At 41.1% G+C, this 72089-nt stretch overlaps 1 pseudogene; it reads right to left on the bottom strand.

The window, feature by feature from the left end:
• Window positions 1-39376: 39376 nt before the first annotated feature.
• LOC149469135 (uncharacterized) lies at window positions 39377-69462 on the bottom strand (annotated as a pseudogene).
• Window positions 69463-72089: the final 2627 nt, after the last annotated feature.

The raw sequence follows: 72089 nt of genomic DNA, 5'->3' as shown, positions 1-72089 counted from the left end.
AGTGCTGGCACATACTGATCCTATGTTACCCCTCATTCTTGAGGTTGATGCATCTAAGACTGGAGTAGGTGCTCTCCTGTCTCAATATCTTACACCTGTGGGCCTTATGCATCCTTGTGGCTACTTTTCTAAAAATTGTTTTGCGCAGAATGCAATTATGAAATTGGGGACAGAGAATTACTAGCCACCATTTTAGCTCTTAAAGAATGGAAGCATCTCCTCGAGGGTACTACTGTTCTGGTCCTCATTTTGACTGACCATAAGAATCTCACATTCTTGTCTGAGGCTAAATGTTTATCTCCTAGAAGGGCTCAGTGGGCCCTTTTTCTGGCAAGCTTCAGTTACATTCTTACTTGGTACAAAGAATATAAGGGCAGATGCATTATCGCGGCAGTTTTCCTCCTTTTCCAAAATGGAGTCTGTTCCTACTCCTGTGATACTTCCGAACTGCATTTTGGCCACTATTTGCACTAGTCTCACTTCTCCTTTGGGTGAGAGAATTCTGGCTTCTCAGATCCATTCTCCACCTGGAAAAATCTCATGGCCGCTGCTTTGTCCCCGAGAATCACCACACTGCTTTGCTCAAGACCCACCATTGTTCCAGAGTCTCCACGCTAATATAACTTCCTTTGTAGCTGCTTGTCCCATGTGTGCTCAGAATAAAACCCCCCCACACCTTCCAGTAAGTGTTCTACAACCAATACCCAGTGGAAAGAGGCCTTGGACCCACTTGTCTATTTATTTTATTGTGGATTTACCTAACTGCCAGGGCAATACAGTTATTCTTATGGTGGTTGACTGGTTTTTGAAAATGTCACATTGCATTCTACTAAAGAAGTTGCCTATGTCCAAAGAACTGGCATTAATATTCGCTCAGGAGGTCTTTCGGTTACATGGGTTACCTAAAGTTATCAGTTTGTCCAGGTTTTGGCGAGGCTTTTGTGCACAGTTGGGAATTCAGCTTTTCTTCTCCTCGGCATATCACCTGGAGTCCAATGGTTCCACAAAACGGGCCAACCAAGCCTTGGAACAGTTTCTACGTTGCTATATTTCAGACCACCATAAAAACTGGTCAGACCTGTTACCTTCGACGGAGTTTGTTCACAATAGCATCATCAATGCCACCTCCTGATTATCTCCGTTTATGGTGAACTATGGGTTCCAGCCATTCACTTTGCCAGATACTTTCATTCTGCAGGGAATTCCCATGTTAGAGGAAGATCTTCGTGGAGTTTTTTCCCCTGCAGGAGCAAAGTGGATCATGCTTTGCTGGGTTTTTGCCTTCCTCTGGATCAACTGTGGGTGTAGAATTATACATTTTTTGTTATGGTTGCACTGGATAGACTTTTGTCTTTTTTTCAGCCAGACTAACTATGTAACTCCATTCCACTTGGGTGCAGATCCAAGAATCCTTGCAACGCTCCAGAGAGAGGTAAAAACTCCATGCTGACTGCCGACACCTACCTGCACTCTCTTACAAAGTTGGGGAGAGGGTCCGGCTGTCTTCCCGTAACCTCCAACTGCTTGTTGCCTCACTAAAACTGGCACCTTGGTATATTGGGCCATTCTGCATACTCCATAGGGTTAATCCAGTGGCAAGATAGGTACAATATCTAGTTCACTGGAGGGGTTACTGTCCACAGGAATGCTCTTGGGTCTCATCCTTGGACATATATGCTCCTGCCCTCCCCCATGCATTCCATTTATGCCTGATGCCCCTCCAAGGGGGAGGGTCATTAGGCAGGGGGTACTGTGAGCAACTCTTTTCTTTCAGTGCTCAGAAGCTGGTCAGCTGTCAATTAATTTCCAGGCACTCATTGTCTCTACAGTGACTTACCTGGATACCATTACATGCCTCATTAGTTCAGCCTACAGCCAGCCCTTTTTGCTATTTTAGCAGCTTAGCTAATTTCCTCCTTGCCTTTGAGTGATCTATGATCTTCAGTGTGTTCCTGCCTGTATTCCTGTGTACAACTCAGTCTGGCTGACTTCTCTTCTGATCCTGTTCCTGATTTTTGGCTCCTGACTACTCTGATATCTGGTTTTCTGACTCTGGCTCGTCTGATTATCTGCTCTGGCATCCAAACCCTGGCTTCTGTTTTGACTACATTCCTGATCTATGTTATATTTGCTATTTCATTAAAGATCTGATTTTAACTGCACTTTCTGTCTCCACCTGGTTTATGGTTCTTGACATTCAGTTCATAGAAAGCATATCGGGGAACAGGAGAAAGTACAGAGAAGGACAACCAGACTGATAAGAGGCATGGAGGAGATCAGCTATGAGGAAAGATTAGCTGAACTGAATTTATTCTCTCTTGAGAAGAGGAGATTAAGGGGAATAGGATGAACATGTATAAATACAAAAGTGGTCCACATAGTGAACTTGTTGTAGAGTTATTCACCTTAAGGTCATCACAGAGGACAAGGGGGCATTCTTTACATCTGGAGGGAAAGAGATTTAATCTCCAAATATGGAAAGGCTTCTTCACAGTCAGAGCTGTGGAAATATGGACTAGACTCTGGCCAGCTCAGTAGATTGTTTTAAAAATACCTGAATTCTCTCCTAAATGCACATAATATTACTGGATATCAATATTTATAGGTAAATTGATCCAGGCAATATCCAACAGCCTCTTGGGGGATCAGGAAGGAGCAAACTGGATCATGCTCTATTCAGGTATTTTTGCCTTCCTCTGGATCAACTGTGGGTATAGGATAATGTATATGGAGGTTTTCTGTGTGTGTTACTATGTCTTTTTTTTTCTCTGTTGGTTGAGCTGGATGGACTTGTGTCTTTTTTCAACTGGATTTACTATGTAATTATGTTCTCTAAATTCTACCAGATGGATGTTGCAGCCTCATCTCATGCCAGCCTTAAGCCCAAATGTCCTTCAAATGTCTCCCTATTTTTTTGTTGTTTTCTTGGGTCTGTTTGCTATTGTTTGCTGTGTTGTTCACCCCTCATTTGGGCTGTTGTTTTACATCCCAAAGCTTCATCACTTCCCCTGACTCTCAGTAAACCAGAGAGAAAACAGGATTTTTGTATTCACAGTAAAATACGTTTCTTGGAGTCCATTGAGGGACACAGGCCACACCCCTCTGTGTTCATCATCATACCCTTAGTATTACATTTATACAAATCTGAGGCATGCTGGTAACAGGAATTATCCCAGATTGCCCTAAGTTATTTTTTTCGCCAGTGTTAAATCCGCCTATAGTTAGTCAATATACACGATGAAAAGAACGTTACAGCAAGACCTATTATGGTTACTATTGTGTTCACATCAGTTTTGAAGAGTTGTTCCATGTGACATTTATTGCACTTTGATCGTATATTAGGGTGATGGTTTAGTTGTCCTAGAATGTGTTTATTCCATTTCCAACTGGTGAAAGTGAATGTTACTAAATGATTGGTGTGCTTGTTTTCCTTAAAGTGTGTTTAACCGCCTCCCAACAGCCATATAAGTAAATGACGGGCACAAGGCAGCTCTCTCATTCTGGGAGGACGTCATATGATGTCCCCCCACTCTAACCGTGCATGTCCTGGGGGCGCGCAGTGCTGCGATCGGTAGTGCGCTATGTCCCTGGGATCACCGATCAATGGAAAGAGCCGAAGATGTTGGCGCTGTCATGTGATTAGCTGTGTCCAATCACAGCTGATTGCATGTAAATAAGGAAATGCCGGTTATTGGCATTTCTCTCCTTACGAGCTGTCACGCTGACAGCTCGTGAGGAGAGGAGAGCTGGTAATTGCCATTCCTCAGAGGGGACATCTACACTGATCATCAGGGCCCTGATGATCAGTGTGCCCTGATGATCAGTGTAGCCCCAGCAGTGCCACCTGTCAGTGCCCATCAATGCCACCTGTCAGTGCCCATCAATGCCACCTGCCAGTGCCCAGCAGTGCCACATCAATGCCACATATCAGTGCCTACCAGTGCACATCAATGCCACAAATCAGTACCCATCTGAGCTGCCTTTCAGTGCCACCTATCGGTGACAGTCAGTGCCACCTATCAATGGCTGTCAGTGCCGCCTATCAGTGCTGCCAATCAGTGCCACCTATCTGTGCCAGTCAGTGCCGCCTATCAGTGTCAGCTAGTGCCGCCTATCAGTGCCGCCTAACAGTGCCAGTCAGTGCCACCTAACAATGCCAGTCAGTGCTGCCTACCAGTGCCAGTCAGTGCCGCCTATCAGTGCCACCTATCAGTGCCATATATGAGTGCTTCCTTTCAGTGCCCATCAGTGATGCCTGTCAATGCCCATCAGTGCCACCTACCAATGCCTCCTCATCAGTGCCCATCAGTGCCCATCAGTGCAGCCTATCAGTGCCCATCACTGCAGCCTCATAAGCGCACATCAATGAAGGAGAAAAATCACTTATTTACAAAATTTTTATAACAGAAACTGAGAAAAACTTTCTTTTTTCAAAATTTTCAGTTGTTTTTGGTTTGTTTAGCACAAAATAAAAACCCAGAGGTAATTGAATACCACCAAAAGAAAACTCTGTCTCAAATGATAAAAATTTCATATGAGTACAGTGTTGCATGACCACGCAATTGTCATTCAAAGTGCAACAGCACTGAAAGCTGAAAATTGGCCTGGACAGGAAGGGGGGTATAAGTGCCCTGTAGGCAAGTGGTTAAAGCAAAACAAAAAATGGTAAGTTGCAGTTTACCAGTTCTTAGATGAGGTGGCTGTATTATTTTTCTTTTTTTCCAGGGCAAGTACAATTTCTGCAAGTACAGAAAAATACTTGTTGCTCCTGTCAGAAATCCAGTGTGTTTGTAATTACCAAGGCACACTTCAGGCATAAATGATAAACGAGTAAACCAAATAGTAACTTGGAATGAGCTTGGGGTTTGGGTTAAACTCACATTCAACTCAAACCTAGCCAGTTTGCAGTTTGACAAAAAGCAGAACAAACTAGCTATGTTAGGATATCAGCATGAGACAGGGTACCTTGAAAGGATGAGAGGCTTTGGCTACTGTCCCTATAAGGAAACATAAAACAAACGAAAAAATATTTTGACCCCTTACATTTTAAACCAGACCCTTATCCAGGCATCCAGCTTAGGTAGCCAGGAATACGGTCATATAACATCACCCACGTTCCCTGGCACTGTTGTTCACTTTTCAACAGCACCAGTCCTGTCATTTGAGACTGGAGTAGCAGCAAGGCAGTATCACCATAGCAGCAGATCATTGATGCAGTGGGTGTGCATTGTCGGCTGTTGCTCATCATGATTGATATGGATCTACATCTCTGGATAATGTTTTTGATGTTGGATTTGCAAGGTGGGACATTGTGCTTTTATCAATTAATTTTTATTTTATAATATAGGACTTTTTTTAATTGTGTGGTTGTTTTTATTTCAGTTTTACATTATTTTTGTGAATGAGTAACAATTTGTACTGTGCACACCCAACTCAATCTCATGCATGAGCTTCTCTGTCTTTCTTGGCCAGCCCAATCTGCATACTTCGATAATGGTCTTTTAAACATTTTTGGAGGTAGAGGGGGACGCCAAACCGTTAAATGACAAATACTCAGTTGGTTTGTTTACTGCTCGCCCGGGATCTGGAATTTTGTGGCAATAGCTCTTAAACCTCAATATGACAGATTTCTAGCCAGCTTCTGTTTATAAAGAAAGTGCCTATATTTGGTAAATGATGTCAACCAGGATCTCTGCTGGCTTCTATGGCTTATATATATAGACATATACAGTTGCAAGAAAAAGTATGTGAACCCCTTGGGATTACGTGGAGTTTTGCATGAATTGGGCATAAAATGTGCTCTGAACGTCATCTAAGTCACAACAATAGAAGAACACAGTCTGCTGAACATAATACTACACAAACATTAAATGTTGCCATGGTTTCATTGCACATAACATGTAAACATTCACAGTGCAGGGAGGAAAAAGTATGTGAACCTTTGATTTAATAACTGATTGACCCTCCTTTGGCAGGAATAACCTCAACCAAACATTTCCTGTAGTTGCAGATCAGACCTGCACAACGATCTGGAGTAATTTTGGACCACTCCTCTTCACAAAACTGTTTCAGTGTAGCAATATTCTTGGGATGTCTGGTGTGAATCGCTCTCTTAAGGTCATGCCACAGCATTTCAATCGGGTTGAGGTCAGGACTCTGACTGGGCCACTCCAGAAGGCGTATTCTGTGCTGTTGCAGCCATTGTTTTGAAGAATTACTTGTATGCTTTGGGTCATTGTCCTGTTGCATCACCCATCCTCTGCGGAGCTTCAGTTGGTGGACAGATGGTCGTACGTTTTCCTGCAAAATGTCTTGATAAACTCTGGAATTCATTTTCCCATCAATGACAACAATCCGTCCAGCCCTGAGGCAGCAAAGCAGCCCCAAACCATGATGCTCCCTCCGCCATGTTTCACAGTGGGGATGAGGTTTTGATGTTGGTGTGCTGGGCCTTTTTTTCTCCTCACATAGTGTTGTGTGTTCTTCCCAAACAACTCAATCTTGGTTTCATCTGTCCACAGTATATTCTGCCAGTAGTGCTGTGGAACATCCAGGTGCTCTTTTGCAAACTTCAAACGTGCTACAATATTCTTTTTGGACAGCAATGGCTTCCTCCGTGGTGTCCTCCCATGTACTCCATTCTTGTTTAATGTTTTCCTTATTGTAGATGTGTCAACAAAAATGTTAGCATGTGCCAGAGATTTCTGTAGGTCTTTAGCTGACACTCTGGGATTCTTCTTTACCTCATGCAGCATTCTGCGCTGTGCTCTTGCAGTCATTTTTACAGGACGACCACGCCTAGGGAGAGTAGCAACAGTGCTAAACTTTCTCCATTTGTAGACAGTCTGTCTTACCGTGGACACATGAACATCAAGGCTTTTGGAGATACTTTTGTAACCCTTTCCAGCTTCATGCAAGTCAACAATTCTTGATCATAGGTCTTCTGAGAGCTCTTTTCTGCGAGGCATGGTTCACATCAGAGAGTGCTTCTTGAAACCAGTAAACCCAAAACAGGTGTGTGTTTTTTAAGGGCAGGACAGCTGTCAGCAACACATCCAATATCATCACACTGATTGGAGTCAAGGTTGGCTCACTCCTGGCTCCAATTAGCTCTGGGAGAAGTCATTAAGCTAGGGACTCACATACTTTTTCCTCCCTGCACTGTGAATATTTACATGTTATGTGCAATTAAACCATGGGAACATCTAATGTTTGTGTAGTATTATGTTCAGCAGACTGTGTTCTTCTATTGTTGTGACTTAGATGACGTTCAGAGCACATTTTATGCCCAATTCATGCAAAACTCCACGTAATCCCAAGGGGTTCACATACTTTTTCTTGCAACTGTATATATATATATATATATATATATATATATATAAAAGAAGCAAGCCAGAAATCTGTCTATTTTCAGCCGGAACAGGTCAGTATCATGAGGTGGTGGATCAACGATATCAAACAGCGCTCATCGTGGATCTACATCACTGGGAAATCTGAATGACAGTGGATTTATATTGTGGAACATATTTATTTATTTATATTAATTAAATAACTCTGATTATTTTATTTACTTTACTATTTACTTTTCATTTGGTTATGAATGAGTAACAAGGGGTACTCTGTACTCCATTGTCACGGATCCCACGCACACATCCACAGCGACTAGCTAACCGAGGCGTGCACGTGTGGCTGTGACTTGATGTAAGAGAGAATGAGGGGGACTTAATCTAATCTGAATATATATAAATAAGACCGGCCGTGATACACTTTCACAGCCCGCACTGCCTCTGGCCACCACTAGAGAGAGACTCCACTCCAATCCAGCTAGCTGACCACACACACGGGCAGACACGAATCTTATATACAATCTAGTGCACTCTAAGGGTTGAGGATCAGCCTAGCAATTGGCACATCCTTCTAGGATTCCTCCAGCTATCCTACAAGCTAAAACCCGATGTTAATCGCTCTTCCACTGTCCACACACCCCCCGCACCAGACACATAACAAACGGTAGCTTGCCACCACCCAACAGTTTATCCGCAGACTGGTCTGCTGGGCCACCACACACACACAGATATCCTACTTTACAATCTGCATGCAATCTGCCAACAGGCAGTGCAATTGCATACAGATAGGCAATGAACTTGACCAAGCATATAAAGACACTGCAATACAATACAATCTCTCCGGAGATATGAGCTCGAGCTTAAGTACCCAGAAGTCACTTATTAATTTTATGATTTAATATCCCGAAAGTGGACAGTGCATAAAATATATACAAAGTATAAAGAGTTACAAATAATACAGAAAATACAAGAAGACACACAATTGGCTATTGACTATAAAATAAAAGAGAATAAAAACAGAAATAAAACTTTTACCAAGAGTTATCCTGTGACTGGAGCAAGTCAGAGAAAGTCCACGATCCGCCAGTCAATAGAACTGGCTCCGTACGAATCACACTGTCCATATCCCAGGTCCTCAATTTATGGGAATATGGACGTAGGCTGGACATTAGCCCTTTGCCAATCAACTCTGGGGAGTGTTCCTGTACCAGCCCACAGGACATTTTGGGTACTGAAATGCCCAAGTCGATTGGACCAGGAACGGTTTTAATCACCAAGCAGGGATTGAATTTCCGACACCAGCGCATCAGTCCGATCGCAACAGTACCAATCACTGTTCAGCTGTCACAATCAGGCACCATACAACCGTTTTCTGCATTTCTCTGGGATTCTACAGAGGCTACAAATACAGTTTTACATGCAGATGTGGCCTACAGTGTGTCCAATCAGAAGGAAGTATTTTCATCTCTCTGCAACTAACATTTTAGCTTTTATGAGAGATGAAATACATTCCTTTGATCTGCTGATATACCTCAGAGCTTGACAGACAGGTCGGAGCCCTCTCTTGGTCTCCCGCTGCCTCTGCAGCCGAAATGTCTAGAGTTCTCCTTCTTGGATTTCTAGAAGGCGACAAAGTCTGAAGACTTATGTGACAAGTCTTATTGGCATCTAGGTGTCACCTCCAGCCTAGAGGATGCTCTGTCCTTTCAGATGCTAATTGGTGACCATATATCTCTGACTGAATCCTGAACCCATCTTATTATTAACATGGAATGAAGCTAAATCTACAATGTCATATTTCTACAGATCACATCTACTCAGATCTTACATTTATGTCACATCCATATTCTTTCATGTAGTGAGGTATGGATATTTGTGGGCTCCCTTGTTCTAAAGAGGGCTTCCAGATTTCAAGAGTTACAGGGGACAGGACATCCTCTCAAAATGAATCGAAGGTTCCTTGCAAGGGTGCATTTAGCCACTCCCCTTGCAAGGTATCCTCCTGATGGTAAAGACATGTAACCTGGTATGGTTAGGCGTATGCTTGCTCACTTTCCACCTTTCTGGCCAGCCTGAATAGTATATTTTATACAACTTTAGGGGTTTTGTTTTTCTTTTTTTTCTTTAAAATGGTGGGCTGGCCCTTTAATAATGAAAAAAATGTGTGGGGTCCCCCAGAAATAAATTTGCAAAATACCTCTACCAAATGTGCAGCCTGACTGGCCAGGAGAGGGAGGGCCACTGAGCACACATGCTTTCCTCCCCACTTTAATATTGAGAGGTGAACTTGCAGGGAAGGAGGTGTAAATCTTCTATACCAACTGCACTACCTAAACAATAGGCTATACCTAAATGCACAAAATGTCTAGGTTCTGCCAACATTGGAGACTATGGGTCACTTAGAATTAAGTGGTATCAACAGGGAAAAGTTGAAAAGTTTACCTAAAGAAGTTAGCACGGAAGATGCTACAGAGTGAATGAAAACAATTATCCAAATAAGTAGTGTGCTTCTAAATATGAGATGACATTTAATATGGTGGAGAAATATTATGACTTTTGCAAACAAAGTATGCCTAGGTATTTCAGTTCATACAGTGATCCTGCATAGTAGCAGGCAACAGCGTTTTGTTTTCTAATGAATATAACATAATACATGCCTGAGAGATAATAAAGGTAATAGTATGTAATAGCACATTAAAAATTTTGGCTGGTTTAAAATCTCTTCCTATGTATTTGGTGAGGAAATACTTCTGATTTTTGACTGTATGGGCTGGATTGATATAATCCTTGGTGCATAGCCGGGGGAGAGCCGAGCTGCACTGTGTATGTCAATAGACACACAGATCTGGCTCTGGAGTGAGCATGCATGAATGCTGCTTGCTATGGAGGCACACGGCAGGGAGGAGGGGTAAACAGCGCTGGCAGGGGACCCATGAAGAGGAGGATCAGGGCTGCTCTAGGAAAAACCATTGCACAGAGCAGATAAGTATAACCTTTAGATTCACTTTTAGGGCAAACTTTGGATAATGTTGGGAAGCCCAGGAGCAAGTGTTTGAAAACTTAAAACAAAGTTTATACTTTTCCATTTTACCCCTTATCTTCTTTTGCAGGTAAAAAAGTCTCCTACGAGTTAGAGTTAAACACCATCTGTGGAAGCATGTTTTAGTAGGCAGGATTCCTGAATGAAAAACATTCCTTTGGAAATAAAAGGCTTTTTTTCCTAACAGTAGTCTATGAAATATAGTGTCTCCCACACAAAAGCTGTGAAGAATATTATGTGTCTTTGATATTGCTGATCTTTCACAATTTACATCTGGTGCAGTGTATGAGTACGTTATTTAGAAGGTCAATTGGCAGTCTCAGGATTTGTCCTCTCAAAGAACAAGGAAACACAACAGTACTCTAGTGCTCTTTGCACTATACTGTAAAATACCCAAAGTCAACATGAGTAATAAGTTCACTCACAAAACACTTCCGATAAATTCAGCGCTGCCCTAACATCTCCCCATGCTTGATTCAAGCATTGTTTCCTATATTTTACAGATGCCTTAATAATTATCCATTCAGTGGTATCCTATAGAAATACTGTGCAGTGTTTGGCTGAGGTAAATGCTAACTGTTTCAACATATTTTACAACGCTATATGAACACACTTCCTTAGATGTTCCAATATATGGATTACATTTGGAAAGAACCTCTTAAGCCTCTGTAAATTTGAGCAAGGAAAGGAAGCATTTTTTTGCACAAGGAATTTTCTATTTTAACCCCCTAAAGAGAAACAACTTTAAGAACGTCAAATGAAAGAGGAAGAGTAACAATTTTATTTTAATGTATTGTATTGAATTTTTGACATGTTGTGATTCCTGATTCCAGATGATACATTGAGATGATAAGGTTCACACTATGTAATCAAGTATACAATAATTTCCAATAATGATGAACATAATCGAGCAAGACAATTAGGTTGATTTACTGTAAAAGTTGACAATGTTTATACTATAAATTATATAAAATTTGATTATTTTCAATTATCCAATAATATGCTGATAAATAAGAAAAGAGGGATTTGTTTCACGTGACTGGATAATTAAAGAGAACATTCACACAATTTATTTTGGAAATATTCCAAACTTGATTAGAAAATCACCGCATAACTTATTAACTTATACCTTATATAACTTATACAGTACCTTAATAAGAAATAAAATTTGTGTTCTAGAAAACAATTTGCTGTATAATGTATGGGGGAGGAAAAGAGTAATGTAAGGTGGGGTTGCAATAGAGGATAAGTGTTACGTACCTGGTAGAGATCGAGCTGGAGAGAGGGCTTCTCTTGCATCTCTTGTCCAACACCCCTGGTAGTGATGACAGGGAGTGTGGGGACACAGAGTGGCATGAGGGCTGGTGTAGCAGGTAGCGCAAGCTGGGGTTTGCAGGAAGCAGATGACTGTAGATCACCAGGCACAAACTATGAACTGGAACACGGTGACAATTACTTGGCAGACAGAAGTGTAGCCAGGACACAACCCAAAAGGTCATCAACAGTTGGTCAGCAAGGTACAGGAACATCAGGCAGAGACAAAGTCAGGAAAGGAACCAGGATTGGTACACAGCTGAGCAGCAGGGTACAGGAACGCAAGACAGGAGCAGAGTCAGAATATAAGACAAGTAGGCAGGCAGAAATCCAAGGACAGATCAGGGGCAAGCTGAGTTGTGCACAGGTAAGCAAGTATAGCAAGTCAAGGCTCAGGTAAATCTGGAACTCACTGAAGACCACTCAGCAATCCATTCATGTCAGCAGCTTAAATAGGCAGTGCTCATACGTGTGCGCGTGCACGTGCGAAGTTGTTTTCTGCACACACTAATACGTTTGCGCGAATGTGACAATGCCTGCTTTGTATTGTGCTCTCGCTGAGAATTAAGAGTATGCACATAAGTATGAGCATGGTGGGGAGTGACGGGGCAGGAGAGAAGAAAGAAGAAGCAAAAAAGGTAAATTTAAGGTTATCATGAGTTAGGTACCAAAAGTGAAGCCTTTTGCTGTTATGCCCTCCATAGTGTCTTTTCCATCTGAATCCAGACATTTCTGAGAAGTTTTGGCATACTGGCCAATGCATTGGAGTCAATGGTGAAAATACAGCTGGGTGCTTTTAAAGGGTGGAAAAGGGCTTAAATGGCTTCTGAGAGCTTACCGTATTTGCCGGCGTATAAGACGACTGGGCGTATAAGACGACCCCCCTACTTTTCCTGCTAAAATGTAGTGTTTGGGCTATACTCGCCGTATAAGACTACCCCTCTTCCAGTGCACACCAGTGGGAGGAATAGTGCCCCATCATCGGTATCAGTGGGGGGAATAGTGCCCCATCATTGGTATCAGTGGGGGGAATAGTGTCCCATCATTAGTATCAGTGGGGGGAATGGTGCCCCATCATTGGTGTCAGTAGGAGGAATAGTGTCCCAACATTGGTGTCAGTGGGAGGAATGGTGTCCCATCATTGGTGTCAGTGGGGGGTGGAATAGTGCCCCATCGTTGGTGTCAGTGGGGGGTGGAATAGTGCCCCATCATTGGTGTCAGTGGGGGTGGAATAGTGCCCCATCGTTGGTGTCAGTGGGGGGTGGAATAGTGCCCCATCGTTGGTGTCAGTGGGGGGGGGGGAATAGTGCCCCATCGTTGGTGTCAGTGGGGGGGAGGAATAGTGCCCCATCATTGGTGTCAGTGGGGGTGGAATAGTGCCCCATCATTGGTGTCAGTGGGGGGTGGAATAGTGCCCCATCGTTGGTGTCAGTGGGGGGGGGGAATAGTGCCCCATCGTTGGTGTCAGTGGGGGGGGAGGAATAGTGCCCCATCGTTGGTGTCAGTGGGAGGAATAGTGCCCCATCATAGGTATCAGCGGGAGGAATAGTGCCCCATCATTGGTATCAGTGGGAGGAATAGTGCCCCATCATTGGTATCAGTGACACCAATGATGGGGCACTATTCCTCCCACTGACACTTGCTGACTCTGTTCTCGTATGGTGCTGCTGCAGCCAGCATATGTGGTTGCAGCAGCACCTCTACACTGACCACTTACCTGCTGGTCCTGCACTCGATTTTCGCGCGGCCGCTCGGCTCCACCCTCTCGCCGGTGATTGGCCGCCTGTGTGCCTTTCCTGAGCTACAGTTCTGGCGGCCAATCGCTGGTGAGGAGGCGGAGCCGAGCAGCCGCGCGAACATCCAGTGGCCGAACTGAAGGCGCAGCCGCGCTTCCTGGACCGGATCGTCGTGGGACCGGAACCAGGTAAGAAATAGCCCCTGCCCACCCCTGTACTTAGTGTCCCTTCCGTTAGGGCAGTGGTTCTCAACCTGGGGGTCGCGACCCCTTTGGGGGTCGAACGACCATTTCCCAGGGGTCGCCTAAGACCATCGGAAAACACATATTTCCGATGGTCTTAGGAACCGAGACACCGCTGCTGTCTCCGGCGATGTGTGGGCGGGATGATACGCTGCTCCTGTCACCTGGCCACACCTCCGGGATCGCTCAGCAGCTCCGCCTCCTCGCCGCTGATTGGCCACCGGAACTGTAGCTCAGGAGAGGCACACAGGCGGCCAATCACCGGCGAGGAGGTGGAGCTTGGAGAGGAGGAGCCGAGCGGCAGCGCGCGTACATCAAAGAAGATCAAGGGAGCTGCCGGAGCGAGTGAAGAGAGAGGCCAGAGAAGGAAGACAGCTGACAGGTAAGTGAGAGAGCGAGCCCAGGCTGGAGCAGGGGTCAGCAAAGTAAGTATCATTGGTGTCAGTGGGAGGAATAGTGCCCCATCATTTGTGTCACTAATACCAACAATGGGGCACTATTCCTCCCCCCACTGACACCAACGATGGGGCAGTATTCCTCCCCCCACTGACACCAACGATGGGGCACTATTCCTCCCCCCACTGACACCAACGATGGGGCACTATTCCTCCCCCCACTGACACCAACGATGGGGCAGTATTCCTCCCCCCACTGACACCAACGATGGGGCAGTATTCCTCCCCCCACTGACACCAACGATGGGGCACTATTCCTCCCACCACTGACACCAACGATGGGGCACTATTCCTCCCCCCACTGACACCAACGATGGGGCACTATTCCTCCCCCCACTGACACCAACGATGGGGCACTATTTCCCCCCCCCCGACCCCAATGATGGGGCACTATTCCCCCCCCCCGACCCCAATGATGGGGCACTATTCTCCCCTCCACCACACTGACATCAATGATGGGGCACTATTCCTCCCACTGACACCAATGATGGGGCACTATTCCTCCCACTGACACCAATGATGTGGCACTATTCCTCCCACTGATACCAATGATGGGGTACTATTCCTCCCACTGATACCAATGATGGGGCACTATTCCTCCCACTGACACCAGTGATGGGGCACTACTCCCACTGGCACCAGTGATGGGGCACTACTCCCACTGACACCAGTGATGGGGCACTACTCCCACTGACACCAGTGATGGGGCACTACTCCCACTGACACCAGTGATGGGGCACTACTCCCACTGACACCAGTGATGGGGCACTATTCCTCCCACTGACACCAATGATGGGGCACTACTCCCCCCACTGACACCAATGATGGGGCACTACTCCCCCCACTGACACCAATGATGGGGCACTATTCCTTCCACTGACACCAATGATGTGGCACTATTCCTCCCACTGACACCAGTGATGGAGCACTACTCCTCCCACTGACACCAGTGATGGGGCACTACTCCCCCCACTGACACCAGTGATGGAGCACTATTCCTCCGACTGACACCAATGATGGGGCACTACTCCCCCCACTGACACCAATGATGGGGCACTACTCCCGCTGACACCAATGATGGGGCACTATTCCTCCCACTGACACCAACGATGGGGCACTATTCCTCCCACTGACTCCAACGATGGGGCACTATTCCTCCCACTGACACCAACGATGGGGCACTATTCCTCCCACTGACACCAACGATGGGGCACTATTCCTCCCACTGACACCAACGATGGGGCACTATTCCTCCCACTGACACCAACGATGGGGCAATATTCCTCCCACTGACACCAACGATGGGGCACTATTCCTCCCACTGACACCAACGATGGGGCACTATTCCTCCCACTGACACCAACGATGGGGCACTATTCCTCCCACTGACACCAGTGATGGGGCACTATTCCTCCCACTGACACCAGTGATGGGGCACTATTCCTCCCACTGACACCAGTGATGGGGCACTATTCCTCCCACTGACACCAGTGATGGGGCACTATTCCTCCCACTGACACCAGTGATGGGGCACTATTCCTCCCACTGATACCAACGATGGGGCACTATGCATCCCACTGTCATCAATGATGGGGCACTATTCCTCCCACTGACACCAGTGATGGGGCACTATTCCTCCCACTGACACCAGTGATGGGGCACCATTCATCCCACTGACATCAGTGATGGGGCACTATTCCTCCCACTGATACCAACGATGGGACACTATTCATCCCACTGACACCAGTGATGGGGCACTATTCCTCCCACTGACACCAGTGATGGGGCACCATTCATCCCACTGACATCAGTGATGGGGCACTATTCCTCCCACTGATACCAACGATGGGACACTATTCATCCCACTGACACCAGTGATGGGGCACTATTCCTCCCACTGATACCAGTGATGGGGCACTATTCCTCCCCCTGACACCAGTGATGGGGCACCATTCATCCCACTGACACCAGTGATGGGGCACTATTCCTCCCACTGATACCAACGATGGGACACTATTCATCCCACTGACATCAGTGATGGGGCACTATTCCTCCCACTGACATCAGTGATGGGGCACTATTCCTCCCACTGATACCAACGATGGGACACTATTCATCCCACTGATACCAGTGATGGGGCACTACTCCTTCCACTGACACCAATGATGGGGCACTATTCATCCCACTGACATCAGTGATGGGGCACTACTCCTTCCACTGACACCAATGACGTGGCACTACTCCTCCCACTGCAAAATTACAGTTATGAAGTAGCAACGAAAATAATTTTATGGTTGGGGGTCACCACAACATGAGGAACTGTATTAAGGGGTCGCGGCATTAGAAAGGTTGAGAACCACTGCGTTAGGGGAAGGGGGGGGGCTGCGGCGGCACCGCGCCGCCCCCCTAAAAAGTGTCATGTCATGTTATACCGGCGTATAAGACGACCCCCGACTTTTGAGAAGATTTTTAAGGGGTAAAAAGTCGTCTTATACGCCGGCAAATACGGGTAATTTAACATTCTCATTTTGTGCCACAAACTGCCTCTGGACAATATTTTTTTCCATTTCTTCCTCAGAAAAAAAACATTTAAAGTGACAGTACACAAATAATAATAAAAAATATTAAACACAAGTACAAAAAAACTAAATGATATAAACTGAACGAAACTGAGGAAAAGAGGTGAAATAGATAATTCCACAGCAAAATACATTCTACTGAAATCACTCTGCCTATTTCTAATCTTAAAAGTGGAGTCAAAGTTGGCATATAGATAGTGTATGATCTGAGGACAACCACATTTTTTGGAAATTGGAGAGCTTATCATTTAAAATCGCTGATAAATTTTCATAGACTATGCAAATAAAAATCTTGGCTTTATGTTCTTCTGAAGAAATGATTGGTTGTTTCCACGTGTTAGCAATTGTTTGTTTGGCCACTAGGGGTACATTTGTAGTAATTCCTTTTTTTATGCAACGTGTATTGTAGGTTCTTTGGGTAATAATAGCACTTCAAAAGTATAGTTTTGGGGCATTCCTATCACATCTGTTTAAAGGTTTCTCCTGTTCTGCAGGAATCATTGAAAAAAGCTGGCAAGTACCATCTCATTACTGATTTTTGGTGGGTTACAACTGCTGAGAATTTATTACAGCATTTAGAAGTGGTAGATCCTATATCTTGCCAGTCTTAAGGGCTGGTTCACTCCAGAATACATGCATTCCCATGCAATGCGGTTTGAACAGCTCATTCATTTGAATAGGCTGCAAAACGCACTGGAACATGTCACACTGAACTGCATGGTACTGCTGTACCATGCGATTTGGTGGCTGCAAATGTGCTGCATTTGCAAGATGCGTTTGGGTTGCCATTAACATTTCATTGGCATGCACATACCTCTCGCAAAAGCAACTTGTTCATCTGCAGTGCAGAAAATGGGCATGTAACGTGCTTTTCTCATACCATATTTTGGTGTGAATGGGCCCTAAAGGAATAAGCTTGAGCCAAACTCTTTTTCCCAGTTAAGTGTATGAGAGGGAGGCAGAGAAAAAATGCCATGCTAGTCTCATACCAAAAGTAAAGAGGTTACTAAAGTTGCGAAATTCTCAAACAACAGAATAAAAATTTGGGAGTGATGTAATGTATTGTATTGTATTGTATTTTTGGACTAAAACTGTACTGGTTAAACGAAAATCGCACAATCTGGTATTTTACAACAAAAACTTTTGTGCTTGTCCCTTCAAGTAATTTTAGACGATTGCTGTGTACTAATGATCAGATTATCATATGATCATTTTGAAAGTGGCATTTTTCTGATTGTGTGTACGGGGCTTTAGATAGAAAAATATGGATACAAACAACTCATTGGTCAGATGAAAACGTCAAAATGTATATCTATTAGAGATTAGCAAACTGTTGATCTCAAGTTAGGATTCTAAAATCAGGCTGATTAGATATCTGGTAAACTTTCATGGACAAAATAGCAGTCAGTTTTTTTGGAGTTGCATCTGGAAATCAAAACATTCCACTTCAATATTCTTACAAAAGAAAATACTTTAAAAAAATTCTCTAAAAAAGAAATAACCTACAGTATTTTGAATTGGTTATGAGCACACATACAAAAGCATTTTTAAAATAGCTTATGTTTGATAAGTTCTAATTGCACTATTTCTTAGTTTACTGAAATGTTGACCAAATTTAAATCAGATTTTTAAAGATATAGCCACTGCAATTTTATATACACTATGATGCCAAAATTATTGGGATGCCTGCCTTTACATGTACATGAACTGTAATGGCAGTCTTAGTCCATAGGGTTCAATATTGAGTTGGCCCACCCTTTGCAGCTATAACAGCTTCAACTCTTCTGGGAAGGCTGTCCACAAGGTTTAGGAGTGTCTATGGGAATGTTTGATCATAATTCCAGATGCACATTTGTGAGATCAGGCACTGATGTCAAACGAGAAGGCCTGGCTCGAAGTCTCCGCTCTAATTCATCCCAAAGGTGTTCTATCAGGTTGAGGTCAGGACTCTGTGCAGGACAGTCCAGTTCCTCTACCGCAAACTCACTCATCCATGTCTTTATGGACCTTGCTTTGTGTACTGGAGAGCAGTCAAGTTGGAACAGGAAGGGGCCATCTCCAAACTGTTCCCACTAAGTTTGGTGCATGAAATTGTCTAAAATGTCTTGGTAATGTTGACACCTTAACCTCCCTAACGGTATTCCCGAGTGTAGCTCGGGGTAAAATGTCTGTACCAAAAGCGGTAACCCCGAGCTACACTCGGGCTTACCATGCAGCGCTGTATAGGGAGTCCCTGCAGCACTTACCTTGTCCTTCGCTCCAGCGATGTGTCCCCTGCAGCGTCCCCGGCCATCTCCTCCGGCTGATGCCGGCATCTGGCTCCTGTGTTCCAGTCCCTGTGACGTCGGGACGTACGGGCGCCGGCAGCGGTGGGAAATGTGAAAATTTAAATTTTTTTTTTTTTTCAAAACGATTTTACATAGTAAAACATTGCTGTTTCAGCCCATTTCACATACATTTTGTCCCTAGTGCTCTGTCCTGTGCCCTGTCTGCATTTTGAATGTTCTTTCTGCCTGGAAACTTAGAAAAGTCCACGGCATCCAAAAAGTGTCCCTTTAGGTCAAAAGCGGGTTTAGATCAGCTAGAGAACAGTGATAGTAAATCAGAACCACTTGTAGAATTGAGTGATAATGATTCGTGGGGAAATTCGTCATCAGATACTGAAAACGATTTTGCGACTTTGCTCAGCAATGTGCGAACTTGGCGCTATATTTCAAATTTCAGTGTTTTTGGTTTGATTATATTATTGAATTAAATGTATAATTATTATATTATTATTTTTTATGATTATTTATTCAATTATAATTTATGATTTTGTGTTTCAAATTTTATCATACCCGGGATGTTTAATAGACTCTTGTTCGGACAGATTTCAATGAGTTATTCCTAAATATTGCAGCCTACAATAAAAAAACTACATATTTCCATGCAGAATAATGGTACCGCTTTCAGCACCAAAAATCTGAAATAATCATACCGCTAGGGAGGTTAAGAGTTCCCTTCACTGGAACTAAGGGGCCAAGCCCAACCCCTGAAACACAACCCCACACCGTTCTCCTTGCAACTGCCAAACTCAGACACATCCATTGGATTTCCAGACAGAGAAGCATGATTCGTCACTCCAGAGAACATGTCTCCACTGCTCTAGAGTCCAGTGGCGGCACACTTTACACCACTGCATCCGACACTTTGCATTGAACTTGATAATGTAAGGCTTCAATACAGCTGCTCGGCCATGGAAACCCATTCCATGAAGCTCTCTATGCATTGTTGACTGTTGTTGTGCTAATCTGAAGGCCACACAAAAATTGGAGGTCTTTAACTATTGACTCTGCAGACAGTTGGCAACTTCTGTGCACTGTGCGCTTCAGCATGCGCTAACCCCACTCTGTCATTTTATGTGGCCTACCATTTTGTGGCTAAGTTGCTGTTGTTCCCAGTTTTTTCCACTTTGTTACAATACCACTAACAGTTGACCATGGAATATTTAGTAACAAGGAAATTTCACGGATGGACTTATTGAACAGGTGGCAACCTATCAAGGTACCACACTTGAATTCACTGAGCTCCTAAGAGCGACCCATTCTTTCACAAATGTTTGTAGAAGCAGTCTGCATGCATGCCTAGGTGCTTGATTTTGTACACCTGTGGCCAAGGAGTTGATTGGGACACCTGAATCCAATGATTTGGAGGGGTGTCCCTTTTGGCAATAAAGTGTATATATATATATACAGTATATATGTATATATATATATATATATATATATATACACACACTGCTCAAAAAAATTAAAGGAACGCTTTTTAATCAGAATATAGCATCAAGGCAATTAAACTCCCGGCATATTGATCTGGTAAGTTAGGTAGTAGAAGGGGTTGTTAATCTGTTTCAGCTGCTTTGGTGTTAATGAAATTAACAACAGATGCACTAGATAGGCAACAATGAGATGACCCCCAAAACAGGAACGGTTTTACAGGTGGAGACCACTGACATTTTTTTGCCTACTCATCTTTTCTGACTGTTTGTCACTAGTTTTTCATTTGGCTAGGGTCAGTGTCACTACTGGTAGCAAGAGGCGATACCTGGACCCTACAGAGGTTGCACAGGCAGTCCAACTCCTCCAGGTTGGCACATCAATATGTTGCCATTGCCAGAGGGTATGCTGTGTCTTCCAGCACAGTCTCAAGAATGTGGATTGTATTCCAGGACATGGGCAGTTACTCTAGGAGAGCTGGACAGGACCGCAGAAGGTCCTTAACCCATCAGCAGGACCAGTATCTGCTCCTTTATGCAAGGAGGAACAGGATGAGCACTGCCAGAGCCCTACAAAATGACCTCCAGCAGGCCACTGGTGTGAATGTCTCTGACCAAACAATCAGAAACAGACCTCGTGAGGGTGGCCTGAGGGCCCGACATCCTTTTGTGGGCCCTGTGCTCACTGCCCAGCACCATAGAGCTGGATTGGCTGGACTGGCGCCCTGTGCTTTTCACAGATGAGAGCAGGTTCACCCTGAGCACATTTGACAGACATGAAAGGGTTTGGAGAAGTCATGGAGAACATTATGCTGCCTGTAACATGGTTCAGCATGACCGTTTAGTGGTGAGTCAGTGATGGTCTGGGGAGGCATATCCATAGATGGACGCACAGACCTCTACAGGCTAGACAATGGCACCCTGACTGCCATTAGATATCGGAATGAAATCCTTGGAACCATTGTCAGACTCTTCGCTGGTGCAGTGGGTCCTGGGTTCCTCCTGGTGCAGGACAATGCCCAGCCTCATGTGGCGAGAGTATGCAGGTAGTTTCAGGAGGATGAAGGAATTGGTACCATTGAATTACCCCTTTGCTTGACCTAAATCCAATAGAACACCTCTGGGATATCATGTTTTGGTCCATCCAACGCCGCCAGGTTGCTTCTCAGACTGTCTAGGAGCTCAGTGATGCCCTCATCCAGATCTGAGAGGAGCTATCCAAGGACATCATCCGTCATCTCATTAGGAGCATGCCCCGACGTTGTCAGGCATGCATACAAACACGTGGGGGCCATACAAACTACTAAGTACCATTTTGAGTTGCTGCAATGCAATTTCAGCAAAATGGACTAGCTTGCTGCATAATTTTTTCACTTTGATTTTCAGGGTGTCTTTGAATTCAGTCCTCTGTAGGTTGATAATTTTCATTGCCATCAAACGATGGGGCATCCTTACATTCCTAACACATCACCAAGTCCATATCAGTATAGATATCCAGCATGATATTTTTCCCCATTAAGATCTGATGTGTTTTCCAAGTGTTCCTTTAATTTTTTTGAGCAGTGTATATACACAGTATATATATCATATACACACACAAACCCTGGGGTTTATTTACTAAAGCTGGTTCGCTCAGAATCTTGTGCACTTCTGCATGAAAACCAATCAGCTTCCAGGTTTTATTGCTAAAGCTTAATTGAACAACATGAGGTTAGAAGCTGATTGGCTACCATGCACAGGTGCACCAGATTCTGAGTGAACCAGCTTTAGTAAATCTCCCCCTATGTGTACTTCACCTAGCCATATTCCACCTTGCACTGTAGTAAATTAGGTTCTGTATATTAAAGTAGACTATCACCCTAATGTACATGTAGTAGTGCCCTGCCTTCCTCCTGCTCACTTACAATTGGATATCAATTTTTGTTTTAGACAGTTTATTTGTGCAGCAAAACAACACTTCTGCATTTTTCGTCTAGGCAAAAATAATGCTTGCAGTTCCCACTCACCCCCTCCCCACTTGCAGATGTGCCACAGCAAACATCTGCACATGTGCCGGGTAAAAGACTATTCTGAACCTTTGCATCTTTTGAGCAAGTGCAGGAAAATCTCTCACACATGCACAGATGTGCCAAAAAGCTCTTCCTAGTCCCGATGGCCATGCAGAGCCCTTCGGCACATTTGCATGCGCACCACAATAACATCGCCTGAGAGATTATGGTACAGTACAGACAGCACTGTAGTTCCTCTTTAATTCTAATGTGTCGGTTGAGAAATAGTAAATATGCAATACAACCAATCAAAATCCTTCCGCACACAAGCTGTGTATTTTAAACCACATTCAGCCATAACCTGCTTTTTTATAGTCAGACTCCTATCTACATTACTTTAATCGTGAAATCTTAATATACTTTTATGTTAACTAAATCAGTCAATTGCTTTACATCCAGGTGGAAGAGCATATTTTAGAGCTATTGTAACTCACTTGGCTGTAGCTGCACATATTTGTAAGTTAAGACAATCTGTTACGCATCGGGGGTGAAAATTCAGACACTCATTTTTCTCTTGAGAATTACTTGTTCTGTAAGCAGTTTAATCCAAATCTACTTCCATAGCAATAAATAAAATATGGCTGTAAGTTAGTTGATTATTTGATGTCATTTGATGTATTAAGTATTCAATTGTTTTTTTTAAATAATGTATAGCAGGTGATGTTCATTGAAGCCAAAAACAAAACTGGAGTACTGTCAACTTTCTGAATCTTAACATTTTAATAGATTGATTTTGTCTGATTCTCTTGATCACTAAATACTCAGTTATTTTAATAGGCAAATACAAAAAAAGAAGTAATTTTAAAAGAAACCTGACAGAAAAACTGTTACATAATACAGACAAGGCTGCAATCAAGTGGTAAAAGCAGCCATCCTTTCCTACGATTTGGACTTCCTGCCACCGTTGGTCTACTATCTTCTGCCATGCCACTAAAAACACCAATTGGGCAGCTAAACTTAGTATCATACTAGCCAAATCAGACATCAAAAGCACACTAAAGTTGGGGCATGGGATGCTAAAATACATTTAGCCCATTTCTCATCAGTATACATAGATCCTGTAAGAATTTCTTTGAATAAAAATTTATATTTTGATTATTTTTCTAATTTTGATCTATGGGACCAGATTTCAAATAGGTCAAAGGACAGTGTAAGTTTGACAAGAGACAATTTGGTCTACAAACAAGTTGTCGACAGTTAATTAAAGTCAAGGCACTTGTAGTCTCTGGACAATGGAGTTTCCGGTATCCCCACAACAGCTGAAACCAAAGACAAACTGGGCTATGTTTACAAGACTCCAGAACTCACATACATGATATTGTGTAGAAGCCAACATTATTTACCCAGGTGAAGGAGAGTCAATACTCCTTAATTCAATCATAGTGTCCACTATTGTTTAACCCACTGGAAACTAAACAACTGGAGGACATTCTGTGAGAAAGTTTCTATATTTCAATGTTATGAGGACAAAATAATACAAAACCGCATGGAATTTTGTACAACTTTTAGCTTTAAAAATATGTGGAAACTTTTCAATGTACACTGATACATACAAGATACAATCATGGTTATTATTATGTTTATATCACAAAAAGGATATTGGGGAACTGGAGAAAGTGCAGAGAAGGGCAACCAAACTGATAAGAGGCATGGAGGAGCTCAGCTTTGAGGAATGATCAGAGGAACTAATCTTAATAGAGCAACATGTATAAATACATAGGTGGTCCATATAGTGAGCTCGGTGTAGTTATTCACTTTAGGGTCATCAAAGAGGACAAGGGGGAACTCTGTATGTCTGGGGGAAAGGAGAAAGGCTTCTTCACAGTAAGAGTGGTGAAATGTGGAATAGGCTCCCTCAAGAGTTGGTTCGGGCCAACTCAGTACATTGTTTTAAAAAAGGCCTGGATTCTTTCCTAAATGCACATAATATAACTGGATACTAATATTTATGCTTAAAATTGTTCCAAGTAATATCTGATAGCCTCTTGGAGGATCAGGAAGGATTTTTTTCTCTGCTGGAGCAAACTGGATTCAGCTTTATTGGTGTGCTTTACCTTCCTCTGGATCAACTGCTATAGAATTGTGTATATAGGATTGTGTGCATATATTTTATTTTTTTTCCCTTTTAAATGGTTGAACTAGATGCACTTGTGTCTTTTTTTCAGCCAGCCTAACTATGTAACTATAATAATATTATAATACAGGATTTATATAGAGCCAACATGAAGGTAGACATTACAGTTACAATACAATTTGGTACTGGAGGAAACAGAGGGCTTCATAGAGCTTATAATCTAGGAGGAAGGGTTGAGTGATACAAAAGGTAATAGCTGTGGGGGGATGAGCCGATGGAGGAAATAAATGGCAGTTTACTAGGTAGAAGCAGGATAGGCTTCTTTAAAGAGAAAGGTTTTCAGGGATCGTCTAAAGGTGGATAGATTGGGAGATAGCTGGACAGATTGGTGTAAGGAGTTTCAAAGGATTGGAGAAGCTCGGGAGAAGTCCTGGAGGCGAGCATGGGAGGAGGTGACATGGAAACTAGAGAGCAGAAGGTCTTGGAAGGATCGAAGAGAGTGGTTTGGTTGATATTTAGAGACCAGGTTGGTGATGTAGCTGGGGGCAGAGTTGTGGATGGCTTTGTAAGTTGTTGTTAGTATTTAGAATTTTATTCGTTGGGCGAGTGGAAGCCAGTGGAGGGATTGGCAGAGAGGTGTAGCAGACACTGAATGGTTGGTAGGGTGGATGAGCCTGGCAGCAGTATTCATGATGGACTGGAGAAGGGATAGCCTATGCAAAAGGTAAGCCAATGAGGAGGGAATTGCAGTAGTTGAGGCGAGAGATAACCAGGGAGTGAATTAGGAGCTTTGTGGTATCATTGGTTAAAAAGGGACATATTCTGGAGATGTTCCAGAGTTTGAGGTGCATGATTTGGACAGGGATTGGATGTGGGCCTGAAAGGATAGTTCAGAATCCAGGGTTACCCCTAGCACCCTGGCATGCAGGGATGGGTTGATAGTGATGCTATTGATCCTGGCAGAGAAATCACAGGAATAGGCACGTGGGGGAGGAAATATTATGAGCTCAGTTTTGGATAGATTGAGTTTTAGGATGTGATATGTCTATTAGTAAATAGGTGATACGTGAGGAAACTGATAGGGTGAGCTGAGGAATAGAGAGATATATTTGTGTGTCATCAGCATAGAAATGGTACTGTAAACCATGGGAAGCTATCAGCTGACCCAAGGAAGAAGTGTAGATTGAGAATAGGAGAGGTCCAAGGATAGAACCTTGGGGGTGTCAGGAATGGACTCAGCACTGGTGGTGGGACTCACCTGCCGTGTGGGCTGCAGTACCAGGGCTGACCAGCGGGTGCTCTCAGCAGCCAGAAGCTCACTCCAGGCAATCAGCCAACACCTGGGGGCTGATTGTAGGGGGTGTATTTAAGGGATGGCCAGACCTGCAGTCTCTGCCTTGGTGTATGTTTTCCCATGAGCCCCTGTACCTGGTATCCTGTGTTCCTGCCTCGTTGCTGACCCTGCTTGATCCTGACCTCTGCTGACCGTCTCCTGTTGAACCCCTGGCTTGCCTGACTATTCTCTGCCTGCTCCCCCTGTACCACGCTGCCCGCACGATACCGACCCGGCTAGTCTGACCTCGCCTACTCCTGACAGTCGCCCATCCATCCCGCTCGGATCGGGATCTGTCATCCCATCCATCCCGCTCGGATCGGGATCTGTCATCCCATCCATCCCGCTCGGATCAGGATCTGTCATCCCATCCATCCCGTTCGGATCGGGATCTGTCATCCCCTTCACAGCAGGCTCAACCCGGGCACATACCCTCAGCGGGACCCCTCTGCCACCGCCGGGGGTGCCCAGGAACGCGACCTGGTTTCAGTCTTGCACCAAGTCCATCCCCACCATCAGGGGCCCTGGTGAAAAGGCAGACTGGGACTTAGACTCCGCGTCCTGGGAAACCCCGTGCCGTGGACCACTAGAGATCCCGTTGGGCGGAGCCTGACAGTACCTTGCGGCCTGCCTGACCATTCCACCTCTCCAGCCCTGACTACGCCTGTGTTCCTGAAGCCTGCTACTTCCCTGTGTCAGTTCACACATTTCTGGTCACACCCGGATCCCTAACAGGGGGACTCCGACATTAAGAAGAGTAGGAGAGGAGGAAGTAGAGTTGTAAGTGACACTGAAGGTGCAGTGAGATAGGTAAGATTTGAACCAAGGGAGAGTACAGTCACGGAGACCAAGTAAATAGAGTTTTTTGAGGAGGAGGGGGTGGTCAACTGTGTCAAAGGCAGTGGAGAGGCTCAAGAGTAAAAGTACAAAATAGTGACCATTGGTTTTAGTTGTTAGTAAGTTGTTTGTGAGTTTTAGGAGAGCAGTTTCTGTGGAGTGTTGTGGGTGAAATCCAGACTGAAGGGGATCAAGAAGGTTATTCTCAATAAGGTGGCAGCTCAGCCGGTTGTAGACTAGACGTTCAAGGAGTTTGAAGGCAAAAGGGAGTAAGGAGTTGAGTCTTAGGTTACTAAGATTGGGGGGTCCAGTGAGGCTTTATTAAGTATGGGGGTGACTAGCGTATGTTTTAGAGAGTTGGGGAAGATGCCAGTAGAAAGGGAGAGATTGAAGATATGAGTTAAAGAGTGAAGTATAGAGCCAGAGGGTGACCGTAGTATTTGTGAGGGAACAGAGTCCAGGGGGCAGGTGGTTAGGTGGGCTTTAGAAAAATTTTACCAACCTCCTTTATAGTAGCTGGGTTAAACAAGGGAAGTATAGAATGTGTAGGTGGACAAGGAATGTAGGGTGAGGGAGATATCTGTACAGTGGAGATCTCGTCACAAATTGTATCAATCTTATTTTTGAAGTGATTAGCGATCTCCTGGGCAGTGAGTGAGTTAGTGGGTGAAGGTAAAGAAGGACAAAGTAGAGAGTTAAACGTAGAAAAGAGTTGACGGGGATTGCGTGAGAGGGTGTTAATGAGAGCGATAAAATAGATCTGTTTGGTAATGTGTAGACAAGAATTGTATTTTTGAAGGGCAGATTTATATTGGTCAAAGTCTTGCAGGGTCTTAGTCTTACGCCGTAAATGCTCAGGAGCACAGCTACATTATTTAAGGCATCTGGTATTGCCTGTTTGCCAAGGCTGTAGCGGTCGGGGCCTAATTCTGTGTGAAGTGAGGGGGGCCAATGTGTCCATGGTGGATGACAGTGAACTGTCGAATACAGAAGTCAACAGGTTGGGGCAGGACAGGGCTGAGATTTTGTCTTAGAGACAATCTGTTGCTGAAAAAAGAAGAGAAGGGTTAAGATAGCTAAGGTTTCTACGGGTAACTGTTTGGTAGTTGGAAGACAAGAAGGAGGAAGCCAAGGAAAGAGTGAAGCTAATAAGGGAGTGACCAGAGACAGGAAAAGGAAAGTTGGTGAGGTTGCAAGGAGTGCATAGGTAGGAGAATACAAGGTCAAGGCAGTTACCATTAGAGTGAGTAGAAGCATGTGTCCATTGTTTTAGGTCAAAAGAAGTGGTTAGGCTCAGAAGTTTAGAGGTAGCAGGAGTGTTAAGATTAACAGGGATGTTGAAGTCATCAAGAATGATTGTGGGAAATTCAAAAGAGAGAAAGTAAGGCAGCCAGGCAGAGAAGTCATCAAGGAAGCTTGATACCGGTCCAGGTGGCCGATGGATCACAGCAATCCTTAAAGAAACTGGAGAGAATAGATGAATAGAGTGAACTTCAAATGATGAGAGGGACAGAGAGGGAGGTGAATGAAGGACCTGAAAAGTGCTTTGAGGGGATAGGAGGATTCCAACTCCACCTCCTTTCCATCCACTAGGTCTGGGAGAGTGAGTCCAGAGGAGACCACCATGGGAGAGGGCAGCAGGAGAGGGAAAGTCAAATTTATGAAGCCAGGTTTCCGTAATTGCAAGCAATTTAAAGGAGTTTGTGATAAAAAGGTCATGGACAGAGGTGAGTTTGTTAAAGACAGAGCGGGCATTCCATAGGGCATAGGAAAAGGGGAGGCTGGTTCTAGAAAGAAGAGGAATAGTAACTAGATTGTGTGGATTGCGGCTGCTGTTAGAGGATAGGGGGTGTTGGGTGTGTTGAGCAAAGGAAAAAAGATGGCGGTCCCGGATTTAGGGAAATGTCTCCACATGTTAGGAGAAGCAGAAGGGTGAGGGAGGTAATATGGGAGTATGACTTATATGGAGGGACAGGTTTCAGTGTCCTGGAGCTTTTATTAGTATGTGGGTTCAGAATTAGCAGCAGATGATGTGTACAGTAGTAAGGTGAAGACAGGACTGAGGGTGATATATATAAGTTGTGGGGTGGAGAAGAGGGGTGAAGGAGAGAGAGTTTGAAGAGAGAGGATAAAACTGTGAGAAGGAGGAGTAGGGAGTTCATATTACAGAGTGGTGAGATGAAGAAGCAGACTGGATAAGATAGATGTGGAAACAGGTCACCTGTAGTCTGTTTAGTATTTGAAGTTGTCTGCTTCTCGCTTTGTGCATTCACTGAAGTGCAGAGCCGAAGTGCAATGCACAATACTTAATCCAAGATTAATACTTTAGCCAAGTTTATGGTTGCCAATGCTACCCCTGGCTGTGCCTTCCCTAAGAAAGGACTGAATTTATACTGAGTTGGGTGGGGTTGTTGCCAATTAATCAATTAGGAATGCATAGCAGAGACACATGGCTAGCAGGGAAAATTTTCTCCCACCAAAGGAGGACTATAAGAGACAACAAGAGAGCAGGAGGGCAGAGTTGTAAAGATTAGGATCAGCTCGTAAATTTGGGTTAGACAATATGAGCAAAATAAACATCACAGTAATATGGGCCAGAGTTAAAGATTTTTGAAGCAGTAAGAATGACCAATAAAAACATTGATAGTTATGAATCAACTTCAGTTAGAGGTGAATTTTAAAAGCAGTATAGATTACCATATAGCAGTGCAGGGTGAATTAGCATTCATACATGGCATGGGCGAAAGTACAGATGGATATTGCTCGCAGACATTTACCATATAGCAGTGCAGGGCGAATTAGCATTCATACATGCCATGGGCGAAAGTACAGATGGATATTGCTCGCAGACTTTTACCATATAGCAGTGGAGGGTGAATTAGCATTCATACATGACATGGGCGATAGTACAGATGGATATTGCTCGCAGACATTTACCATATAGCAGTGCAGGGTGAATTAGCATTCATACATGGCATGGGTGATAGTACAGATCAGGGGCGGACTGACAACTCATGGGGCCCCTGGGCAATAGGGGATCATGGGGCCCCTGTGTCCTTGCCCAAACTCAAAAAAGCCTATGAAAAAGGTACCAGGGGCATCTCATGGGGCCCCCTACTGACCCCGGGCCCTCGGGCAGTGCCTGAGTTTCCAAATGGTCAATCCGCCCCTGGTACAGATGGACATTGCTCGCAGACATTTACCTGTGAAGGGATAGAGAAGAGTTATTCAGATGATGCAGAGCCAAAATGCAATGCTCAATACTTAATCCAAGATGAATACTTTAGCCAAGATGATAGTTGCCAATGCTACCCCTGGCTGTGCTGCCCCTGGCCAATATATATGATTGGAGCCTTTAAAATAGGAAAGCTTTGCAATTCATCAACTATTAACAATTCATTTATCATATATTAAAAAAATAGTTAATGTTAGGATGAAGTGTTAGAGAAGATTAATTTCCTCTGGAAAACTCAGGAGAGACATTTGTGGTCTGGCCAATAGCCATTTTAAAGAGTAACTATAGTTTCCATATCTATTACTGTTTTTTTTTGTGTGCAAGTAGTCTATGCTAGCTGATTTGCTACCCCATTAGATATTCTAACACCCCAAAATGTGGTCATTTTAATTGAAATTGTATTGGCATAACATTAAAATTACTTCAGAAAGATATCAAACCGCAGATTATTATCCGCCAAATTTTATAAAGACAAGTTAAGGATATCTACAATAGGGAAGATAAATACTTAGTTTAATCCTACAGATATACCAAGGCTTTAGCAATTCGTTGTAAATTATAATGTCTGTGTCAACCAATTAATCAAACTGTTAGTAGTGTTTGTAAGTGACTTATTGTAGATAGCAATTAATTTATTTTCGATAATCTCAGTCTATACTTACACCAATCTTATTGTGTTCTTTAAAGATTTCTGCTTGGCAAAATAACACAGAATAATTAATTAAGCCACTTAAATTCTTTTTTTTATTCTTTTTGCATTGGAGGCACTGTGGTCCAATCTATTTAGATGACTAAATTATTAGTTCAGTCATTACCTGGCAATCCAATGATGATGAAAGTAAGAAAACTGTCACCCTACACTACTATTTTTCTTTTTTTTGCTCTAGGAAAATAAAAATAAGGATAAAGTTAGATTGCACTGGCAGGCAACATAGCAGTCTAAAGCCATTTATTATACAGAAGAAAATGCTGACAACCTTGGCATATTGGTTTCGTAGGCCATGGCTATGCTTGCTATGTATAAATCCAGCTCTGCCACCGTTATCTAAAATAAATCTAGATATGCTGTTTTTTTCTATGTTAAGTACATGCACGCTAAGTGTAAGTGCAACAGGTATTTAATACCCTCATTGATCACTCTACTACCTCTAAGAATGTCTTAATTTCAGAAGGATGCAGCTATCTTTGTTCAGACATCTTCCAGGGTCAGCATCTACTTTAACTGAGATACTGGCTCAGAGATGGTGTGAATTCTGGAGCCTGTGCAGTTCTTGGCTATACAGTCTACTACCTGATATAAAGTTACAGTTTTGCATTCAGGGGCGGACTGACAACTCATGGGGCCCCCGGGCAATAGGGGATCATGGGGCCCCTGTGTCCTTGTCCAAACTCAAAAAAGCCTATGAAAAAGGTACCAGGGGCATCTCATGGGGCCCCCTACTGACCCAGGGCCCTCGGGCAGTGTCCGAGTTTCCAAATGGTCAGTCCACCTCTGGTTGCATTATGATCACTGTGGCAGAGGAGACTGAAGAAATGCCTCCTTCTTCTTGCAGCAGTCTGATTACATTATTTCAATATAGGCAATGTCATTTTTCTAGAGCTCAAGTACTGCTTTTGTTGTAAAACGTAGAGCGCTTTTGGAAAATTATATGGTTGTTGTATATTATGACATATAAGAACTTTATTTATACAGTTAGTGAAAGGTTCTCTTTAAGTATTGAGAGTCCTAGGACAGGCATGTCTCTGTGCAAGATGTGCTCTCTACCCTTGAGCCAGCATTCAGGTAATGGAAGCCTCTAGTGGTAAGTGGGAGCATCAGTTGAGCAAGATAAAATTTACAAATAATAAAGAATAGAGTGGAATAAAGGACAAGATTCCTAAACTCTCTATGTTCTTACAAGCAGTTTGGAAACACATGTTTGATGTTGTGGGGTTATGCACAATAACTTGCTTGTTAGTTTTGTGACCTTTTCTGAAACGCATTAAGGGACAGGTGGTGTACTTGTGACTTTCAGCTACAGCTGTTTCCTGATGTTCTATGATCTTTTTGGTGGTCAGAACTCAGATGTGAATATTTTATGAAATCTGTTTTACTGTGACTCAAGAAGACAGTTTAATTAATTGTGTGAGGTACTGTCAGTGAAGCTTTCAATAAATGCTACAGAGAGCATAGATATGTAGCTAGTCAGTGGTATAACTATAGCCATAGCAGCTCTCGCTATGGTACCTGGAGGTGGTGAGAGTCCCAAAGGGGAGGTGGTTGTGGAAATTTCAACTGAAAATTGTACTCATGTGAAAGTCCATTTGGCCAGAAGCACTTTTTGTGCCAGGGTAACACTATGTTACAAAGGGCACCTTGTCCTATAATATAATGCCAAAATATACTGTATAGTTTGAGAAGACAGGACTTTCTCTGTGCCGATAAACAGCTCTATGAGACTTAAAAGTAAATGGGTTTACGAGTGCTAGGTAGTTTCTGGCATAAAGGCAAAACCTCTGAATCTTCTTATAAAACTCATCAATAAATGCAGCGCTATATTTCTAGTATATGATAAGAAAAGTACGTATAAAAATTCCAAGCATGCGCTGTAGAGCGCTCAAACACATTAATGTGGGAAAAACGTCATTATAATTGACGTTGAAAGTGCAAAAGTGACATAAATGATTAATAATCAGTAGATAATGATATCTAAGTCCAAAAACAATAATTAAGTGAATTCCGTGACTCCAGTGATTATGAATGAGTAAACATTGCACTAACCAGACAGCGCAATATCATGCGCATTTGAGTAATCAGACCACTCCTGGTCATTGGGATCATCTGGCAAACCACCGAAAGACAGGTAATCAACAGGTATCAGGGATACTCATCCATCCAGCAGGAGGATCACTCTCCAGGTAACAGGGATTTTTTTATCAAGACAAGATTTTATTATTAAAAAAACATTTCCGTTTAAAAACAACATAGAATCAGACACATTAAAGCCATGCCCATGCATTTGGTACTCATTATTTGTATGTCACAATATCTTTCTTCATATCTAAATACATGTCATTAGATAGATGCAAAAAGGATGCAAAAAGCAAAGAATTTCACAGTTGATGTGATTCTACATTTTACAGCATATTGCTGCTTCTTCAGGAATGATGGGAATCACAACATCTACAGAAACAGCAAGACAAAATAATATAATACATGTATATATATATATATATATATATATATATATATTTATATATATATATATATATATATATATATATATATATATAAAACAGCCGAGCAGGGCAAAACAATACCAGGTCTATGGGGGGCAGTATTAGAGAAATTTAATTTTGAGTCACCTTGACTGTTCATTCAAAGGAAGGGTGCATAAGAGTTAACCTCAATTAAGCCAGGAGGAGTAGTCACATTTAAATGCTCAATCCATACAATTTCTTGCTGGAGGGATTTCTTGTCCCAATTCCCACACCATGGGTCGGGAACAATCACCTCCAGTACAGAGAGAAGTACAGTAGCTGTATTGTATTTTTGATGATGGCCAATATGGCAACTCACTGGAGTCAGAATTTTGTCATTGCCTGAGTAGTATACATGGGCACGGATTCTATTCTGGAGTTGATGTATAGTTTTTCCAACATGCATGATATTGGCATTATATTAAATAGAGTATCCCTTAAGTGGTCTTTGGAATTGCCTCTGGTTTCACCACTCCTTTTCTTTCTCTGTGTAACAAGCAACATTAGTTTAATTAGTGTATAGGCTGTTAGGTGTCTTAGCAGTTCAGCCTTGCCCTCCTCACCATCTGGGGTAAATGTATTGCCTTGATGCACCCTAGTCGGCACTCTGAAATTTACCCTGTTTGCCTAACACCGTTTTTCCAAGACTGTAAAAAATCCTAGAGTGCCAGTTCACATACAGTATATGCAGGTTAGATGTGGTTTGACGTGACGTGAAATAACATTGCTTTTCCTGTTCACATATGTCCAGCGCATTGGCATTGTGGATTCAGTGCAGATTCAGTGCGGATTGAAAAAGAGTCATGTCACATTTCTGAGCAGTCTTGTGTAGGTGCGGATTACAGACTATTGACTTCTATGGGAACCGTTCCTAAACCACATATGTGTGAACAGGATAACATCCTGATCTAAACCTGTCCTGTATCTGATGTCAACCTGACCTGAAGCGCTGAACAACTACTGTATCATTTAGCTGTGAAACCTGAGCTTCAATCTGCATCACACATGTGTGAATCAGCACAGAGTGTCTCCTCAGCAAAAACAGATGAAATTTGTTGTTCTGCAAAAAAACATAGTTTAAAAAAATGTATTATAGTTTGTGTAAAGTAATTCTTATCTGAAGCAATAACAACTATGCAATAACATAAAATTCTATTTTTATTATTATTATTAGTATTAGTCCTTTTTGGCAGCTTTATACAGCTTGATTTCTGGGTTCTGTGGTGTGATAACTCTGACACAGAAATTTAATGCAGTGAGTCATGTAATAATAGCTGGTACGAATACACTATATTGCCAAAAGTATTCGGACGCCCCTTCAAATTATTGGATTCAGGTGTTCCAATCACCTCCATGGCCACAGATGTATACAATCAAGCACCTAGTCATGAATTCAAGCGTGGTACTGTGATAGGTTGCCACCTGTGCAATAAGTCCATCCTTGAATTTCCTTGCTACAAAATATTCCACGGTCAACTGTTAGTGGTATTATAACAAAGTGGAAGCAACTGGGAACAATAGTAACTCAGCCACAAAGTGGTGGGCCACAAAAAATGACATAGCAGGGTCAGTGCATGCTGAAGCACACAGTGCACAGAAGTCACCAAGGGGTTTATTTACTAAAGCTGGAGAGTGCAAAATCAGACTCACTTCTGCATAGAAACCAATCAGCTTCCAGGTTTCATTGCCAAAGCTTCATTGAACAAGCTGAGGTTAGAAGCTGATTGGTTTCTATGCAGAAGGGAGTCTGATTTTGGACTCTCCAGCTTTAGTAAATAAACCCCCAACTGTCTGCAGAGTCAATAGCTAAAGATCTCCAAACTTCATGTGCCCTTCAGATTAGCACAACAGTGAGTAGACAGCTTCATGTAATGGGTTTCCATGGCCGGGCAGCTGCATCCAAGCCTTACATCACCAAGTGCAATATAAACCATCCGATGCAGTGGTGTAAAGCGTGCCACCACTGGACTCTAGAGCAGTGGAGACGTGTTCTCTGGAGTGTCGAATCATGGTTCTCTGTCTGGCAATCCAATGGATGTGTCTGGGTTTGGCGGTTGCCAGGAGAACGGTACTTGCCTGACTGCATTGTGCCAAGTGTAAAGTTTGATGGAGGGGGACTATGGTGCGGGGTTGTTTTTCAGGGGTTGGGCTTGGCCCCTTAGTTCCAGTGAAGGGAATTCTTAAGGCATCAGCAAACCAAGACAGTTTGGACAATTTTGTGCTCCCCATTTTGTGGGAACAGTTTGGGGATGGCCCTTTCCTATTCCAACATAACTGCACACCAGTGCACACAGCAAGGTCCATAAAGACATAGTTGAGTGCGTTTGGGGTCTAGGAACTTGTCTGGCCTGCACAGAGTCCTGACCTTAACCTGATAGAACACTTTGGGATGAATTATAGAGGAGACTGCGAGCAAGGCCTTCTCGTTCGACATCAGTGCCTGACCTCACAAATGCCCTTCTGGAAGAATGGTCAATCACTCCCATAGATACATTCCTAAACCTTGTGGACAGCCTTCCCAGAAGAGTTGAAGCTGTTATAGCTGCAAAGGGTGGGCCAATTCAATATTGAACCCTACGGACCAAGACTGGGATGCCATTAAAGTTTATAGTATATGTATATTTAATGGCCTCATTAACATCCATATAAAAGCATGCCTAGTCCTGTTAACTCTGACTATACGCTTTCTAAGCTCATTGTGAGTATAGCACATTAAAGGAATTAGCTCAGGTGGGCTGTCCATAAGCTCTTAGCTGAATATAATTTATTGCAGTGACAAGAACTTCAGAGTTTGACCTCAAATGTATGGTATATGCGAGGCTGGAACAATATGTGGTAAGAGCAGGCTCCTGAGGCTGAATATGCTGAGGATATTGACTTGGAGTGGAATGGTTGCCTATATATAGTTTCTGTCTAATTTTATATTTTTTTAATGATAACCTTTCCTCCATAAAAAGGATTAGTCCATCAAGCAGCAGTTTTGCACATTCTTTTTTAATAGAAAAGCCAATCACAGCCCTGGCCTTAGGCCATGGAGTAATTGAAGCCAGCACTAAGTGTATGTCAAGAGTGGACTTCAGAAAAAAATTCCATGCATTTAGTCACTCATTATTGGTTTGCGCATTAAATAGAAATATTGAATACAAATGTTGGAAAATGTTCCCATAAGCCTGTAGAGGCAGGGTCCTCTTTTTTATTGCTTCTTGTTAATAATATGTTACATATACCACTGTATCTATTATTCTATAATATCCTTTTCATTGAATGAATAATGGACAGGGAAACAGAGGAATATCAGGACACCCCTAAAGCATCTTTGCTAAGCGATATGGGGGTGTGGAGAGAAAAGTGTGAAATGTACCTCCTGTATTCACTATATAGTATAGTTCTATATGTCTGTAAATAGTTGTGCATTTAGGTGAGTTACATATAATTGTGTATCACACATTGTATGCACAGTAAATAAACCCAACAGTGTTTAAAGTACTATTTTTTTGCTTCTGTCACCAAAAACTGTTTCTGTTTAGCTGCTGCTGCCCCCTCCCCTTTGATTTGTAAGGTTTTTGTTTGGTTTTTTTTGGAGGGGGGTCCAATTTTCTTTCTTTATAGTTTGACAATTGTATATATCTTTAAATTTCTGCTAGTAAAAAAAATAGGCATATATAAGGGGTTTGAGAGGACTTCTTTATGACACATCAAGCAGATTATAGAACAGCAGCAGTCAGCAGGTGTCTGTGAAGTGTGAAGAAGGATACACTTAGGAGACAAAGTGGTGGACTCTTATAACTAAGACCCAGCTAAGCAGCTGTTGACCTGGTTTTTGAACCCCTGAGGTAGGCAAGGACATAACCCTGTTAAAGGACAAAGTTTTTTCGGGAGATGAGCTGCAAGTTTTATATTTCTACCAAGGTTTTGTTTCTTTTCGGGCTGAAGGAAGCTGTTCTGTTTGTTTTGGAAACAATAAAGACTGCTTTACTTGTAGATTAGGTTTGCACTTTCCCCCAGTCTACAGGCTGGCTGCAGGAGCAAGAATCGCACCTGTTCCTGCAACTTCCCACAGGCAAATCTTACGTCAGCTTATGAGTCATGGTTGTTAAGGACGCTGTCACGTACCTGGTAATGGAGGCCAATGGAGAGAGGGTTTCCCTTGTGGCTAAGTTCCGGATTCCCCTGAGAGTGGGACAGCAGGAGTCAGGCCCAAAGTTGCACAGGTCGCCTGTAGGAGTTCTGGTTGGTGGTCCACTCAGAAGCACAGCTGGTGCACGGAGATAGGTGTGCAGACAGGGGGCGCCTGTACGTAGTATACAAGCCCTTCCGGGATTTAGATGTTTACTGGGTGATCGGTACAAGCCAAGGTCAAGTACCAGGTGGGAATCAGAGCAGACGTAGTCAGATGGGATAGCCAAGGTCATACACAGAGGAGCGAGAGAGAGTATCCGTAAGCCAAGCCGAGGTCAGATCAGGAGTAAAGCAGAGCAGACAGGTCCAGGAGCAAGCCGAGTCGGTAACAGGAAATCACAGGTCAAAATCACAGGATACAGGAACAGGGCATGGGGAGCTAGAGATCATCCAGCAAGTGATGAGCCTCCTTATAAAGGCCGTCTGGCACTGAACTGAGGCTGGCGTGTGCTGCGTGCTTCTGCGGCCATGCAGAGTACTGGCAGAAATGCAAGATCTTCCAGAACTTCTGCTGTGGACAGGACCCTGACAGACGCCTTGGCTAGCAGGCCTCCCTGCTCCTTAACAACCAGCTATTCTTTACAATGAATTTGAATGGATTCAAAATTTTTTATTACAATTCGATTCAAATACTTCAAATTAATTGGAAAATTTTCAAATCCAATTGAAAACAAATAAACGAAACAGCACGAATTTTGCTACCAATGCAATTAATCAAAATTAGTAACTTAATGAAATAAAACAAAAAAATTGTTTTGCCCTGCACATGTCTAGTTTGGGCCTTTTTATAACACATTTGCTGATGAAAGTACCATAGTGATTCAGCCTCTGCTCACAGCGTATTAAATATGGCAAATCTACCAACCATTTGGGTACCACACACATGAGGAGAGACAAACTGTTCATCAAAAATGTGGGTGGTAGCAGCACCTTACTTTCCATTTCTATCATTCCCCCAACTCTATAAGAATCTCCATTTGAATCTACTACAAAACCTGTGACCTCAAGTGATAGGGATGGATGTCTGACAAGGGGTTTGAGAGTTTGATAAAATTTGAAAAAAAAGTCAACCACCTTTGTCCAATTATTTTGGAATTATTTTTATGTATGCTTTATGTAAACTAGTAACAAACTTGTTAAACAAAGAAAGAAGAACTTAGGTCTTCAAAATACAAAACCCTGAACATACATGCTTGCATGTACAATAAAACAAAAAATACCTTTGGAATAGTGTGAACGTTTTTTAGTTTCAAGTATACAACTCTTTTTTGACTCAGTATTGCAGGTGTGATAACATGAGTCACAAAAATCCCTTGCAGAAATCACAAAAAGTTCAAGTATTCCCGTCATGTAATGTGGCAAAAACATATTTTGTTTCATACAGAAGGGCTGTGAGCGCAGTATACGTCCTGAAGTTAAAGGGGATCAATATGCATACAGTATATTATGCTCATAGTTTCCGTTTGCAAAGAGCAACATGCATTTCCTAGATTTTAGCCATGGGGATTGGGTTTTAATAAACCTAGTGTCGCTAAATCACTACCTTTCTATCCTGCTGAGTATTATCAGGCATCAACTGCAAATGTATCTTAAACTGCCTGTGGTGATTTTGTGTCGGTAATCTCTCTTTTTACAAAAAATCAGGAATTGGTTTGGCTAGATTAAACAGGAATTGTAAATAGTGAAAAGTATACTGTCATTCATCTTACTTGGGCACATTTTGGTTTTGCTGTGTGCAGACAAGATGGCTTGTGATTGGAGCAGAGGACACAAAAGGGATGTTGAAATGGTTAAATTTAAGCAATTTGACTATGCCATGATGAATACCTGTCTTTAGAAGGGATACAATACAGACAATCAGCAGGAAGTTGGATATACCAGCTTACAGCAAAGTTATCAATCAGAATAACCACAATGTAAAAATAAAACATGCATATAAATAACAAATTAGAAGCAATAAAAAACTACAAGTGTTCATTAACTGGGTAAGGGGAATGTATGGAAGAATAGCTAGGTTCCCTGCCAAGATCTATTGGTGAATCAGATTGAGAGAATAAAGATGAGGGTGGACGACATGGGTTTGGCTGCTCATGCATTCTTTAAAAACCCTGATTAGATTGGAAAGGTGTGTACATCGGTAAGGGTCCTGAGTAAGGATGGCTCATGGCAGGTGTAGTGTCATAACAATGATGGCTGGGCAGTGATTTAGAGCCACTAGGTTTATTAAAACCCAATCCCCAGAGCTGAAATCTAGGAAATGGGCATTGCTCTTTGCAAGCAGAAACTATGAACATAATATGCATATAGATCCCCATTAACTTCAGTACGCTTATCAGGAGGGACCTCTCTGATTACAGACAGTAACATTCTGCACAACATCACATCAGAGTCTGAGATATTCAAGAATTCATCAGCAACTTGTGAGGCGGGAGCTTGCGATTGTTTATTCATTCTTCAAGTAGGCGGTCAAAATATTCTTCAATAGGAGGCTCATGCTGAAGACGTCGTGTTTGACGGGTGGTGGAACTTGACTGGACTCTCTTATCTATATTTTCCTGTAAATTTATTGAGAATACAGATTATGCTTTTCTACAAATATGTCACTGCACCAACATCAGCTGCCATTTTTTAAGGTGATTTACAGAAGGAGATGGTGACATGACAATTGTGACATTTTGAAAGAAACATACCACAGGTGCTTGAGTAGGTGGTTGATTTTCATCAGGAGAAACTGTCTCTGCATTTTTATCTTGGTTTGATTCACGTTCCGTTCCATTGTCTGATGAAATACTTGCACGCCTTGCTATTGCAGGTATGCTTGAGACGGTTCTAGGTAAACTTTGAGGATCAAGATTCATCTATAATTTCTATACAAACCATATTTTCAGGGTTTACATTTTTTTTATTATAATCTGGTATAGAGTAAACTGCAGGATTGCCCTCTAGCAATAGCTGATGGAACATTTAAAAAAGAGGTCAGATGCCTCCAGGATAAGAGTTGATAGTTGGAATACTATGCAGAAATATTGAGTGTTGCAGATGATAGCAGCAGGCAATATTATCCATAGATGGAGCAAATAATAAGGTATTAAAAATTAGACAATATAAACAGTTTCCTGGATGCAAAAAAAATTACATAAACGTACGGTCACATCTCTGAAAATGACAAGGCCAACAGCATTTTGTAGGTGCTCCACTTCTCTCTGCAGACCTCTCTTCATGGAGTTCCTTCTTGTAGTGGTCATGCAGGGACCTCTATCTTGTAGAAATCTCCTTTCCTATTCCATTGGCAAATATTAAAGCGGAGTTCCAGTTACACTGAAAAATAAAAGTCAGCAGCTACAAAAACTGTAGTTGCTGACTTAAAACAGCCATATGACACCATAGCAAGCAATTACCCTAAGAAAATGCATTTGCTATTTTTCAGGTATCGTTGCTATGGGCAACTGATCTCATGTATACGCACTTCACACATCCATCGATTCGCTCATCAAGGTTCTCCTGTTCACTTGCAGACATATTTTCCCAGTTTGGAGTCAGAAATCGGCACACTTCCTCCCATTTTCTGCCTCTTCATGACTCTGTCAGAGTATCCTGGGCATTCAGGGTCCCATATCTCTGGTTGGTCGTGCAACAATGTTATAATGGCCTCATGAGAGATATCACGGCTGCTATCGCTCCTCTCTGCTTCTATCCTCCCTTCAAATTCCAGTGTCATTCCCAGGTATCCCTTGTGATTCTGATGTGCTTCCTGTTGATGTTCTTGCTTTTTTTGCCACTGCTATCCGCAAGTGAAATTGTGCACTGCGATTATTTACAGATAGCTGCGATAAATCGGCCCTGGATGCAGTCAAATTTATTTTTTCTAACCGCACATAACCACAAGTAACAAAACTGTTGCTAAACGCAGTGTGTGAATGGGGCCATAGGAATGCATTGTCTGAGTTTAGCAGCGGTAGATAACCTCCCCTATCCGCAGCTAAAAGCAGAAATCTAGTGACCCATGTGAAAAGGGCCTAATAGTTGCATGTGTTGTATCAATGCTCATATATGGCCTTCGTAGGTAAAAGGAGAAGCGAGGAAAATGGTATTTGGGACCAATGAAGGTCAGTTAAGAGATAATACGGGCTTTGAAAAATGCCCTTTTTATAATTCAGAAAACCTTCCCTTGAGAAGTTTCTTTAGCTGATCATATATGCAGATCAATGAAACATTTTACTTGGTTCAGCTCCAACTGTTGTCTTTCATTTATCTTGTAATAACTAAGCTTTAATGCACCAGTTGGCTTCTGGGTAGTTGAAATACATTTTAAGGACTCAAGTGTTTGATGTGTTTCAATATGTGGCATCATTTATTTAGGTGGAAATGAAAATTGCAACACTATTAAATGTTAAATAATTTTTTAAATATACGTGTACAAACATGTGTGGTAAATTGTGCCATTATTGTGAAAATAAATGCTCAATTCAACTGTAATTATTAATTTAATTTATATTTAAATACAATTTCAAAAATGTAATTAAATATAATATATAAGTATTCGCAGATGTTTGCATGTTTCCCAGTGTAGTATCTCTAAATACCTGATTTGTTACATTGCTGTACTTGAAGTCTTTTTAGTATTACTGCATGCTTTAATTTAACCTTTTTTATCTTTAAATATTGTACATAGGCAAACTGTTTTCATGTTCTTTCAGGCATTTACTTATTCCAGTGGCTTTAGAACAAGCAAAAACTGATTATCTCAGCGGTGAAGCAGATGGATTGTTGTAAATGTTTTTGTATTCAGAATCATTCTTATAGCTTCCAACCCTTTAATACTCTTTGATTAGTTTCATATTGTTTGGCTTTATAATCCTAACTGTCTTGCCACTAAAATACCAAAATAAATGTTTAAGCAAATTTTTCCAAGACTGTATGCATATGTTTGATATTTTACACTCCATCACTAGCAGAGATGCTGTTTTTCCACTATAAGGACATGCATCAATTAAAGAAAATCTGTGCTGAAATAAGACTTTAGCTTGCCACTGCTGACCTTCTTTGGAATTTAGAATTGGCTAACTATATTTGACCTGAAATCCCATTAATTCAGAACTCTGGGTTTGCATAGTTTTTCTGGGTCAGTAAAAAAACAAAGGAAAATGGTCACTATGATAAATAAAAACCTACTTTTCCTAACTAGTTCAGCAATGTAAGCCTTCACATTTTTCCCAGTACATGAAAGAAGCAACAGGATAACTCCTAAAATGCTTTTTTACTTAAATTGAATTGTAAAAGCCCCCTGTTCTGCCCCACAACCCTCCTTTTAGGATATGTTATTTATGTAGCCATACAGCTCTGAGATTTTCAGTAAAGATGTTGATTCTCTCTATCATCCATTGAGGGACACAGGATCCACTCAGAACCATGGGTTATTTGGCTATGCCTACAGGAAGAATAGACTGTAGATATACACAAAATAAAAACTGTAGGTTGCCCCAAGGAGCATTTAAACTTTCCCATACTAACCATTCCTCAGTTTAGCTCAGTTTTCCTAGGAATACAGACATTTAACCTTCTCGAGTAGCAAAACTGCAAAACACCACATAATCAGTGTTGCATCTATTTGAATTATCAAACTCATAGCACAGACCCTGTACTATCCTGGCAGGTGGATCTGTGGAGGCTATGGACCCTACCAAACTCTTCCACAACTCAAACTGTTGGTCCAACTAAGGAATCTTAAAATCAGCCTCCTAAAGTGAAACTGACCTGTATTCCTCGCCAGGCTTCCCTGTAGGCCACAATTGCTCCAGGTCTCATTCTGGGTTGCAATCTACTACCTTTTGTGCCACTCACCTTACTCAGACATTGTCACACCTGCTACTATATTTGTAAATCTTTGTATCATTGTTGTACAGTGCTCAGCATAAATGAGTACACCCCAACAGATTTGTCAGAAAACCTTTACTTTTCTTTCAGAATCAACATTTTCTGTAGGACACTATACTACAAAATACTCCCACAAATGTTGGCCATTGATTGCAAACAAGATTTCTTGATTTCCACACACAAAAATGTATTTTTACTAACAAATTAATTCAAGACCATGTTGCAATACACCCCAATAAAAGTCTAAGGAGCAAAGCTAAATTTTAAACAACAAAATTCTAATTAACAAGCATTCAACTACAGGTGAGTCTAATTATTCATTAAATAAGTGTCCAGCAGACAGTTGATTATAAAAGGGTGTCACTTAATAAAGAAAACCCCTTCCCATTTCATGCTATCAGCAATGCCATCACATGGAAGAGAAATGTCACAAGGCCTGAGAAAGAAAATAATTTATTTTCAAAAGAAAGGTAAAGGCTACAAGAAAATCAGCACAGCTTTACTTATCAGTCAGGATACTGTAGCAAAATTGATACAAACATTTAACAAAGATGGAACTGCATCCACTCACAGAGACGTCCAGGCCATCCACGGAAGTTAATACTTAGTCAGGAGCATCTTCTGATGAGAAGGGTTAAAGAAAATCGCCATGCAAGCTCACTGCAGTTAGCTAAAGAAGTAGAAAGCCAAACTGGGGTGATTGTTTCCCATGACACAATACAGCGTTGACTGCAGAGGAATGGCATGCATGGTGTCATCTACAAAGGAAGCCTCTTCTAAAGCCCATGCACAAAAAAATCCCGTCTAGTATTTGCCAGGGCCCATGCTGAAAATGAAGAAGACTACTGGGACTCTGTACTCTGGAATGATGAGCCCAAGATAAATTCTTTTGGAAATTATGGCTTCAAAACTGTATGGCGTCACAAAGGTGAGGAGTATAAAGAAAATTGCATGGTGCCTACAGTGAAACATGGTGGTGGCAGTGTCCTTCTGTGGGGCTGCATGAGTGCTGCTGGTGTCAGGGAGCTGCATTTCATTGATGTATCATGAATGCATACATGTACTGCTTTATATTGAAAGAGAAGATGTTACCAGCACTCCATGCCCTTGGTCGTCGTGCACTTTTCCAACATAACAATGATCCAAAATACACATCTAAGAACACTGTTGCATTTCTGAAGAAGAACAGTGATTCAGTGGCCAAGTACTGTATGTCTCCTTATCTGAGCATCACTCTCCATCCAGCATCCAGGCTCTAAAAAAAGGTCGTTCTTGAAGAATGGAAAAGATAGATGTTGCAATATGTCTCCAAACTGTTCATTCCATGCTTAGAAGACTTGGTGCTGTCCATACAAATCATGGAGGTCATACAAAGTACTAGATGTGGTAGTTTTTGTTGTGGAGTGTATTCATTTTTGCACCAACTAGTTTGAGTAAAACTGAAGATTTTGGAACTTAAGTTATATTATTAAACATTACTTTCATGTAACAAGCTAAACAAATAATCTATACCGCTCAATTTTGTCAAAATTTTGGAAATTGTTCTTGTGTTCATGGAGATATTGATCTTACTTTTCAAAAGGGGTGTACTCATTTATGCTGAGCACTGTAAGTAACTTTGAATTCATTTAGAAGTGCATTTTATTTCACTATAAAGGTAATATAATATTATATATAATATTAATAGTATATTTTCAACTTATTTCATGTAATATCACTTCCTGTTATGTGATACTGTGCCATCAATTTAAATGTTGTTTTCATTAAGGACCACAATACAAAGGCATAAGATATCCAAAATGGAAAAAAACTGTTTACTCAACACTGAAAACAATACACAGTTCTTTAAAACAGAGAAATATCTGTACTTTTAAGGAATACTTTTGTCATACTCTTGAGGATACAGTTCACATGTCCCAGCTTAATAACTTCATGATCAAGTAGAGCTACATACGAAAACACTTAAAAGGATGATGTCTTTGGATAGAACGCTACAGATTTCCTCAGCTGAGTGGAACTTGTCAAGACAAAAGTTGATTGTATTTACAAAAGGTTTCCAGCACACAACTTCTAAACATTAGTCATTTGTTATGGATAAAACAGGATGATACTAAATGCAACCACTTAAACTCTGTGGTGGCCCCTGTTCTGTAATTGAATAGCTGACTGTTCATACAGCAAATGTTTCCACTTGTATACCTTTGATTGATGCATTATTTAAAAGAAACTAACATATTCTCAATAGCGTGCTTAATATTGTGTCAGTTTGTAGTTATGTAACAACAGGCGTCACATCTGTAATTTCTGTTCTAACAAAAATGTCATAGCAAGCATAGAATTATAATGGGTATAAGTGACTCAGTGTCGCGCAGTGCCAAATCTTTCTTGTGATAAATTCTCATATGCTGTGCAATATCACATAAAATCATATAATAAAGTAAATTAGGTGGACATGCGTGTATCATATGCATTAATGTCAAAATGTAGAATCATGCGTAAAAAAAATATTCATTTAACTCATCACCATATATCTGAAACAATCCATACCCATAACTACAAAACATAAAAAAAAACATAAAACTAGATCTTATAATACAGTATGTTCAGTGCCAAGTGTCCATATATTTTTATGTCCAAAAATCCAACCGTGCAATCAATCAAATATGTACTACATATTGTGTTCTTCGTTTCTAAAATCTTCGTTTATATGATCACCACGTGTAGATACCCATCCACCGACAGTAATATGCTCTCACCTTTTTGATAAACCTCACAAGGTCTCATGCGCCTGCAGCTTGTGGGGTCACCTATATCACAAGAGTAATGGTTTCCTCCAGGTCACTAGGGCTTCTCAATCCATCTCCATCATCAGCAATTCTTGGTGGAATGTTTTCAATAAATTCGAAACAAAGAAGGGAATACAGTGCTTTAGTGCTTAAAACTCACCATTTATTGAAAAAAATATAATACACTCAGCTTTTTTGGTGCACAGATCCAGTGAACATGGAATTCAGGCATGTGTAGTTGAAACCAACCAACAAAATGTCATGTGACTTCATCAGAGGCCCCAGGCCTCTCTAATGCCCCAATAAAATGTCCGGTGCCCTGACAACATAGCTCAATAAAAGCCGTTGGCCAACTAATATGAATGCTAAGACGGCCAGGACCGCAACTATGGGCAGCCTTAATATTTGTATTATTGCATCCAGCTGGAACAGAATGAACATTGAACACGACCTCAGAGTTGCTTTGTCTACCATCCCGACAGATTTTGAGACACTTATCAAGAGTAAGAAGCATTCCCAGTTTTCCCATTAGTTCAAATTAATTTCATATGTTTCAGTTAACGTTTATTTTATTGGGTTTTTACCTCAACAGCACTTTCATTTTCATTAGCGCTGTGATTACTGCACTATCCATTTTGAAAGGAAGCCGTTTGTTTTACTCTTTAACCACTTCATGTCCGGACACTTTTACCCCCTTTCTGTCCAGGCCAATTTTCAGCTTTCAGTGCTATCACACTTTGAATGACAATTATTATTATACAGGATATATATAGCACCAACAGTTTGCTTAGCGCTTTACAATATAACGGGAGGAGGGGTGGACTGACAACTCATGGGGCCCCAGGGCAATAGGGGATCATGGGGCCCCTGTGTTCTTGCCCAAACTCAAAAAAGCCTATGAAAAAGGTACCAGGGGCATCTCATGGGGCCCCCTACTGACCCCGGGGCCCTCGGGCAGTGCCCGAGTTTCCAAATGGTCAGTCCGCCCCTGAACGGGAGACAATATAGCAACAATACAGTTAAATACAAGAGGGATAGGAGGGCCCTGCTCCTTGGAGCTTACAGTCTATGAGATTGCGTGGTCATGCAACACTGTACCCATATGAAATTTTTAGCATTTCTTGAGACAGATAAAACTTTATTTTGGTGCTATTTGTTCACCACTGGGATTTTTATTTTTTTTTGCTATATAAATTAAAAAGTCCAAAAATTTTGAAAAAAAGTGTTTTTCTTATAAAAGTTTGCAAATAAATAATATGCCTTCATAAATCTTAGCCAAAATGTATTTGGTTATCTTTTTAGTAAAAAGAAAAAAATAACCCAAATTAGTTTATAAACAAAAATTATAATTTTTCTAAATTTTATTTTACATTTTCATTTTATTTTTTTATATTATTATTACTTTTTTTTTTAACATAGTGTCACCCTAGCAGTACAGTGTCACCATAGTGACACTGTACTACTTGTGGGGGGTGATGAAGATTTTTTTTTTTTACACTGATTGTTTTTACAACCATAAAGGCTGGCTACATTCTTGCAGCCATTTAGTAATACTGTGAGAGCTGTGATTGGTCACAGCTTGTCACATGGTACAAGGCTGTTGTGAATAGCCTTGTACCATGTGACCTCTGTGATCATTCACAGATTTCACATGTAGTAAGCAATGATGTCAGAAGTGACAATCAGTAATCGCATGATCGGGACTTCACACTGATAAGAAGAGATATGATGGTTCAGTACGTTTAAAACCAGTAAAATTTTATTAATAAAGTATTGCACTCACAAAGAAGCTGTCTAGCCGACACCAGCAATCACAGCCTCTAAAATGCCACATCCACAAGGGAAAAACCAAGGGACAAACCTCCTGCACTGCGATCAAACAGCCGACAGCTGGGAGGAACGTTCCAATGTCACATCCACTAGGCCAGGCCATCATATCTCTTCTTATTCCTCGAGCTTTGCCCATGTTATTGGAAGATCATTTGCTGCTTAGCTGTTCCATATGTGCTGATTGGATTACTATTGGTTGCTGTTCCTCTACTGGGATATCCTGCAGATCATTGCTCCCAGAGCAAAATGCTATCATGCTGGTTTATAATATAATCAGCATATAGCTCTGGTGAGTGTATTCATTTCATCTGGTGTCGGATTTGCACATGGGTGTTTGTTTTCAAGATTGACATTAAGTTGATATTGGACTATCACTGTTATGGTGGCTGGACTTATGTTTATATTTATGAATTCATTTATTTTTATTATTTATCATTGCATGTTTGTGAATAATTAGCGCACTTTTTATTTGTACCCTATTTTACCTTTTTTGGTTAAAGGTGCTGCTTATTTGATTTATTTTGCATTTTCTGTGGCGCTTCTTATATCTGCTACACTGTCAGTGTACCTGCTGGCTTGTACATCGCGTACAAGTAAGCCGATACTTGCTGACAGGAAGACTCAATGATCTACCAGGGGCCTCACAGCACCATGGTAGTTCATTGAGGTCTACAAGCTAACAGCCGCTAAGGCTTTCAGGACTTGTAGTCCCTTCATTCACAGAACACTGTGAATGAATGGCGTGGCCATGTGGGTGGAGCCCCATGAAGCAGTGCTGTTTTTGAAAACTAACAACTAGTACGGGGAACTTCTCCCTGTACTTCTGTCACACAGAAGGGGGGCAGCAGGCGGCGACTGCAGGATCGGGAACATGCTACATGTTCCACCCTAAAAATGGGTGGAACACGTAACATGTTCCCAAAGGTGAACTTATCCTATAAAAGAGAAATGACCTAATAACCTTACAACTTATGACCACACAGAGTATGAATCAATGATCACAACTCTCTGAAAACAATTTTTGAGTCAGTGTTCCAACAATTTGCATGTTGGATTTTGTAAGCCAGAAGACTTTAAAGTATATGTATACCCTCACCTTGTAAAACAACCCATGCAGTTTTAACCATTTTAATACCAGGCACTTTTACCCCTTTCCTGCTCAAGCTAATTTTCAGCTTTCAGTGTTGTTGCACTTTGAATGACAATTGCGTGGTCACGCAACACTGTACCCATAAAAAATGTTTATAATTTTTTTCACACAAGTAGAGCTTTCTCTTGGTGGTATTTAATCACCACTGAGTTTTTTTTATTTTTTGCTAAATAAACAAAAAAGTCCCCAAAACGTTTGCAAAAAAGCGCATTTTTCTTTATCTCTGTTATAAATTTTTGCATATAAATAACCTTTCTTCATAAATTTAGAATAAAATGTATTCCGCTACATTTCTTTGGTGAAAATACTCCAAATTAGTGTATATTATTTAGTCTGTAGGAAAGGTATAAAGTCCACAAACCATGGTATATATATATCTGACAATCAATCAATCAATGTACGGATGGCCTCATCTCATTTCTTGAGGCCTGAAAATGGGTATTTAGTAAGAGGCATGGTTAGTTTTTTGAAATTGTATTTTTTTGTTACATATTTTTGGAAAATGAAGAAATTAAAAAAAAAATCACAATTTTTTTTCTCTTAAACATATTGTCACCAGTCCAGTACAGCACTATTATATAACTGGTGTGGCAGTGATCAGGGACACTGACTGGTGACAGTATGTACTATTTTTTTTTCAACACACTGTGATCAGAGCAATACAATGTTACCATAGTAACACTGAACGATTCTGGGCAAGTGATCATTGATATTTGCAACCATTGTCACTGAGTGAAACTGATTCAATCTGAACAATCTTTTTTTGTGGTCAGCTGTGATTGGGCAAAGCTCATCACATGATACAGATGGGCTATGATTGGCCTTCTCTGTACCATGTGACTGCTTTGAGCAATCACAGCTAACAACACAATTGTATATAATGGATGGCATGAAAGGAAGCCATCCATTATATATTATTGTCATGTGAACTCCTGTGACTGGTCACAGCGGTCACATGACACTGACAATGGGCCGGCGTAGTGATCTATCATCAGCTGTGTCCCGTGGACAGAGCCGTGACAGATGGCGCCGCTGCACGGACCTGCGGCCGCTTGAGCTGCACCTTCTGACAGGACGTCATATGATGTCCACCAGGGGCGGACTGACAACTCATGGGGCCCCCGGGCAATAGGGGATCATGGGGCCCCTGTGTCCTTGCCCAAACTCAAAAAAGTCTATGAAAAAGGTACCAGGGGTAGCTCATGGGCCCCTCTACTGACCCCGGGCCCTCGGGCAGTGCCCGAGTTTTTAAATGGTCAGTCCGCCCCTGATGTCCCGTCCGGCCGTGAATCTGCTATAGGCCGGCAGGAAGGTGTTAAAATAGAAATGCAAGGCAAAGCATTTGTGCATGTGCAGTAAATAAAACATTATACATATTTTTTTTTATTTTCTATTAGTGATCACACAACCTCTGTTTTCAGCTGCATAAGGGGCTTAGAGAGCTGAAGATGGAGACTGCCAGAGGAATGTTATAGCAAGGGACAATAAACAGCAAGACACTGATCTTCCCAATGAATGACTTTACTGGGGGCAATGTTAGCACAAGTCTGACCATTGGAGGACAGTTAGACTGTACTCCCAGCACAGTCAGAAAATTGACCACGGTGAGGAAGATGTGCTTCTATACCTAGCGTAGGCAGTTTGAAACATGAAAGCAGAAGGACTAGCAGAATCACCAAGGATTTCACACTAAGAGCTAGTTCACATTAGATGCAGTCCAGTGCATTTTTTTCAGCATCAAAAATGCATGCAGTGTTTTCCATGTATTCCAAAGTTCACACCAGTGCAGTCAGTTACAGTCAATTTCAGGTACAGAAAACAAAATAGAACATGCTGCAGTTTTTTCTGCACAGAACCATACTGCAATATAGCAAACTGCATCAAAACTGCACCAGAACAGACTGTGGTGTGAACTGTAAGCAAAAACGTATCCGAATGCATCTGGAGTGTGTTTCTGTGGTGTGAACTGGCCCTAAGGCCCTATCACACAGGTGTTCCAATCAGGTCCACCTGTCAGTTTTTTAGGTGACCCTGATCAGAAGGTCTATTCATCCCTATGGACAGGTGTGTCCGTTTACACCTACCTACCTCCAGGTCTAATCAGGTCCGCTAAAAAAACGGAAGGGGACTCTGTCTTCTTCCGTTTACGCTGTGCTTCGTTCAGCATGGGATCTGTGAGCTGAATCCCCTGCTGGTCAAAATGGGATCTGTCCCATGTGAAAGGGGTCAAACGAAGCAATGCAAAGAGAACAGGATAGTTTTTCACACAAGTTAATGCTACAAAAGACACATATTAGGAATATGAAATTCAGCTAACATATTCTTTAATTTACAAATTTTTTTCATGTTGTTGTTTTATTGTATGTATTAATTATATGTTGTTTACGTGTATGATTTATATGGCTTTTTTCTGTAACTATGGTCAAAATAACCCCCATGACCCCTTTTCCCTTCCTGTGAGCTTAAAGGGAGGGGCTTGGTCATAAACGGCATTGGCCACAGACATTTAAAGCATGACCTGTATTCAGGCTGGCCATAGCTCTGAGGAAAGGGATTTGTCCCCGAAATACATCAGAAGACCGACAGTATTGTCATTTGCATACTCTGCCATTCGTGTGGTCATCTCCATGGTTTTACAGGCTTTACATACATGCTATGTTTGTGACTATGCTTCTTGTCCTTTTTACCATTTTAAATAAACCTTGGATAATGCACTAGGTGTTTGCGCCACCTGTATAATTTTATTTTTCTCCCTAAAGAGTGCCTTTTATCTGCCCAGTGCTATCACAAAAGTAATATAAATAAAATTATAATAAAATTAAATTAAAATAATAGAAACATTTAAAAGTGCCTTGCCCTCCGCACAGCCACAAATGCAAACACGGATATAGGGCTCACATGTGTATGTAAATGGTGATTGCACCACACATGTTATATATCGAAATTAATTTCAGAATAAGGGTAATAATTCTAGGGCTCATCATTTATAGTTTACATTAAACTGATGAACTGTGAAGACAGTTAAAGTTTAATAATTTGGAGTTCTGTAATTGACAATTACTCAGTCATGCAACACTGTACCCATATGAAATTTATATCATTTTTTGAGACAGATAGAGCTTTCTTTTGGTGGTATTTTATTTTTTGCTATGTAAATGAAAAAATACCAAAAATTTTGAAAAAAAATCATTTTTTGCTTAGTTTTTGTTATAAAGTTTTTGCAAATAAATAATTTTTCTTCAGAAATTTAGGTCAAAATGTATTCTGCTATAATTTCTGGGTAAAAATAACCCAAAACAGCATTTAAAGTGTCACTCACTAAATTATTTAGTCTGTATGAAAGCTATAGAGTCTACAAACTATGCCGGATGCTGGTGTGACGTATGGCAGGATAAGGACGCTGGTATGGGGTATGGCGGTGATCAGGACGCTGGTATGGCGGTGATCAGGATGCTGCTATGGGGGTGATCAGGATGCTGGTATGGTGTATGGCAGTTATCAGGATGCTGGTATGGAGTATTGCATTGATCAGGACACTGGTATGTCATATGGGGTGTTTAGGATGCTGGTATGGGGCATGGCAGCGATCAGGATGCTGGTATGGCATAAGAGGTGATCAGAATGCTTGTATGGGATATGGCGGCGATCTGGATGCTGGTAATGGGAAATGGCGGTGAACTGGCTGCTGGTATGGGGTATGGTGGTTATCACGGTGCTGGGATGGCGGTGACCAGGACATTGGTATGGTATATGGTGGTGTTTTTGTGCACACTGGGATAGGTGACAAAGCTGGATGCATTGTTTATTGCCCCTACACTGGGGCAGTGATCAGGGACACTGGTGTGGTTTGCACTGTAGTCTGCACTGCACTGCACTGTAGAGAGAAGTGATCTTTAGTTTCACTTTGTATTGTTTACTATGTGATTGGACACAGCAATCACATGATAAAACACCATGTGATCACCTGGACACAGCAGCAATGTGATCCGCTGTGTCCGGGTGATATACCGATTGCCATTTTCCCAGGTGCACGTTCTGTGAGCCACACAGGAGCCGATGATGTGGGCTGATGTACAGTTGCATTAACCCGTATCAGCAAAGCTTACTGTCTACCGTCTATAGTCTATTGGCAGATGGGAAGAGGCAGGGGCTGACTGACAACTCATGGGGCCCCAGGGCAATAGGGGATCATGGGGCCTCTGTGTCCTTGCCCAAACTCAAAAAAGCCTATAAAAAAGGTACCAGGGGCATCTCATGGGGCCCCCTACTAACCCCGGGCCCACGGGCAGTGCCCGAGTTTGCAAATGGTCAGTCCGCCCCTGGGAAGAGGGTAAACAGGTGTACTCAGTTTTGAGGCTTGACACATTTGATATCTACACTACCTCATCTTTTGTACAAAACAAAGGGATTACATTGTGTTTATGTGAGCTCATTCTTGTATATTGTTTTCTGAAAATATAGATTTGATAAACAGTTGTGCAAATATTGTGCAACATAAAAAATTGACAACCACCAAAATTTTATTCTACAGTTCCTCTGCTTTCAGAAAATATATAGTGTTCTGGGGCTTTAAATAATATATTTCAGCCAAAACAGCAGATTTTACCATTTGTAAAAAAAGAGAAAATTCTCTACAGGGAAATTGGTTAAAGGCAACATTAAAAATGCACAAATAATTTAAATAACTTGTTTGGGGGGTGACATAAATCTGCATATGAAGTGGTCCACCTGTAGGATGTACTCCCACAAAAAGGTTATTAAAATCACAGCTTATTCCTTGCCTGCTTCTGTTTGTAAACAAAGCATTCAGGTGATCTTGGGTGATGTACACTTTTAGGCAGCCATAGATGGATTAAATCTCAGCTGGTTCAGCAGGGATCACCCGAGATTTGATCCATCTATGAGCAAGCTGGTTGCACCCAAGTTGATCCATCGATTGACTTGGGTACAACCAGCCTTTCAGATTTATTGTATGTGATTATTGCTGGTGACTATAGCTGCTAGCAGTGATCATTGTGTTCTGCCAGCTGGGAAGGCTCCCTGCCAGCAGAACACAATAGCGCTGCGGTAAGGATTCCCCCATCAACAAAATTAATTAGTGATTTTCTTTCCTTTCACCCGTGGTGGAGGAAAGAAAATCGAATCATCTATGGACTGCTTTGTTGATATTGGGGGTATCAGACATTTAAATGCCACTTTATTTTAAAGGAGGCTCCCATATTTTTATAAGTCTCTTAAGTCCTTCTCCCATCAGATCCTCACATCTACTGGAACAGAGATGTGGGAATGAGGCCCTTGTCCCTATTACCATGGCAAATTAACCTCTCTCTGTTAAGGGCATGTGTATGGTGTGGTTCAAGAAGGGTGGTTGCCTTTTTTTGCCTGGGGGTCTCTCTCAAAATCCATACCAGACCTGGGATAAGAGTCTGCTACATTTTGAGAGGACCAGATGCTGTTTTTATTGACATGAGGTCTCCATCAAAATACCAGGATAAGGGTCTGGTATGCATTCTGGGCGTAAACCCCACACCATTAATTGTTCTTCAAGGCATGTGGCCTAGTTCAGTTCAGGAAGGGGATCTGCACACTTGCTCCCCCTCTTTCTTTGCCACTCAAGCTGCAGGACTGGATAAGGGTCTGGAATGGATTTTTTGGGGGTCTCTGCACAATTAAACCCCTCAAAAATGGCAAAATGTCCCCTGAAAATTTCAAAACCCTTATCCATGCAGCCTTGTTGGCCAGAAAAGGGAGGGGCAGCAAGCATAAACTCCCCTTTTGAATCATACCAAATCACATACCCTTAACATTAGGAGGGTACTTCACCAAGGAGTTACTCTGGAAAGGCACTTTGACCTCATTTTGATGGGAACAAGGGCCTCATCCTGAGCTTGGTGGATGTGGGGGTCTTTAAGGGGGATTTTAAGGACCTGACAGCCCATTTTTAAGATACGGGGCCCCCAGATATTCAAATACCCCACATGAATAAGTAAGGGGTTCATAGTGTCCTTTGCTACTGATTTACAAAGGGAATTGAAAGAGCAAATAAACCCAACATCAATTACTTTGTTTAATGATTTAAATTCATTGTCAATCATGACCAAAGGCTGGCGGACACGACGACCTATGCCTGAATGATCCTCTCCCACCAATACTCTCTTAGCTGGCTGCTGCATGTCAAAAAATGCCAATGGATTCCGGCTGATGTCATTGACCATATATGGTTAACAACATTCTTGGGATCCTTACCAGTTTATTTCACATTGAAATTCATTGTCATATATTATGATGCTGCCACTAAATAAATGAACTGTAGCTGCAGCACCCAGAGGGTCAGGTGGGTGGGCAAGCTGGCCAAATCTTCTCATTTAGTTTGCTTGTTTCATAGACAAAGTTCACTCCTAATAAACTCATTTTTCAGAGGGCCTGCATGCTCAGATCTTTTCTTTTTGTTATTGATATGATTAAATTGGATTAAATGTATTGGCTTCTTGTAATTACATATTAATCAGTCAGCAAATAAGTAAATTGTAGTTCTCATATGTGTATTTCAGCCGCATATTTATTCAGTCAACTGGAAGTTTCATCTATAAATTGTCTTGACATTTGCTTTACTATTTGCCTCTTTTAATGTGATGTCAACCTTTTAGCAAGACTTGTAACTCTAAAGTAATGAAGTATTTTTTTCCCCAGAAATCTTAATTTGTGTACTAATATTTTGTTATACGTTATGGCATTTTCAAGACTAAAGGAAGTTACATAGGTCTTGTTTTTAAGCTTAAAATACATTTTATGTTTAAATGAAAAAAAAATTGGTTTGAAACATTCCCATTTAAGTTGTTTGTCTTTTGTTGACAATTTTTCCTCCTGAGCTGTGTGTTTTAGAGGGACCTTCTGCGCTGACTGTTAAAATATAGTGTTCTATCAGTCAACATCTTTTTTTATTACCACTGTTCCTTGGAATCTGTAAAATGTCTACAATAATTAAAACAGAAGTATTGTTTGGGTTTTTTTTTAACTCAGCAATCACATGATTGCTGATTGCTGAGTTCTCACAGCCGCTCTGAGTCAAAAATCCATGCATCTTTGGAATAGCTTGTGTATGACCACTTGTACTATAGTATGTGCAGAGTATTTTAGGTATTTTGACAAATTTGCTGATTACGTGGGCAAAATATTGTTCAAGTTTATCTGGAAATCCATCTTTTCTGTGTAACAGGTAGCATGCAATATACCTGTATACCTGTAGTAGCCATCAATATGGATAAATACCTTTTTGTTTCCTGGAGTCTGAACTTTTATAGAATCACAAACACTGGAGTGAATAAAGTTAAGAGGCTCTGGGCACTGTTGTTTCTACTTTTGGTAAAAAAAATTCCTGTTCATTTTTCCTTTTATGCAACTTCATTATTTGACTGCAAGGATCAATTTTTATACCAGTAGCGTGCTGATCTTCAGATTGTTTCTTCATAGTTTTAGGATCTCTGTGTCTAAGATGAAAGTGGCAGGTGTGGATACAGTTTAAATGTTTTTCCTCTTTGACAGTGTTAATGACTTCATTTCACTTCAGCTGATACAGTGATTTTTCTTTTAGCTTTTAATTAGTTTCCTTTTGTGATGGTACAGATGTTTCCTCTGAATGTCTACCTATCCTTGCTTGGTGCACGTCTGCACTGACAGGAGGTTGGGAACATTTAACACATTTTTGATAGGTATCTTTCTGTTTACTGTTTGGGATAGAAGGCAGTATAGATAACTTTCTATTATACCTTATGGGACCATAGACTATCCATTCGCTTTTGTAATTTTTTTGTCTTGCTTTAATCCAGCTGAATTAATAATTTTTTTATTCCTCTAGGAAGAACATTATATACAAGAACACTAACACTCAATGGCAGAATTAGTAATCACAGTATTTTATCAGAATAGCTGTTTCACCGCTGTCTATATAAACAGCATGCTAACCTAACGACATTAAAATATTTACATATTCCTAACAAGCAATAGAAGAACTATAAAACAAGCTATTCCCAACCTTACTCAATAATGGAACTATGAAGCAATTTATTCTCGAAGATCCTCAAAAATCCCAACAAGCCACTAAAGTCAATTTCAGTAGATATCTTAACAGCTTAGCATTTTGCTACTGTAGAAAGTAATCGGAAAAAAGCTATGGCTTCTTTGCTTCTGTTGAGAACTTTGAAGACTAATTTCTTCATTGTTACCATAGCTACAGTACATAAGTGAACAAGGGCTTGTTTTAAAGTGCTTTGCTTTCTGGTTCAGAATGTATAAATAATTTATTGTGCATAGCCTGAGCACTTTAAGTAATCCTATTCTAAACCCTTGTTTATATGTAAAATTTAAAATAAATAGGCATATTTGCTCAATACATAAACATCATCAACTTCATGTTTTCAGAGCTGTACAGTGGTTGCACTTTACTGCTCCTTCTCACAGTGCAATGAGTCATCCAACTCATTGACAGTGCAGCACTCTCCATGTAGCTTATTAGGTAACTTTACTGAGCCAATCAGAGCATCCTTTAGTGGCTAACCTAATCACTCTACATTTACTACAACAACAAAAATATTAATTAGCAAGCTTGTAAAATTGAAAAAGGCATATACACTTCCATAAATGTGGCAATAAATCAAAATATGCTGTCATTGAAAATAAGCTGTACTTTCCATTTAGATGTAATTATAATTCAATAATTGTAAGCAACTGAATTTGTCTTGATAAATACTGACCAGAATAAGCAGAGGGTTGACCCCATAATTGTGCTTCTGTTCTTTTGTTCAGTCAATAGGCCAAGATAGTGGAGTGTGTGGTTGTGCTCTCTTGCAAAGGTGCCTGAATTACAAGACTGACTGTCAGGGATCCAGGTATGACCAGAGATGTGTGGACTGACAAAGGGAAATGCAGGCTTCAAGTATGGTATAAAACAATATAATTTATTAAGACTATACAGTACACACAGTGCAAAACCCAAACCTCCAACAAATCACAATATGTGCGGGAACACAGACGCAGTCAGGCAGGCCGGGTCGGTAACTATCGGTCAGACAAGGTACAAAGAAGCAGGCAGGAGAGTGGTCAGGAAAAGCCGGGGTCGGTGCAGGCAGAGTTCTAGCAGAGTCAAGATCAGGCAGGAATACCAGGCAGGAAGCAGGCAGGATGCAGGTACAGGGGCTCATGGGAACAAGCACCAAGGTACTGACTGCAGGCCTGGCCATTGATTAAATACACCTCCTGCAATCAGCCTCAGGTGATGGCTTGACTGCAGGAGTGAGATTCTGGCTGCTGAGAGCACCCGCTGGCCAGCACTGGTACTGCAGCCCACAAGGCAGGTGAGCCCCAGCACCACCTGTGGTGAGTCCATTCCTGACACTGATTGTGCAAAATTAAAAATCCTTTGGCAGGTAAACGTCCTCTACATGTGTAAAATACCTGCGTATTAAGTTGGTTAAGTTCTGCTTTTAACAGAGCCAATTACCCACTGACCAATAAGAAGCCACACTCCATAGCTTCAAGATTAGCAGTTTATGCATGTGTCTGCACAGTTTATTCATACCATTCCCACTCTTTGTTGAGCTGATTTGGGAGTCATCCGAGGCAGCACAAAGCAAAAAAGAAAGTAATTTCTCATTTTCAAAATATTATTCTGAACTGATACATCCCCGCAAAATGGATACAGTGGTAACTGTTTGTTAAGCATAAATCAAACCAACTGCAAATGAATGAAAATAATCACTAGGGATGTGCTGAATATTCCTAATTTTGGTTCGAGAAGGGTTCAGTGAACTTGGGTGTCGAATCCAAAGCTCCCTTAAATTCAATGAGAACCAAATGTTAAAAAAACAGTAATACCTATTTTCTAGGCCAATAGGTAAGGGATTATCCAAGAAATAGCATGGGCACTGCCCTGGGGAACATGTACCAAAGCACAAAGCACCAAAGCAGTGAATTTCCTCCAAAACCTATTCCATCCCCTCATCCAAGCATGCAGTTGACAGGCCAGAAGAAGTCGGGGGTAATCATGAGGACAATGGCCTCTTGCCCAGAACCCTGGGTCAGTGCTTTTTGGGGTTTGCAAGTAAGGGTTTTATAAGAATATCTTTAAAAATGAGCGGGGTCCCAGACACTGGTCCTCCTACTCATTCATCAAAAAGTGAAAAGTGTAAAAAAAGACACACATGTTTTAACGAGTCTTTTTAAAAAAATAAACATTGAGGGCTGGTTCACACTATGCCCTAATCTGAACTGCACAGGAACGAGCTGTGTGTTCCTGTGCAGTTCATATGCGAGTCTATGCGGTGCGATTTCAAACCTATTAATTTGAATGGGCTGAACCTGCATTGCACCATGCTAAAAGTAGTACATGAACTACTTTTTATTTAAATGTACGCCAACTGCATCGCATGGTACTTTGTACCATGCAGTTCGGTGCAGGCTGGTGCGGGCAAACACAATGTGTTTACGACCTGCGTTCAGGGTGCCGTCAACTTTAATTGATCCATGTCATAATGTGCTAGTATGCATTGCATATGTCACGTACCTGCTTGGGGAGCCTGACGTGGAGAGAGGGCGTCCTCTTACCACTCCCGCTCAGGACCCCTGATAGGGTAAACAGAAGGCACTGAGCCAGGAGGGGCACGAGTGCCTGACAGGTCTGCGGTGACAGCTGGCAGGTGATGACCCAGAAGACCAGGATGCAGGTCGGTTGCAGATACAGGTGAGCAGGTGCAGCAGCAGGAAGGTATAGCGGGGGTTTGGACAACCGTGGCAGCTGGCAGCTAGAGATAGTCACAGGCGGGAAAGGTAGCAGCGTCAGACAAGCCAGGTCAGGATCAATCGGGCAGATCAGGTACAGAGGAGCAGGCAAGTGGATTGTCAAGGGATGAGCCGGGTCGGTGCAGGCGGACTTCAATCGTAGTCAGGTCAAATCAGGTAGGTAACAGGAATCAGGATACAAGCACAGAACATAGTAGACCTTCTAAGTGCAGCAGGAGTTTAAATAGCCCGCCTGTGCACACCGGCACGCGCACACGTGCGCAACCATGTGCACATGCGCATGCGCACTGGCACAGCTGACGGGTACCCGGCATTGGCGCATAGATGTGCACTGACGCAAAGCTTCCTTACCCTGACAGCACACTAGCACATTATGTAAAACTTACCTTAAAACAAAGCCCTCCAGTAGTGCTCTGTCACCACTCCAGAGGCTTCCATCTTCACCCGGTCCTTCTTCTAGGTTCACAATCTCCAGCTGTCTGATAGGCCAGGCCGCGATGACGTCACTCACACGCATGGGCACGGCACACAGCTCTGAAAGAAAGGCACGGGTATGCCATTCTATCAGAGCGCATGCGCCGGCTTTAGAAAAGAGAGAATATCTTCTAAACGGTGCACGCTTAAGAGATATTCATTTTACCTACAGGTAAGCTTTATTATAAGCTTACCTGTAGGTAAAATTAAAAAAATTGGGTTTACCACCGCTTTAATTTACATAAATAATTTAATTTAATAAACACAGAAAATGGTTAGCAATTGGTATGGTAGCATATGAAAAAACAACTGCCATTGTGGTTATCGTGTGATTCTCATACAGATCTACTTTCCTATTGCATGCTAAATTGTACCTAAAGCCAAAGACTTTTTTTGTTTGTTTTTGACAGAATAGGGAAGGGGTTTCCTTTACTCTAATTTTTAATGTAATAAAAAATTACTACATTTAGTTAGCAGACATCCCCTTGGTGACCACATAAGTTGGAGTTAAACTAATGGTCAGCCTTTATTATACATAAATAATATAATTTAATAAACACAGAAAATGGTTAGCAATTTCTAATGATCATCTAAGTGCATTTGAATTATATTAATAGACACCATTATTTATAACCTTTGAGGATTAGAGTATTATAGCCTTTATTGCATGAATTCTATTATTAGTATTTAATCTCAACAGCCATGGATACTTAAAAACCCAGGTATGAAAAACCATAATTGTAATTGTGGTTATTGTGTGAACCTCATACAGATCTACTTTTATATTTATGCATTAAATTGTATCTAAAGCCAAAAACTTTTTTTTTTTTCATAGAATAGGGAAGGGGTTTCCTTTACTCTAATTTTAAATTTACTGATAAATTACCCTTTTTAGTTAGCAGACATCCCCTTGGTGACCACATAATCATGAGTTAAACTAATAGTCATCCCTTATTATACATGAATAATATCATTTAATAAACACAGAAAATGGTTAGCAATTGATAACGATCATCTAATTGCATTGGAACTTTATTACTAGACACCATTATTTATAACCTTTGAGGATTAGAGTATTATACCGTTGGTGAATTCTATTATTATAGATAATTTAATCTCAAAAGCCGTGGATACTTAGAAACCCAGGTTAAATTATACAGTAAATTACAAATATATTGATTGCAGATGTATTGTAGCATATGAAAAAACAACTGCCATTGTGGTTATCGTGTGATTCTCATACAGATCTACTTTCCTATTTGCATGCTAAATTGTACCTAAAGCCAAAGACTTTTTTTGTTTGTTTTTGACAGAATAGGGAAGGGGTTTCCTTTACTCTAATTTTTAATGTAATAAAAAATTACTACATTTAGTTAGCAGACATCCCCTTGGTGACCACATAAGTTGGAGTTAAACTAATGGTCAGCCTTTATTATACATGAATAAAATCATTTAATACATACAGAAAATGGTTAGTAGTTCCTAATTATCATCTAATTGCACTTGAACTCTATTAATAGACACCGTTATTTATAACCTTTTAGGATTAGAGTATTATACCCTTGGTGCATGAATTCTACTATTATGGTTAATTTAATCTCAACAGCCATGAACACTTAGAAACCCAGGTTAAAATATACAGCAAATTACAAATATATTGATTGCAGATGTATTGTAGCATATGAAAAAGCATAATTGTAATATAAAACTCTGGAGACTCATGCTATTTTTGAGTAGTGTATAACATTTGTATGTAATAACTCAACAGCACATTTTAACAGCTCCCCCACTTCCCCTCCAACTTCAAATCCAAACATGCCATTAGGGTTAATATCTAAAACTGAAATGTTCTTGTTGATTGTTATGTTTCAGTACATAACCTTTCAGTGGGTGCTCCATGTACGATTAGGTTTTGCCAAACCATGATTGGTGTACATAGAGCTCCCAGGGAAGGTTATGTTTTTACCATGGTGTTCTGCTGCCAGATGTGTGATCTGTTTATCCATTTGCCGGGACAGAGTATCATTTGGATAGAGGGTCTAAATGCAGGACTGTCCCAGGGAATCCAGAACAGTTCTTATCCTTAATAATGTGATTTATATAGTTTATGTTCACTATATGTACTGTATATATGTATACTATTAGATCTTAAAGGAAGGTATAATAAATGATGCAAGCTACAACATCAGCTCACTGTGAATGGGTCGCCACAGCGTAAAATCTTACTTTCTTGCCAGAGTGCTGTGTTTTGTGTCATTGTCCTAGAACAAACAGTGACTAAATGTGAAGTGTTTTGCTAGATGGGGTGCTAATGTTTGGGCTATGATCACATCTTGGAAACATTCCTTCTCTGTGATGTCTGAAACAGATTAAACAGACTCTGACAGCATACTATGCTGTAATTGCTGGTATACAAATGATTTATTTATTTTACTATAGTATACGGGAAATTCAAAGCTGTTAAATGGCCAGGCTTTTCTTACATTTGTTACCATTTATTACGATAGTTGGAAGGAATAGATTTATTTAGTTTTAATACGATGTACTGTTGAACAATAAATATTAGTAAAAGGTTTAAGATGATTATGGTCCATTTGTTTTCTAACCTATTAAAATAATTAGTTTATCTGTATCCGCAGTTTGTTGAATTTGATTTCAGGTTGCTTTACACTACCATTCGAACCCTACCTTCTATTAACAATTTTCAGTTCATGAACACAAAGCCAACACAGAATTTGTTATTCTGTTGTTTTTGCCTTGGATGCTCTATTACCACTGCATCTGGAGCTCAATCAGACTTATAGTACCCATTAACTATTAAATTGATCATTTTATTCCAAAAATTGTTTAAAGTGGTTGTAAAGGCTCAAGGTTTTTTACCTTACAGCCAACCTGGCAGGGCCCCCCTCAAAAAAACCCAGTTTACTATGCTTCAGTTAAGAATGACACAGTGAGTGATTGGTACCGATTGGTACATTCAGAAAGGAAAGGGGCTGGTAAATGTGACATATTTAGAGGACCCTTCCCCAACTCTCCATCCTAAAGGATCCTATTGTGTGCTTGCAGCTGCAGGTGGGAATTAGAGGAGGGAACACGTGACGTCTGACGCACTAACGCAAACCGGAAGTGCGACTGCGGCCATTTTGAAAGTGGGAAACATGCTGGTTTTCATACTAGGGACTGCACCTTCACTGTTCTGAGGATTGGAAGCTGAATGTCACAAATTTTAATGTAAGAAATTGTATTAAAGTGTTCTTTCATATACTGCATACCGCTGAATCTCTCCTTCTTGCTCTAAGAGGATATGGAAGAGTAAAAATGAGAGGAGGATTACAAGCATTGGAGATTGCCACTATCCTATGTTTTTAGCCTATTGTTCATAAGGGTAATTATCCACCTTTCACCAGTGGAGGATAACACTTGATTTGTCACTTTGGTTGAAGTGTTTGAAGTGTTCACTATTAGTTTTTAGTATTTTGTTTGAATTATTCACTATTAGCCTTCAGTACGTGGAGGTATCACGTGCAGTATTGCTATTTTTGGGGGATTTGTTATTTTCATTATTAGATATATTATATTGATTTTTTTAATTTTATTTTATATTTAGAGATATAAATTATTTATTTTATTTTTTTTAATATTTTTTTTCTTCCTTCCACGTGTGTAGTGTGCCCGCTATGTATTTTGCATGATACATTTGTTATCACTTTATTACTTAGAAGTCAAAGGGTAATACACTATTTTAAGTTTTTTTGTTCTGAGGTTCACGAACAGTTTGAAAAGTCTACACTGGATTATCTACAAATTAAATTGGAATATTCACACAGATATTTTTTGGATTATAAAAGTATTTTGGGACATTTATTAAGTTGTGGGACATTTATGTGTTTATATTTAATTTATCTTATTTATTTATTTATGTATTTGGAATGTATCTTATTTATTGGTATTTTGGGTGAGTTATTGAGATTAATTAGAAAAGTTTATATATTAGTTACTGGAACTGATCCCATGTATGGCTCCCGCTGCAGCAGCTGAAAGCCAGCAAGAAGGAAAGAAGAAGCCAGTTTTCAGTTGCTGCAGAGAGCCATACAGGAGATTGGTTCCAGTAATTGCCTCCCCCCCTGCTGCGCCCATCACCCTCCCTGCCCACATCTGATTCACCCAGCTGCCTTGGCCCACCTGCTGGCCTGGGCCCCATACAGGAGGACTGGTGGTACCCCTTTATCCACAGCCCTGCATCCTGGTGAAGTGGCTAGCACCAGCAGTACAGTACATCCTGGAGAAGTGGCTAGCACCAGCAGTGCAGTACATCTGAATGAAAGGCCAAACACAAGCAGTGAGGTGTCACATTAGCCACAAAGGGTTAGGGCGCATACTATTATCCCAGAGGCACTCTTAAATCCTTTATGGCTATCGAATTCAGCAGCAACTATCCCCCCCCCCCCATTTACTGTGAAACCAGGCATTAAGGCAGAAACTGAAATTTTTCACCCCTTCAGTTTTTTCCTTTGTTTTTCACAGATGATTTATTCAATTACATTGTGGACCAATGTAATCTGTTTGCTCAGCAGTACATTGCAAATAATCCGAATTCTATTTATGCTCACCTGTTTAAGTGGAAACCCATCACAGTTAAAGAATTTAAAATCTTTCTTGCCTTTCCCTAAATATGTGTCTCATGAAAAAAAGGATTGCAATCCTATTGTCCATTCACCTTAGACCATATTGTATTCCTCTGTTATGACCAGGACACACTGTAAATTTATTATGAGATTCCTGCCTTGAGCAACAATTCCCTATGCCCTTCCCAAAGTCACTTTGAATAATACAAACTTTAAATTAGGTCACTTCATTTTTTTTTTCAATTATTTTACCCCATAATTTTCTGAAATGTATAGTCCTGACATATGTTTGTATTGATGAGTCCCTAATCTATTTTACAGGCAAGCTGGTCATCAAAAAGTATATATGTCAGTAAAGGTGCCAGATACAAGGTAAAGTTATATAAACTATGTGAAAGGACCACAGGGTACACATATGACTTGAGCATTTACAAAGGTAAAGACAGACACCTGGAGCCTTCAGGATACCTAGTAGCATCAGAAAAATTCTGTGCAACCTTATGTGGACAGATTTTATACCAGCCTGCTACTTTTTCGTCAGCTTTATCTGCAGCAAACTATAGCTTGTGTGAACAAATCGCAAGTGCTTTCCACAAAGACTGGTGACCACAAAGCTAAAAAGGGGAGAGTCAGCGAGTTTTCAAAATTAGGAAACTGTGTCCCTAAATGGAAGAATAAACAGGGTGTGTATGTCCTTTCCTCTAGACATCAAGACACCTCAGTGGAAATCCAAGGAAGGCATGGTCTGCTGCAAATGCCTCACTGCAAACTTGACTACAATCAATTTATGGGAGGTGTAAATTATAATGAACAAATAATGATGCTCTACTTGGAAACCAGATGGTGCAAAAAAATATCCATCTACAGTACATACCTATTTCAATGGGCCACTTACACCTCCTACATCATCTGCACAGCTACAGGAAGACATGACTTCTTCCTAAAATACCATGAAGAAGTTGTAACAGCCCTTTTTTTTTTTACCAGGAAGGCCCTCCACCTAAAACCTGTTTTTCTGATGCAGTCAGCAGGCTGTATGAGAGACACTTAGTGAAAAAAAGGGGGAGAGAACAATGTTCTTGGACAACTTGCCAGCCAGCTTGCTAACAACCGAATTAACCTGTCTAACAGTATGCGTTTATAACAGGGGTTTAGTTAGCACACATTTGCAAATACATACGTAAGCCACAGAGCCACGACACGGCACCCTGATCATCTGTGGTCCTAACTCTAAAATGTATGAGTCCCCATAGTAGAGGCACATGCATTTAATGGATAGATCAAGGGCAGGTGGACCTGAGGGAGCCACCCCTCTTAAAGGCAAAGGAGTGCACTGGACCCCAGCATGTAGCACAATGGCAACCAGGGCCCTAGTGCACCCACGTACCAAAAACTCAAACATGCATAAAAGTGGCCACCCGCCCAAGTCTATAACTGGCTTATGAAGCAAGGACACATAAACAGGCATCACATAGTGAAAAAAAGGGGGAGAGAACAATGTTCTTGGACAACTTGCCAGCCAGCTTGCTAACAACCGAATTAACCTGTCTAACAGTATGCGTTTATAACAGGGGTTTAGTTAGCACACATTTGCAAATACATACGTAAGCCACAGAGCCACGACACGGCACCCTGATCATCTGTGGTCCTAACTCTAAAATTTATGAGTCCCCATAGTAGAGGCACATGCATTTAATGGATAGATCATTAAATGCATGTGTGAGAGACACTTCCCTGATATTATCCCTCCTACTGCAACAGGCGAAGATCCCAAAAAAAGTCAGGCATGCACAAAAAATGGAGTAAGGCATGACATACATTACCATTGTCCCCAATGTCCCTCACAACCTAGCCTGTGCAGAGTAGACTGTCTTCATCACAACCGTACATTTTTTTTGCTTGCCGCCTAGACTAAACGTTTGCCTACTGTAACAGTGCGAGGCCCTGTCACTGTGTAGTGGGATTGAAGACATCACAGGGTTTTCAAATATGCAAAGTGAGGGGCTCCAGAGTATTGCTTCAGAGTGTAGAAAACTAAGCTTTTGGCTTTCTGTGGGTTTTGTTATTCCCAGATCAGGGTCTGCAGTATGGAGGCTTTGAAGAGCTTTGGGTAGGAAGCAGCCTCTACCGCCGTGTCCAAGTCTTATAAGAGACCAGCAGGCTACTACACTTGAGCAATAACCCCAGAATATTACACTGCATACTGACAACGTCTCTGCCTGTCACCTGAACTAAACATGAACCATTCATTGATCAAGTTTTTTCCTGCTGCCTGGACTGATCCTTTACCTGCATATTGACCACATCTCTGCCTTCTGCCTGAAATGACTCCAGCCTGTATTTAAACCATGTTTCTGCTTGCTTGCCACCAGCACTAATCTTTTGGCATGTCCCACTTACCACGTCATCCTCTGCAGACAACTGCACAACTGGAACCATAGGTAATCTTTTGTTCTCCCATTGTTCAGCCTCTTGTGCTTCCTGGCCAGTGAACATAGCATTGTGCTACAGGGGCAGTCATGTACCAATAGGTTAGGCCTGCTTGTCTTTGTGGAACGAGGACTGCAGTAGGTGAAGCTACTATAAGCTATATTCCCTGACTGCTAGCACAGAGGTGATCACTGCAGTATATTGTTTTCTATGCAGTGTTGGTTGATTTTTGTAATACACAAGATGCAATGTCTGGTACATAATCAGTACAAACCCTGAAAAGGTCTTACACATGTCTTATCCCTATACTTGGTATCTAAGTATGCTAATGATGTGTGTTAAAAATATCTTATTAGTTTACAGCTTCGTGGGAAAAGGATAATTGTAATTTTCTTAGCACATTTTCCAAAAACTTTTCAGTTTACGTTTCCAAACTACACCCTATGCCTGGTATGTTTTCATTTTAAAACAAAGTCATTTTGTGGGTGTTTCCACTGTCCTGGTACTCCAGGGCTTCCAAAAGTGTGATAGGTAGTCAGGAAATTAGATGCATAATTTATGCATGTCTTTAGGATACATACAAGTACAATATGCAATTAGCTATGATATTTAAGGTAGAGGCATATTGAGGCAAAAAATATATTTCTTATTTTATTTTCAATATAGCACATAAGTAGCTCAGGGACAGGACTCAGGAAGGCAAGAAATTAAAATGGGCAGGTACACACACATGAAATTGACTCTAACAGTGTCACTGACAGCAGTGTGCAGCAGCACATATGATGATGACATCTCACTGACATGACACGACTGAATAATAATAACATATGCAGTGCTAAAAAGAAATAACTCATGAATCATAAATCTGATAAAATATGAATGTGAATAAAATCAAATAAAATGAGTAGTGACTAAAGTGCTTAAAGTGATTAAAATGAAAATGAAAACAACGTCCTCAGATAATGGTTCAATTGTCCCAGTAAAAAAGGTGCAAATGTTGTCGACTCCCTGCTCAAAGGTGGGTAAATATTATGCACTCACCAGAAAGCGCATAATGTGCGCATTTGAGTTGTCAGACCACTCCTGGTACTAGAAGGCTGAAGCAATGTGGATCATCGGTATGAATCACACCCTCCCATTCAGGATCAGAAGGCAAACACTCTGGTGAAGCAAACAGATATTTCTTTACAGCAACAAAACTGCTTTTTTGGGGTGGGCTGTTTGGTCGAGCCCCCCCCTTTTTCAAGGTGGATATCTTGTTTGAGTGTCCTGGTCTGAGGAGTCTGGATTAGCTTTATGCCAAGTATTGCTGGATGTCTGGTGTCCCCCTGCTGGTTAGAGGAAGGTGCATCCCTACCAGAGTGACAGCCTGCTAGATGACCCACATTGCTTCAGCCTTCTAGTACCAAGAGTGGTCTGACAACTCAAATGCGCACAATATGCGCTTTCTGGTGAGTGCATAATATTTACCCACCTTTGAGCACGGAGTCGACAACTTTTGCACCTTTTTTACTGGGACAATTGAACCATTATCTGAGGACGTTGTTTTCATTTTCATTTTAATCACTTTAAGCACTTTAGTCACTACTCATTTTATTTGATTTTATTCACATTCATATTTTATCAGATTTGTGATTCATGAGTTATTTCTTTTTAGCACTGCATATGTTATTATTATTCATAGTGTGAAGGTTTGGGGTTTGTACCTTTTATGCCAGCTGCTTACCATTTATCTCCAAGTGCTCGTTAATTATTTTACTGTTCTGATTACATGACACAACTGCTCCTGAGTCACAGTGACAGTCTTTCTCAATGCCAGGTGGTCCCTTCAGTCTACTCCAGTCCAAACAGAACTGACAGTCCTGCTCCTGGCTTGCCTTGCTCTTGTCCCAGAGACCTGCATACAAGGCTCCAGCCACTCTGCTAGGTTCCCTTGCACCATGGTGTAACACGACACACTCGGGTACCACTGCCACCGGACCTGCCCCCTTGCTAGCTCCACCCAAGCACCTTATAGCAGACACTTGGATGTCTTGGCCGTCTCCAGACCGGAGCTGCACATGTGTCGAGCTGAATGTCACAGCCATATTTTTAACTAGCAACCTTTTCCTGTCACTGGTATTTACTGGCAGGAGGAAAGTGACAGTTTTTTACTGGCTGCCAGTAAAAATACTGACAATTGACAACGCTGCCTCTGGGATGAAAGCCTTAAGGTGCTTTTTGGATTTTGGGCCTCTTTATGTGGCTAGGCTGTGAAAAAGTCTCACACATGTTGTATCGCTGTACTCAGTAGGAGTAGTAAAATGTGTTTTGGGGTGTAATTGTAAATGTACCTAAGATGTGTGTAAAATTTAAGAACTTTGTAAACAAAAACAGATTTTATTTACATTCATCATATATCAAAGATTTTCTTTGCAAAAAATCACAACTTCAAAAAACTCACCATGCTTTTTACTAAATACCTCAGACTGCCTTCTTTCCAAAATGAAGTCGTTCTGAGGGTATTTGTACTGACCTTACATTTTAGGGTCTCAAGAAATGAGATACGCAGTCAGAATCAGGTTTGATCAATTTACATATATGCAGTATACCATCGTTTGTAGATTCTATAACTTTTACACAGACTAAATAATATACACTTGTTTTTTTTACCAAAGAAATGTGGTAGAATACAGTTTGGCCTAAATTTATACAGAAAGACTATTTATTTGCAAAATTCTGTTACAGAAAATAAGAAAAAAAGTTTTTTTTCCCCGAATTAAAAAAAAAGTGGTGATTAAACCACCAATAAAAATCTCTGTCTGCCTCAAAAAAATTGGAGTGAAACAGCATACTACTTTTATTTTTTAGGCTTTTTGCCTCCTAATTTTTGCCTGTTGATGCTACCAGTAACAAGCCCGTTGTCCTGTAACACTGACTGCACTGTATCTATGGAGTAGCAGCATTCTCACGCTAATTCACTGCTGAGAATATTTTAACTGATAGCAGTGAACTAGAGAAAGAGCATAGGGGAAGTTAGCAGTTCACAAGTTTTCTGGCAGGATCAACAAGTACTTTTGAAGCTTATAAACAAAACAAGAAAACACTCACAGTGGCATAGTTGAATAGACCAAAAGGGAGCAAACAGAAGAAGTTCATTCTCTATATACACTTAAAAATTGGGCATGAGGTAGATTACACCCACTATATAATCTCTTGCTTTGTTTCATAACCTTTACTCAATTAATTTACATGCGTTTCTGAATGCTTCTGGTTTTCTTTAAGACTGAGGCCACGTCAATACAAAGGTTAGCATGCTGTATTAATCTTGTTACCACAGTATACATTATTACAGATGTTTCCTTGAATAATGCAAGCTAGATCAGACATGAATTAACTCAATGTTGTAACTTCAGCATACATTTTTCATATTCAGTTTTTTGGTCTTTCCATTTCATTTCAGCAACATAAATTAATATACATTTTGTTTTATCCTATGAGGTCAAGGGCACTCACAACTAATTACAGTTCCATCAATGAATAAAAATAATATATTCTTAGCTGTACCTATTATTCATATGGTATAAAACATGTTTTTTTTTACATTTAAGAGATATCTGCAAAGTATGAATATAAGAAAATTAAAGGAAACTCATAAAATATTAAAAATGTGACTAACCCTCATAAGACAAAGGAGAGCACAGAACAGTTGTTGCTCACTTGAATTCCAAATTTATTGTGAGCTAGATTTTATCACTTTCCCTGTAAACAATAAAGCTCCCTCTAGCTGCAGCCTAGTAACAACATTGCTTGGAGGTTTATTCAATAGTTTCTAAATACACCCCCCTTTGAATAAATGTCTGCTGACGATTAGTATAAACGAAAATTATTCAATGCCCATATTATGTAAATAACTACTGGCATATGTTTCTGGCAAGAAATATGTACATGATGGAATTTCTAATGGTGTATATATTGGCCATTCTGTGTTTGGGGGTTGGCAATTGTCTCATATGTAAATAACCCCTTTGGTTTTCATATTCTTTGAGTATACCTTTATTCAGTGGACAGGTTCCCTTCTCTCATTAGTTCGTCAAGTGTTGGTGCAGCTGTTTCATCTAGGGATGTGCTGAGAATTTATTTAACTGAATGTAAGTTCAGACTAAGCATTTGTTGTTTGGAGGTTTGGGCAAACTACAAACTTTTGGGACATCCGGTGAGAAACTTCCATAATGCATTGTGAAAGCCATTATTGGCCAACGTTTTGCATTTGAATTTTGACCAGTGATGGTTTTGAGCTGTGTTACAGCCTACACACAATAAACGGTTGCTTTCCCAGCAGCCCTTTGTCAGTATGTGGGAGTTTATTGATAGACAGGTGACACTGCTTTTTCCCAAAAAGGAGGAAATTCTGTTCAGAAAATTTCTATAAATTTCTATAATTTCTATAATATGTGTGTCACGGCAAAAAATCTGGACAATTTTTATATTATGTCCCTGTTAATGTACCGTACATTATTTTTTAACATGAAGTTTGCTCATTCATCCTCATAAATAATGGAAGGTCTAAAAAGGATAACACATTTGTGCTGTCAACCAATCAAATTTTTTAAATTTTCTGTCTGAGGAAAAAAAACATTTTATTGCAAGGTGCATTTTGCTTATTCTCACACTCACAAGTAGTGGACAGTCTGAAAAGAATTAAAAGTTGTGCATCAAAGCTGTAAAATTCTGC

This window comes from Staurois parvus, unplaced genomic scaffold (genome assembly GCF_062004578.1).
Source record: "Staurois parvus isolate SC_StPar_1 unplaced genomic scaffold, SC_StPar_1.0 ptg000081l, whole genome shotgun sequence".
Lineage (NCBI taxonomy): Eukaryota > Metazoa > Chordata > Amphibia > Anura > Ranidae > Staurois > Staurois parvus.
Note: the sequence above shows the minus strand (reverse complement) of the source record. Positions and strands in the feature narration are given on the sequence as shown.